Here is a 56,670-nt window from a genome sequence, read left to right on the forward strand (position 1 = left end):
CCTTCGATGCCGATTCCAGTGACCTCGCTGGACTTCTTCCGCTTCCGATTCCCGCGGACGGGACGAAAATCTTCCTCCTCGGAGGATTCCTTCACCTCCATCTGTCAAAAACTTCCAAGCACGCGAGATGACAACACGAGCAAAACACGTATTAACTTGTCGCTGGCTGGCGACTGAGTGAAGATAAATACTTGATAATAAAAATTTCGACAATTCTAATTACTGCATTGTTTGAATATAAATGTTAGTATCAATTTAGTTCAAAAGTTTATATACCTATTAAAATTGTGTATAAAATTTAACAAAACATAACATAAACATTTTTGTGTGGATTTTGGGGGTCTTAGTGTCGATAGAATGGATTTTTCGTTGAAATTTCGTACCAACAAGTCGTCGGAAAATAGGCCGGCATCCGAATTAATGGGTCAGTTCCAACTCTACGTAAAACGATTCAATTTTGTTTGAAAATGTGTGTGTAGGTAAACCTACAGTTCGGTAAACTGAAAGCTATCAAATTTGGTATCATCTTACCGAAATTCGGTTATGAAGTTCAACTCATTACCACATTTCACGCTACAGTCCAGACTAGATTATCCGAAGGCCTCAGAAAAATTTCACAGATAATGGAAATTCGGAAAATCGAAACACAAAAAAAAAACTTGTTGTCTTACCCATAATCTACTCTAAAGTGACTTGGAATCTTTAAATCGAAGATGATGGCTAAAATGGTGGAGATGTAATTTTGAAAAAGAAATGATGTTGTAAATTAAGGCCATCAACTTTTTAAATTTTGCTTCAATGGGGTCGCAGAATTTGAATTTGAATCTAAAAGTACGAAAATGAAAAAAAAGCACGATACAAATTTTTTGTTCATGAGTCGATTATTCAAAGTCCCATACAAACCTTCGGATAGTCGAAACATTGGATAATCGATGCTTCGCAAGGTTATACTTTCAATATTTCAATTGAAAAATGTTTAGTCAAATGTTATTTAACTATGTTAATTAACTTTTAATAAAATGCATATTAATTTGATGTTAGGTAAATACAATGTTCTGAGTTTGATAAAAATAAATCAATAGAAATGTTTAATTCATAAACATATCATCTTTTGTGGTCACTAAAACCAATTTTGTTGCATGATTTATAATTACAAATTTGCTAAGAAACTTGTTAAACTGAAAATACCTACAAGTTTGACGATGTTTTTTTTCTAATTCTGTTTCAATATAATTTAAAACGTGAAACTATTGTTATCTGATCATAGTTTAGAAAAATTGGAAAAATCGATAATTCTATCCGTTTTCCGATAAGAGTTTATTTTCACTGAGAAAAACTAACTTATTCCACCTATGTGGTTGACGCCTTCCTTCCTTCCTCATTACTTCCTAGAAAATGATCCGGAAATATTTTTCGTCTGAATTATTAATTCTTTGGAATAACCATAACTTTCATAACTTAAACTGGGCTGTCACTCGGTTGGGACTCGTTTTTAAGGTCTCTCGATTAGCTTTCCAACAAAAGGTCGGAAAGTGTTTACAAACAAATAGGTAGGGAGATCAAGCTTTAAAAAAGTACAAAAATATTACTTAAGTGGTCATAACTTGAGACAGGGTTGCCAGATCTACAATGATTTGGACTCGTTGGAAAGGTCTTTCGACTACTTATCCAACTGTGTGTACTATGATTGTATTTAGAGGGTGACGAGCGGGAATTCCCGGGAAAAAAATCCCGGAAAAGATCCATTTTGGGACCTCTCGATTCCCGGGAAATTCACTCGAGACTCCCGGGAAATTTCATACTTATAAATTTCAAAGCAAAATTATATAAACTAATCAGAAAATTATTTGAAAAATTCTAAATTGTTTAGAATATTGGAAGTTCAATGTTCGATGTCCAAGTTCGAATAAACCAATGCTTCTCTGATCTTCTTATTCAAAAAGTTTAAAATTTGACTTGTCGAAAATTCCAAAAACTATAATTGAGAGAAGCCAAAAAAAGAATTTGGACCCCAGAATTTATCTTGAAGCATACTTAGCAGTTACACCCCAGAAATGAAATCTTAAGTTTTTTTTATTTATTATTTCTAAGAAGGAAAAGCTTTTTCAAAATAAGTTCAATTTCCATATCCTCTCTCGAACATAGCAGTCCTCATATGTAATCGTTTTTTTAAGTCCCTAGGGTAATTTCGCTGTATCAAGGTAATTTCCTTTTTTGATGTCAAAAAGTGATTTTGTGTTTAGCTAATTTTTTTACTTCACAAAAATCTAATTATAGTTAATGCAATCAGCTTGTGAAACTTTTGAGAAATCACTCTGGGCGAATAAAGATTCGTTAACATTTTAGACTACAATTTTGAGTCCCAAATAGCACAAGAAACGATCTTGTATTTGCAGACTCAGAAAAAAAAATATCAAAGGGTAGATATCGTTCCTATGATAAAAAGGATACTGAAGTTAACGTTCCATAGAATAAGTATGAATTGAATGTAACTTAATTGATTGAAAAGAAACAATATTATTACATTTCCTTTTAAGTTTTTGCCACTATTGGCATAGAAAAAAAACTCCCGGGCCCCAGGAATTCCCGGGAAACGGCCAAATTCAACTCTCGATTCCCGGGAAATTGAAAATCTCGACAATGTTCGCCAAAAACAAATCGATCAAAAAACCAAAAATCAATTCGCGGCGATTAACACCTAAAAAAAAAACCTCTAATTGTATATGAATTAATTTCTGGCCATGACATCTGGATAATATATTAGGAAACACATTCTGAAAAGTTTAAAAAGTTAGTTAAATATAATTAAAACATGTTGATGAATAGCATTATTTTAATCTTCTCATGGTGTCATTATTTTCTCAATGAAAATGATTTTGAATCGGAAAACGGAATGCATTTTCAGATTCATTGGTAATTTTCCCACTAGGGGAAGGTAAATTAAATTTGTAAATAAGAAATAATATTTGTTTGAGAAACATAACTAAAAAAAATCCAAATTTATAGGCATTTTAGGTTCAACAAATTTCATCTAAATGTGACCGTTACTTTTGATTCGTGCGTATCAAGCGGCATATTAAGTTATACTTCTCATCTCAAACCATTTGATTGTCATGATTAACTCATTGAATCAACTATGTTGTATGTGTCTCTTGGATGGTCATCTTGTTTGGATCAAAATTAAAAAAAGCATTGGATATTCTTAGGTATATAATATTTTATTATAAGCTTTGGTTGTTTCCTTGGGTGTATAAATCGTTTAAAAATCTTACGGATTTTTATGTCTTTACGTAAATGCATGACATTAAGCTAACATCGGAGTATCTAACATTTTGTTTCATAAAAAAGCTTAACAAATCAAACAGTTTGTGTCGTTCATCAAGTACAATTTTCCATATCTCAACATCACTTCACTTATCGCTAAGCCCATCCAAATGACAGCGAACCTAATCCACCATTCAAATTCTTGCTCTTCAAACGTTTCTTAAACACACTTACAACTTAACCATTTTGACACACCAACTTGTTAGTACTCTCGTCTAGTAAAACAATTGCATTTTAAACATTACTTTACAACTGGTTATTGATGTTTTGTTTTTCATTTGGTTTTATCAGGCAATCTGCTATCGTCGTATCGTTTTTTGTGTCATTGTTTTAATTTTAGGATGTTTTTTTTTATAATTTAGAACCAACCTCCTACGCATTCTATCCATTCTAAGCCACACATACAATTTCACACACGCCCACGCAACTAACACCGATCACTAGCACTAGCAGTTCACTGAACCGTGCACGAGTGCCGCTTCAGGTAGTACCGGGCCGTGCTCGGTCGGTTCTGGCCCTGGCTGCTGGCGTAGTTGGGCAGCGACTTCCGTCTCCGCCGAACAGCCGGACTGAGGTTGTACTCGATGTTGGCCTGGCGCAGCAGCTGCTTGAAAACGGTCAGGATGCCTTCGTTGTTTTTGGCCGAGCACTCGGCGTAGCCGCAGCCCCACTCGAGGGTGGCCTTGGTTTGGGCCTCCTTTTGCTGCACCTGGCGGTCCTCCTCCGGGATGTCCGCTTTGTTGCCCACGATGACGATTGGCACGCGCAGACCACGCGCTTCGACGATCTGGAAGGGGGGGAAAAGATGGAAAAGAATTTTCACTTAAAATAAAATTGAAAAGTTCAACATTCATTATAAGCTTCTTCGAACTACAAGCCTTCTAGCAAAACGAATTCTGGCTAAAATGGCAGAATAGCCAAATTTATTCCCCTTGTGGGAATTGTACATGCTGGCATGTTTGGTTGAATCGCTAGAATAAATTAATTCTCACAATTTTCCATCGAAACTTATTTGAATTATGATATTGCACAATGCTAACGCAATGCATCGCAACGCAACACTTTCCGTGGTGATTTGGAGAGCTTAAATTGGATCAATCAATTTATTAGTGAATTTCTGAAGAACTCACAAAAGCCAATACAGCTGTTGGATGAGATGGGCTGTTCCATTGTACGGGATATTAATGAACAACGCATATCAGATTTTGACCGAGCCACGTAGCCCAGTGGTAACGCTTCCGCCTCGTAAGCGGTAGATCGGGGTTCAAATCCCGGCTCGGACCAACACAACTGGTGATCTTTTCCCTTCTGGAATCGATTACTTAGTAAAGGGAAGGTAGTGTATCGTCACAAACTGGACCTTATCACGACACCTTAGGGAGGCGACCTATGGAATGTTAACATTAACCCTAACATGTTAACATTAAGTTGAGAATGAAACTGCCACTGAATCCGCTTTGTAAATGCCGGCCCCGATACTCTTCAAGGGTGTTCCCCTCAGGAACTGGGAAAGATTTACTTTACTTACATATCAGATTGAAAAAATAATTAATTTTGAGTTGGTTTTCATTTGTTATTGCATAACTGATTGGATCTTTCACTTTTGTACCAATTTTCATCATAATTAAATTGGATTAAAGCAATTTGAATAAACTCTCAGGTTTTTTTCCAATTATGTTGTTTACTTTACTTCTACCATGCGGCTTATTAATGTCAATTTTATTGTCTGTTATGCTTTTGGCACAACAATTTTAAGGTGATGCCATTGATCATTTTCGAAGAAAATTGATCATCACTATAAAATATTAGCATTTTAGGACGCCCTATCCACGGATGGCTCCACAACGCTTATCCCTCTGTTTGGTGTGGTTGTGTTAGACCCTCATCCGGAACAATAATCCAACACGGGAGATACCATGTCTTCATCTTTTGATGAGTGTGTAATACAGCCCAGGGCATAAGGGGGTCCTCGCCGGGTCCAAGCTATCCTTTGGGGAACGGAAGGAATGTTAGTAAACACCTATCTAAAGTGCGCAAGGATCCCTGCGTCACCGTAGTGGTATAGATGTTTGTAGGGAAGTTTTGGACTCAATATTAGTAGAAAGGTAGGACCCTAGGATATACCTCGAAAGGTATTGCGGGTGATATGTATGTTGGTTTAATTGTTTGGGTTTTTGTGCTAAATTAGCATTATTATTAGATTGTTATATTTAAACTCATAAAGCCGGCTTCAGAGTACACACAATGACATTTAGAGTTTTCATTTTAACTATTGAGCAATTCCATGACAAATAGGGAATCGGTTGTACCCGACCCTCTCCGATTTCAATGAAACTTTGTAGACATGTTATCCTTCGCTTATATAAGCCATTTTTGTGTATATGGAGCCAGTTCCACACGATAATGACATTTGAGAAGGGCGTAAGTGTTTTAAATATTTTTGTAATTCGGAATTTAAATACTTCTGTATTTCGAAGCCGTTGCATCGTATCAAAAAGTGGTCAAAGACAAACTTGTAGGAAATTTGACGGACTTTTCGATAAAAATACACTGAAAGAAAAAAACACCCAACTTTTATGAGATTTTTTGATTTTTAAGTTTAAAAGTCAAATTTGAGGGGGAGCCCACGATTTTTTTTCGTTCAAAATTTTTGTGAAGATAGCCTAAGATGTTACAAAGACTCACGAAAAATGCAGGATGGAGCAACTCACCTAAAAATACAAAAATCATTTACTGAAACTGTTTTTTTGAAAAGTGCTCTAAACGTCAAAATTTTCAAAAACCAAATACGGGAATCGATTCTCCAGACAATTTTACATAAAAGTCTCTATATTGACCATTGTCCTAAGTCCAATCCTTGTGAAGTTACAGCGGTTTTAAAAATAAAAATGTAGAAAAAATAGGTTTTTTGATGATTTTTGGCAATTTCTATATGACAGACTTAATTTTTCAGTCTCGTAAATATTTTTACCGGAAAGCTCGTCAAATTTCCCATAAGTTTGTCTATGACAACATTTAAATTGGATGTATGAGCTTACAGATATAAGCTAATTTACTATCCAGGTTACTATACTACACTGAAAAAATATGATGTTTTCAATTATGAGCAATGTAATTAGCTTATATCTGCAAGCTCATACATCCAATTTAAATGTTGTCATAGACAAACTTATGGGAAATTTGACGAGCTTTCCGGTAAAAATACTTACAAGACTGAAAAATTAAGTCTGTCATATAGAAATTGCCAAAAACCATCAAAAAACCTATTTTTTCAACATTTTTATTTTTAAAACCGCTGTAACTTCACAAGGATTGGACTTAGGACAATGTTCAATATAGAGACTTTTATGTAAAATTGTCTGGAGAATCGATTCCCGTATTCGGTTTTTGAAAATTTTGACGTTTAGAGCAATTTTCAAAAAAACAGTTTCAGTAAATGATTTTTGTATTTGTTTAGGTGAGTTGCTCCATCCTGCATTTTTCGTGAGTCTTTTTGTAAAATCTTAGGCTATCTTCACAAAAATTTTGAACGAAAAAAAATCGTGGGCTCCCCCTCAAATTTGACTTTTAAACTTAAAAATAAAAAAAATCTCATAAAAGTTGGGTGTTTTTTTCTTTCAGTGTATTTTTATCGAAAAGCCCGTCAAATTTCCTACAAGTTTGTCTTTGACCACTTTTTGATACGATGCAACGGCTTCGAGATACAGAAATATTTAAATTCCGAATTACAAAAATATTTAAAACACTTACGCCCTTCTCAAATGTCATTATCGTGTGGAACTGGCTCCATATACACAAAAATGGCTTATATAAGCGTAGGATAACATGTCTATAAAGTTTCATTGAAATCGGAGAGGGTCGAGAAAAAAGTACCTGAAAAATTCCTGTTTTGGGCTGGAATTGCTCTATTCTTAACTGTTTTTTTGTAGTACCTTCACCAATTGATGCAACCGATATTGTTTTTAACCTTTAAGATTTTTATGTATTGGTTTACCAATATTTTAAAGTGTTGTTTATTTATTGTCAGTACTGAAAGTTGAAGCGATACTTTATTTATTTTTTAAGGAAATAAACATGAATTGAAAGGAAATCGATACGCTATTAAGTGCTCAGTCCATACAAAGATACCTTAAAACTTCTGATATGATTTAGAAAGAGAAGGAAAAGATTTGGTAAAGTAAGAAGAGTGCGAAAATTGCGGACTGACTTTTGCCATTTTGTTAAATTTTAGTTGTTTGATATATTATACATATTCTCAAAGCGTGTAACCGGATGCTGCTGTCGATAAAATTAAAGGAATTAAGGGATTATTTTAAAGCAGGTAAATCTTAGACAGCCGGCTGTGGAAAGATTTAACAAACTCACAAATCAACGAATAGACATACGACGATACAAAATGAATCTACACTAAAGTCATATTTAATGCTTCTTCCGGAGCAATGCTGAGTAACTTAAAGAATATGATGATACTAAAATATTAGTGGGTTAACTTATTTCCCTGTTTAGTTCTTAAACGAAAAACGAGACTTCGGCAACAACAATCGTTTTCCTTGGAACAATCTCACCGGGATTCCACGAAGAAGGCATCACTGCATTTATTTAGTTCCACCACCATCATCACTATAAAATATTCTGTATTAAATTCAATTTGACGAATTTCAATACCACAAGGAATCAGCATGTGCCGGTTGTTGCCTTCTTAAAGCCACTGAAAGAATTTCTGATCTAAATCAATTGTGCTTCAAAATTTTTATAATTTTGTGGCACAGTCATTGACGTCTTAGTTGGCAATCATTGCAGGGAATGGGATAATCGTTACCAAAAGGAATCAGCATGTGTGGGGTACTATTCTAAACAACTTGTTGAAGGAATATTGTCAAAATATTGAAAGCGACGCAAAATTTATATCTTTGAACGAAAAATCATGATAATGATGGAAGTCTGCACGTTAACGATGCATGAGATGCCTACAAAAATTGACCATACTACATGGAAAATTAGTGCAGTTCGTCTCTGTTGCATACAAGCAAAACAAACAGGAAAATTGATGTTTTCTAAGTCTCACCCAAACAACCCACCATTTTCCAATGTCGATATCTCAGCAACTAATAGTCCAATTTTCAATGATAAAAAATTAGTGAAATTTTCCGATATATTCGAAAAAAATATTTTCAAGATTTTTAAACCAAGAAAAACATTTCTAAAGGGCCAAACATTCAATATTACGCCCTTTTAAAAATTTTGTCTTGGTTTAAAAATTTTGAAAATATTTTTTTCGAAAAGATCGGAAAATTTCACGAATGTTTCAAATTTTACCATTCAAAATCGGACCATTAGTTGCTGAGATATCGATATTAGAAAATGGTGTGTTGTTTGGGTAAGACATAGAAAACAAAAAAAATCCTGTTTTTAAACCTTTGCATGGCAATATCTCAGCAACATAGGGTCGTATCAACAAAGTTCAATAAAGCAAAATATAGAGAATTTTTTCAGCTTTTCAAAAATATTTTTTTCAAAGGTGCAAACATGTGCACTAATTTAAAAAAATGAAAAACTGCGACTATTTTCAAAACAGTCACCTAAAATGGATTTAACTTGAAAACGGTGCACTTTATCAAAATTTTCACTGAAGTACTTTTTGATTGCAAATTTGATTTTACATCGAAAAATGAAGTTGAAAATTTTTTGCGATCAATATTTCGATTTTTTGAAAAAAATCAGTATTGATTCAAAAATTCATAAATTGCTCAAAGATTTTTTGCACAACCTGGAAATTTCTGAAAAGTTGGCATTTGATGTCCCCTAAAACATATCAAAAAATTAAAAAAAGTGTTTTTTTGCAAATCAAGTTTTAGTGACAAAAAGTTAAATAAAAAATCACCAAAGTTTTTTTTACCGTGTAACATTTTTTTCCAGTGTAGTCCGTATCCATACCTAAAACTTTGCCGAAGACACCAAATCGATCAAAAATTCCTTCAAAAGATACAGATTTTTGAATTTTTAGACATCATTTTTGTATGGCCAAATTTGTATGGAAAATTATATGGACAAACTAATGATGCAAAATGGCTTCTTTGGGCATACCAAAGGCACCAAAAAAGTTTCAGCCGGATTAAAAAATACAAAAAAAAAATCGAATGACCGAAATCTGAGAGAACTGCTCATTAGTGAAAATGTCATCATTCCCCTTCAACAAGTATAGAGGAGAAAATCGTGACGTCAGAAATGAACTCAAATCACTCAAAGTTCATTTTGTGAGTGACTTTAACATTTTGGCGTTCCCAGGTTTTCTGTGGGAGAGAAAAGGAGACGAATACTTTATGAAAATCATACCTGTCAAAATTCCTAGCCTCAAAATTTTGTCGCGAGTTGCTTTTCTCCTCTATAACAAGTTTAGCTTTATCACTCATTTCTTTAAAAGGCTTGTCAAATCATCAATATTATAGGCTCGTTGGAAAGATTTTTTGACTACCCATCCAACGATGGGTTGTATGCTGGATCCGGACCAGGCAAAAAACCATCGCGAAGCCCTCGTTTGATTTATTACCTTCCAGTTACAGAATTCACTATAATGATGTATGAAGCAATTGTAGATTTTGTACAAACGAACAATTTTGTAGTAGGGGAAATATGCCCATTTTAATCACTCTAAGCCGTTTGACCAATTTACATCACTTTTGCCGTTTTCCGCTATTAAATCAACATTTTCAGATGTATCAACAAGGGAGAGCTGTTTGCTCACTTTTATTTGAGCTATTCATCACTTTGGAACAGTCAAAAACACTTTATGAAAGCTGTAATTCATGATCAAAGTGCTGATAGGCCGATAATAGAAATAGGCTGAGAAAGGGTATAGTTCCCCTACATTGTTTTGTTCCAAAGTGAATGCTGTTGACACTAGAGCGTAAACAATGTCTAAAAATGCCACCATCGGCGTCCCTCACTCGCGATGGTGAGGGGATTTTTGTTTACGCTCTAATGTCAACAGCATTCAGTTTAGAACAAAACAATGTTCTACAAAGTTGTTCATTAGTAAAATATCTACAAGTTCTCCATACATGGTTATAGTAAATTCCTTAACTGGAAGGAAATAAATTCAAAAAGCTTTTTGGAGGCCCATCGGCAAATACCTTCCCTGATCCGGACAACGTTTTCATCCAAATATCTGAGATCCGGCCTTCAAAAAGTGTATAAATAACACTTAAGTGATAATAACTTTTGATAGGAATGTATATCTTCAATGTTTTGGACTCGTTGGAAAGGTCTATCAAATACCTTTCTAAAAATATATAACATGCCGGGTTTTCTTACAAAAATTGTTTTGTTAGCATAGCTTTTGAAATGCTTAACTAAACGTCATGGTTTATAGATAGCGACTTGGAGGTCGATTTTTTTAATTGTCACCCTAATTCCACATTGACCTAATGTTACGGTAGCATTACTTAAAAATAAATCACAGTGTCTCACCTGTTCCCTCAACCGCTCGACCTCCAGCCAGGTCTCCTCGTCGTCCACGGCGTACACCAGGATGAACGCTCCGCTAATGTTAATGGACAGGGCTCGCATCGCCGGAAACTGGTACGAGCCGGAAGTGTCCAGTATGTCCAGCGTCAGACAGGACCCGTCCGGCAGTTCGTACTCGCCCCGGTGCATGTCCTCGACGGTCTGTTTGTACCGCGACAGGTACTTTTCGTACAAAAACTGCGAAATGATGGACGACTTGCCGACGCGGGCCGCGCCCATCATCGTGACCCGGTGGCGTTCCTTGCGGGGCGTTATCGGTTCCAGGTCACTGCTGTTGGTGCCCTTCGAGGACCGGTTGCTTACGAGCGACGGTATGCGGAGCCTGTGACAGGTTCCGGGCATCGTGTCCGTGAGAGCAATTTTTGCGGCTTTTTTTTTACAACGCTTGCAGATAAGTGGAACTTTCCGATTGATCTGAGGAAAAAGAAGATAGGAAAACGCAAATCAGACATCTGAGAGGCTGAAGACCTTTATTTATTTCTTGAAATCGTCGCTATCGCCGATAAAAATAAATCGAAATCGATCAGCAAGTTGACCAGAAGGGATACGGCTAGAAACTTTTTTTCTCTCTCTTTTCTAAATAAAGCAAGTATCTATGGTGCCCTGGAACAGGATACGGTGGCATTCACGAGCAGCAGAGCCATGCCATCCCAGGAATGCATGCCGCTTACACGTGAATGCTCTCGTGGCATGCTGAATTTAATAGAAATTGTTAAATTTTGTCATTAAATATTTTGCCATCGCGCTATCTCCCACAATTTGCTAATAGTTGAGCAATTCTATTCCGAGTTTGGATGGAACTCAAGTTAAAGCCAATTTGGTCCGTCACTCGATGTTTCTAGAAAAATGTTCTGCGAACTTTTTTGAAAAGGTCCTATAAGCTATTGTGTTTAGTATGTTTATTAGAGTGTAACAAAAATGACTTTTTGGCGGGTTTTCAGGGGTTTGTTCCGGTGGGCATACTAAGCCCAAATCCCAAATATGAGCTTGATTGGACGTAACAGGAGCTGGCGCCCCGCCCTTCAAATTTGAAATGGGATTTAACAAGTAAAAATACTTTTTTTAATGTATATTTTTGAGGCACTTTGGCCACCAATGCGTTTACCAAAAACATCACTAGCATCCAATCATGCTTGAAACCCATCTGGCGAGGCAAAAGGGGTAGGTGGCGGTCGAGAGGGGATATCGGCTGCTGCGGGAATTGACTTTGTCAAGTCCCAAGCCTCCCCAAAACCCATCCCATCCAATCTCTCGGACGATCTGTTGGCGACTGAGTCTGAGCGTTGAAGAACTCTGCAGCAATACACAGAGAAGAGCTTCAAATGCTACTTTCGACTCGGTCACATGCTCTCAGGCAAAATTCGAGCTGAAGATTGGGCTATATGATCGGTAACGATCTCTAGATGGGTCAAAAATAAACGAGATTTCCCCTCAATCTCGCTCATCTCCACGTCCTCCGATCGGTCTCTCGTGCTCGTGTGGCATGGCATTTGGGGGATTGGTCTGGGGAATGAGAGGGGGCAACTGCTCGAATAATTCGTCAAATACTGTCTCGCTCAAACAATAGCGCTACGGAAGACGATCGTTCGGCAGGCTGTGTATAGCAGCAAAACAGAAAACCTGAGAACAGATCATACTACAATAGATACGCAAGTGTCGCAGTGGTCCGTGTCTGTTCACAGTAAAAAAAAAAAAATCCAATCATGCTCATATTTGGGATTTGGGCTCAGTATGCCCACCGGAACAAACCCCTGAAAGCCCGCCAAAAAGTTATTTTTGTAACATCCTAATGTTTATAGGCCTATTAAAAAAACTCTTTGTTTGGAGCGATAGAAATCAATATATGTGACTTCCAAAATAAAACAAAATCTAAATCCTAGAAGTACTGGCATCAGAACGCTGAACAAGAAAAAAAAAAAGCTTTGCTTTTTTATCTGTTTTAGACCGAGAAGAAGTGAAGTTTTCATAAAATAATCTATTTAAAGGTCAAGAGAAAAATTAGGAAATCTAAAAAAAAATAATGTAAAATCAATTAGATTTTCGACTGGAATGGAAAAATAATCTGAAATTCATTCGACATGGACTACGGAAATTCACAACTAAAAAAGTCCATATTTTGGGTAAGATTTTTGTAAACCATCAATTTTAATCCACGAGTTTGGCTTTAAGTCAAGCTTTAACGCAATCCAATTAAACATTGCTTGAAAGAAGCCTCCATGTAATTAATTTCTACGGATATCAAAAGCGGGGAAATTAAATTAATAAAAATATGATTCATCAAAGAACATAACTATGAACTTTTCAATACAACAGATTTGTTTCAGGTCTCCTATCCTCCTTTTTTGCATCGATTTTCATCGAATTAATTGATTGTATTTCAAACTTCCCAATGCATACGAGGGATTAAAAAGCCCAATGCATCAATTCACTGAAAATAAAGCGTTTCAACAATCTGTATAGCATTTGTGCAAGTGAAAAATAAAATTAATATCCAATAAAATCCCGTACTTTGTTCAAGGAAAAAAAACCAAGTACTTCAAAAGGACGAGCAAAAATTGAACCACTCCAGGCAATTTGGGGTCCCTGATTCCACTTTTTTTTCTCTGCTTCATATTGTTCAAATGGTGTGCTGTGGAGGAAAAAGAAAAGTTTGTAATTGATTCCTCTCCGACCTGCACTGGACACTCAAGAACACCGGACTGGCCGAGGGCACTCGAGACAGGACTTCAAAGCTCATTATTCTCGTCCGTTGGGGATGAAACTTTAATGTTTCGAGTGAGTTCATTTCCAGCAATGGTTTATTAGTTTCCTGATTGGTGGTGGACAATAATGCTGTATGTTTAATTTTTAGGTAAAAAGTGTTGCCTAGAGAACCTACTTAATGAAAAGATATCCATTTTGGCTCAAAAGTATTATTATCAAGCATAAGAAATTGCAGTAGATTTTTAAATCCTAACGGAGGTATTAGAATAGGACAAGGAACAAACTCACACTTTTTCGTTTTTGACAGTTTGCCAAACTTGTTTGCGGGAAATTTGCAAACAAAGTGAACTGTAAGCAGGATGACGTTTCTGCAAACAAACGCAGGCAAATAAACAAAGAGGGTTAGTTTGTTTGTCATAGTCGAATACCTCCTTAAGTATAAATATTCACAACAGCTGCTACATTATGTACCAAAACCAAGCTGACAATTTCTGCAGCATTTCTTTCCTGTGTGTGCAGTTTTGCTAGTCTGGTAATGAAAATCTATGATGATAAAAATAAGTCCCCTTCTCGCCCATTACGTCAACTTGACGGGGTCTAACCGGATCAAACTGATCTGCTCCCGACTGCCAGCCAGGAAGTCATTAAACAATATTTAACTTTCGCCGAACAAGAAGGAAAACTTGGACGCCGCTGACAGGCTCCGACGCCGCTGTCGTTGGTATTCCGTTGAATGTCCCGTGGTGCGTCCGAGAAGGGACCTTAACCAGCTTGTCTGCTTCGACAAACGGCCAGCAGGGGGCTACACAAGAAACAAACTTATTACACTTTTATTACCTTTCAATACTTTGAGTGGAGTATCTACTCTCGTTGGCTGATGGCAATCAATATTGACAAGGTTATGATGTGTTTGTGTGTGTGTGTGTGCGTATCAGTTTCTTCTGTTCGACCTTGTATCTTCGAAAGCGGATTAAGGGCTTTTGAAAATTGTGGGAAAAAATCCGGAAAGTGGACGTCTTCGTATAATAATCCTATTTCCCAGCGATACTATACATAAGCGAAAAATATTAAACCAAACATCTTTCCAGGATGGCAAAATTCTGCTTACGTGAAAAAACGATAGAAACGGTAAGTGAAAAGTAACGCTTTGGAAAAAAAATCCTCAGACCCTTTTTTCATTAGCAAAGCAAAGAATTCGTTCGAGCATTACGCTTACTTTACAAAGGAAACCTTTTTCTCAAAGCATTTCTTCCAGTTGCGGTTAAATTATCATATTGTTCTCTGAGAATGGTTAACCTTTTAAGTAGGAAACATTGATGTTTCATTACAACAGAAATACTCGCTCAAAAAGGTGTACTCGCAATACCTGTGTAAGCTGGATCAATTATGATTATTTGTCTACATTATTTTACGGTCATGACCTAGAATACCAAGTGCGTGGAAAGCACGGGTTCGTTCCATGCAATGTGCCGAGTCTTCCGCCCGCTTGGCATTCTAATTGTTTCTCGCTGTGGAGCTTGAGAAAGGGTTGATAATTGCTATTATTTCACCTTGGGTGAACTATTCAGTATTGTTGAGGGTTACGAATTCGAAGAACATTCGGTATTGCTCAATGAAGTGTGTGCACTGTACTAAAAGTTGTAAAAAGTATGTATTAGGGTGTTTCATCCAAACAAAAAAGTTCTCAGATTACGGCAAACCGAGGTTCCCCTTGTAGAGGATACCCAAAGGGACTCTCTTGCCAAATATCAGCCCATTTGGTTGAGAATTGGCCTGTCCCCAGCGGTTTAAAGTTGACATGGAAATTGCTATGGAATTTTTGTGCTTTTCGTTCAATTGTTCCTACAGGTCTGGGGACAACATGGGTTCACTCGGAATAAATACAGGTGTGTAGGGGATGGTCCAATGAACACATTCCAGAAGGAATTAGGCTTGTCCATTCTGTCCCCAAGGTGCGCATCGGATCGACGTCCGGTGTTTCCAGAATCAACAATTCAATCAAGCTGTAGAATTCATCTTCCTGGGTCCTGCCTCGGTGGAGTCGCTGGTTGGCAGTTGGACTCACAATCAAAAGGTCGTCAGTTCGAACCCCGGGGTGAATGGAAGGTAAAGTTTGCAATTGACTCAACAATCAAGCCTTCGGACACCTAGTTTCGAGTAGGAATCTCGCAATCGAGAACGCCAAGGCAGCAATGGTGTAGAGCAAATAATTTGATTTTGATTTTTGACCTTCTGGGATCGAACCCAGGCCGACCGGGTGAGATGCAACCACGCTTACTCCCACACCACGTGTCCCGGCTAAAAAAGTCCTTTCTAACGAGTTTAAAACGTTGATGATCTGACAATCCTATCGAAAGTCATAAGCACTTGATTGTTAATTATACACTTTTTAGAAGCCGCATCTCAAATATTGGATGGGTAATCAAATCATCGTAATAAAATTTGAATTAGTGAAGGTCTGAATTGTGGTTGGTCGAATATTAACTTTTTTTTTTGAATAATTCTGTCAGAATAATGAGTAAAAATGTAAAATTCCGGATTCAAAATAACACATTGTTTTTACTGTTTACCTGCAAAATACAACTTATGTATAAGAGAAGTACTGCATTCGTACGAGACTGGTTGAGAGCTGAGTGCAAAGATGTGATGATATACAGAGAAACTTCTTTTTACGCGGTGGCCTTGCACTTTTTATTTCGTCGATTTCTCTAAACCCATAAGTTATAGAACTTCCATGATCGAAGGAGTGGTTTTCTCTTAATTGATTACGCCAAAGCGTTAGGTTTGACTGTCCAAAATGTTCTGATTTTATTGTAATCGAAAAGTCCCCCAGAGTCTCACCCACAAGGCACTGAGGTTTTGCTTATTGAGCATCAATCGAGCTACATTTTGTAGATCTGAACAAAACCTACAAATTGCTTTTAAAAGATTGCAAAAATGTTGCGTCGTTCCAGAGAAATCGACAGATTAGAAAAACGTAACGCACCGCGTAAAAAGAGGTTTCACTGTATCTATATATCTTCAACTTTTATACTTTTGTGGAACTAGCAGTGCAAGAGGTCGTAGATTTGCTTTGAAAGTGACTTATTGATAAGACCTCGCGTTTATTGGAAAATCAATGAATAGAGAGTGTGATGGCTTGCACCATGATATTACATTCCTTTGACACGTTGCTGTCATCGTCTGATTTCTTTAAAGAGCCAAGGCTTCAGTTGTTATCGGATCCAGGTAAAAAAAATGTTTATAAGATGATTGCACAATTTCCATGATGCATTGAACAGTTTTAAACTCAAATGGAAAAGCTTTGTTAAAAATCAATTTTACAAATGTTTCGCAAAAAAATCAAGCATGTTTGAATCAAAAAAATATTTTGTTGTTTTGACTTGACGATTTTTTGTTGAAATAAGACTCAAAACCAATTGAATCAACTCAAAATTTTGAGTTGAATTAACTTTGTCAAACCCTTTTGGAAATAACAACAAAATTATTGCGTTGATTCTACACAGAACCGCGTTGAATCAACAATATAGTGTTTTCTGGTTTAAATCAAAATAATTGTTATTAACACGTGCCCGTAATCTGTCAAATTGTTCAGTTTTCTGAAAAACGGCTAGTGAACAAGCTTCGAAGTCCTTTTTTTGTTAAAGGCGGTGATTTCGTTTGTGTATTATTTCCGTGGCCTGTCCGCTTGCTGAGCCCAAATACTCGTGAGATAATACGCGTTCAGGGCGATTCCATCAGCAATCGGAACCAGGGCGGCTCAACACCATCAATTGAAATATGAATTATGACACCGCCACAAGTTCCATTGCGTGTTGTTTACAGGGCGGAAAATCAACCTAAATTAGCAAATTCAATGAAACCCCCCAACTCTCGATGGTACTTTCATGGTAAGCTACTACTTATGCCCATTTTAATTATTTTCTCTCACTTGCAGAAAATAACCTGGACGTCAGTTTTAACATGGCCCATGGCCCATTCCCGTGCCGTGACATCTCAAAGGATTTGTCATTGATCTTTAATCGGGAGGCGGCGGTGGAAGCAACACCAGATTAATTATTCAAGACATCAAAACTGCACACATGCCGAACGTGATGTAACATATAATTTGTGTTTTTTGTTGTAATTAAAAAATGATATCAATAAAACAAACCATTCTTATTTTAATCAAATATTTTGTTGATTGAATTGAAAGATTTACCTCAGTTTAAAATAAAATGTCTGGGTTATTTCAACAAAATACCCACGTTGTTTCAACAAAAATCTGATTTAAACGCGCTTTCTGTCAAATTTTGATCAACAAAAATGAGGGTAGATTCAACAAAAAAATAGCTTTGAAACAACAAAATATGCCGATTTGAAACAACAAAATGCGAGAGTTGATTCAATACAAAAATTTTGTTGATTATATTCAACAAAATATTTTGTTGAATCAAACCTCGTACAGGCTGATTCTACAAAACATTTTTCTGCGTGTTGAACAGATTTGCTTTAAAAATTAAATTACCGTAAACTGAGGTCAATCGGGGCACATGGGGCGAATTGGGACAGTAGTTTTAAACATGCTGGAGCACAATGTTTTGATTATTCTGATTGGTTTCGGTTAGAACAGACTCAGATCAACAAAATGTGTGCATCCATTTCCAAATTTAAAAGCTTTATGTGCTCTAAAAACTGCTGTCCCTATTCAGACTGAAGTCCCGATTTACCCTAGATTGTTTGAAATTCTGATATGAAAACCTAGTTTAAACAAATGGTAAAAAGCCCGCGTGTCAGCAAACCACGACGGAAATGAATTTTTGGGGTGCACTACATCTTTTTTTTCTTCCGTACGTGCTTTTTGTGTACGGGTCAGGTCAACTGAGTACACTTTTGGACTCGACCTTCACCGATTTGGACCAAACTTGGAGGGAACGTTTATCTATCGATAGTTAACAGAAATTTTTTGATTTTTTGAGTTAACAGAAATCCCAAGTTTGGTGCTGATTGGACCATCCCTCTATTTTTGGCACCGCCCTCTTTTTTGGCGATTTTCTCATAACTTTGCAAATATTTGAGCAAAAGACTTTCTACAGGTTGCATTTTATAGACAATTGTCAAAGGAATTCGATAAAAGTAAAATTTTAACCCTTAAATGCCCTCTAATATTATATTTTAACGTTTTAAGTATAAAAATTCAGTTTTGACCAATTGATTATATTTTTATTTTTTTTTATTTTATTGCCATCGTGTTCCCCGGACAATTTTACATAATAATCAATATAGACTTCAAACTAAAATGAACTATTGGCGAGATACAGCGATTTGACTGAAAAAAGTTTGATTTTGCACTGCACTCTGTCCTATGAATTCAAATCCGAAATAAGTTTCTCACATATAAAAACCGAATTATGCGAGATTCATTCCTTTTTGTTGAAAAGTACACCATGAACTTCCGAGTGCTGCGCAAAATCAAACTTTTTTCAGTAAAATCGCTGTATCTCGTCATTAGTTCATTTTAGTTTGAAGTCTACATTGATTATTTTGTAAAATTGTCCGGGGAACACGATGGTGATAAAATAAAACAAATAAAAATATAAGCAATTGGTCAAAACTGAATTTTATACTTAAAACGTTAAAATATAATATTAGTGGGCATTTAGGGGTTAAAATTTTATTTTTATCGAATTCCTTGGACAATTTTCTATAAAATGCAACCTGTAGAAAGTATTTTGCTCAAATAGTTGCAAAGTTATCGCCAAAAAAGAGGGCGGTGCCAAAAATAGAGGGATGGTCCAATCAGCACCAAACTTGGGATTTCTGTTAACTATCGATAGATAAAGGTTCCCTCCAAGTTTGTACTGTAGCCAGTCATCACTCAACAAATTTAAAGGTTAAAATGATGTTTGATAGTCTTTTAAAAAAATCACTTCACACTTCGTTGCACTGAAAACCAAGTTCATCTCCAAGATCCCACTACCAAATCTACGTGTTGGCTCCCGCTCGACCGGACTGCACCGCAACAGTATGGTGACCTCAATCTCGATAAACACATCATTTGAGTCCGTGTGATCAAAGTATGGGCGCAAGCTAGCAGGCAAGCAACAGTCTCGGTCTCGGGATTCATCCCCACCCCCTTTTCTCTCTGGGCCAGGGTGGGTGTCAAGTCATGGCACTTAGCATAAACAAGTCTCCACCACCAGTATGGTTGAGCTGAGAGTTGGGGTTGATTCCAGTGATAACTATTCATGATCTCAACACGCAGCGCGCATTCACAAGCACAAACACAGCCTCGTAACCCCAGATCAAGTGATTTAGAGCAACAGACTTACATGGTACAACTACCCCAGGACATCACCCCTCCACTGCTTACTATCAACCAGCTGGCCATCGACGAAGCAAGTGGATAGTGCGATTATGGGTGGACAACATTTTTGCAAGAAAAAAATGTAACTATTGAACTAAAATAAATATTCCTGATTAAACTCAATTCAACTAAAAATTAAAATAAATTAAAAAAATAGGTCAGTTTGTTAAAATGCATTAAAAAAAAAAACAAATATACATCATTCAAATTTCCCCAACAGTGCAGCGCATGATAGTGGCTGGTTAAGTTGTCGCCTCAAAGCTCTCGCCACGCGCTCTGATTGCAGATTCATGTCGGCGCACGAGAAAACGATACAGTCCTGAGCCCGATGATGGCGGAACGAGGAGGAACCAAAAGGAACCTTTCCTATTATAAGCCTCCCCACTGTTGTTGGCGCCCGGTCTGACTCTGCCTATCGATGGGTGGTTTATTATGTTGCTCGTGTCTGCCATTTGGAGCCCCCCCTTCGGAGGAAAGTGGTCACCGCTAGCTTGGTTTGTTGTGGAAGGTTGCACAGTAAAACATCTGACTGGAAATTAATGAATCAATTATTTTTCCAATTTTACTATCATAATTGTATTATTCTAATAAAATTAATAACTGGAATGTTTTCAATAGAAATTTATTAAAAAGTTTTTTTTGTAAAAATCTTTAAAATACATTTTTTTTACTGAGTACTCAAACAAGTAGAAACACTTCTCCTCCATCGGAAGCGGAAGCAACCTCGTTGATGGGTTTAACGGCAATGAGGAAACAGTTAGTTGTGGCGACAATACGCTCCATTTATCAGGAATTGTTTTGCTGCCCGGTAGGGTGCCTGTGATGAAATAGGCTAGTGTTTCTGTGTTTTGAACTTTTTATAAAATTTTGAAAAGTTTAAAAAGTTAGTTAACTATAGTTATAAAAAATTGATGAAAGTCATTATTTAAAACTTCTCAAAGTGTCATGATTTTCTCAACGAACATGATTTTGAATCGGAAAACGGCATGCATTTTCGGATTCTTTGGACAGTTTTCCACTAGGAGAAGGTTTAATAAGTTTGTAAATAATAAATAATATGTGTTTTGAAACACCATTTGACCGATTCTTAGCGAAGCTACACCAAAATGTCACTTTTTTCAATTTTCAATGTGATTTTTTATATGAAAAATTTCATTTTAATTATGATCTAATAATTGCTATGTGCTTTAAATGCGTTTTCTTATCTGAAATGCCAAAAATATTGACCAAATAAGGTCTGCAAGTCATTGAATGGGAGAGGAGTTTTTTCATAAATCTGCTCCTTTCGTTGTCCCGTCACGAAAAGAAATGGCTGGCAAAAACTCAAATCTCAACCAAATCTTTCAGTTCAAGGAGCAAAAGATTCGTTTTTCAATTTGTGATAATGTGTAGAAGAGCAAAAGTTTTAAAAAATCAATCTGGCAAAATTGAGTCGATTTTTTTTGGTGTGCCTTTTAAAATTCTAGTTTTACGATGTTGTCCCGTCACGCTACATTTTCATTTCAGGAGAAGCACAGGTATAATATTGTTCATTATGCATGTCATTTCTATGTTGGAAAATCAATTATCTTTTCAAATATGTAATAACATTGGGGGGTTTCTTCTTTAATTGTGCCACTACAGCCAAAACGCTGAAAAAAACTTGGGATTTTTTTGAAAAGGAGCCGAAGAATCGGTCATTTAAAAAAAATCTCCAAATTTATTGATCCTTGCACTGTAACTTGGATCTGGCCCGCACTTTTCTCTCGCACTTTTGACAACAACATTTCCAAAAACTAGGCAACCAGCAGTTGTTTATTTACATTTTCAGTCGCAGTTTCCACCAAACTGGACATTCGCACTTTAAAATTGCGATTGACAGGTGAACAACATCGGCTCGCTTTGATAATTTTTTGAGAAGATTAAAATTTCCCAAGCCAGTTTGACAAGTCGCAATAGTGCGATCGATAGCAATAATTTAGTGCGAAGTCCAAGTTAGTGAGAATTGCGCAATAGCAACCTCGTTGATTTTTAGTAGAACAAATTTCATGTAAAATGTGAAAACTTGTGATAAATCTTACAAACTTAGTTAACTAAATATAAACATAGATTTTTTTCTTCTTAACACTATATCAGCTACTTTAGTGATGGAACATTTAACGTACAAATAAAGTTTGAACATCGTAAATATGATTTTAACAAGAAAAACTATGTTGTCACCCCGGAATTTAAACTAAAAATTTTAAACGTAACTATTTTTCTAAATACTATTCTGCCCATAATTTAAAATTCGGCTATTATGCCAAAAAACTTTTTTTTCCAAAATAGTGCATGGACTTGGTGTGGCGTACCCCAGTACATGTTTTAGAAATAATAATCTTGAGAAAAACCTTTACCTGTTGGAAAATATTCCAAAAACAAATTGAAATCCTATCAAAGTCACCCCGGTTTACTAGTAAAATGGGGCGACTTTGATAGGTTTGAGATTTTTTCGTAAAATGAATAGTACAAATCAAATACGTATGGAATGCTATGGAATCATACTGACTATGGTAGAGAAGTGTTCAAAATCCTTCAAGAAGAAGTTTTCATAAAATTTTGAAAAGTTTAAATAGTTAGTAAATTATAATTAAGAAAATGTAGATGAATAGCAATTTTTTATATTCTCAAAGTGTCATGGTTTTCTCAATGAACATGATTTCGAATCGGAAAACGGAATGCATTTTCGGATTCTTTGAACAATTTTCCATAAAGTGAAGGTAAAATATGTTTGTAAACAAAAAATACTATGTGTTTTTAAAATATAATTTTAAAAATCTTCAAATTTAGAACAAATTTTATATGAAATGTGAAAACTTTTGATTCGTGCTTCGATTTCAGTTTAAAATTCAATATGAATCGATAATATTATAAACATAACTAGTTTTAGAAAATTTCAGGCAAAATTGTATTTTTTTACAATTTTAATTTAAATTTATCTGTGTTTTGTTAAAAGCTTATTAACATAGTTAACAAAATACAAACATTGATTTTTTTCTTGACACCTACAGTATGTAAAAAAAGTATTTAAACCCCTTGGGCACTATGCACATTTTATGATGAAACATGTAAAAAAATTTAAGTTTGACAGGAACCTGGTACTTCGTTTTGTTCAGAAACTCATGCCAAACATTTTGCTACAAAAAGCTCATGAAAAGATGATTTCTATAAAAAGTTATATAGCAAATACTATTACAAAAATCAAAAAAGGTGCAAAAAAAGTTTGTACACCTTTCGAAAAATTAACATAAATAATGTTATTTGTTGACAAATCACCATGAATCCAATCTCTCAAGTCCAAATAGGCATCCTTGACTGATTAAAAAAATAATTTGGATTGAATGTAAAGTTTACTAACTGTTGGGGGGCTTGGTCCTTCGGGCTTGGTGTAAATCCTTTCGATAGCTCGTGTGGAGGAAAGGAAGAGTGAACCCCCAACCAAGTTCACCGTGGCGACTCCGACCAGCCGTAGAAGCCCTGAAACCGGCAGGTAATGACACCGGTGGAATCTCTGCTTCTCCAATTCTGGCCGTCCAAGTGGTTTCCCGAAATAAGAACTCGCGGTTTAAACGAAGTGTACCGTAAAACAAGACGTTTATTTCCATACTACAATTTATTATAATTTACAATATTTACAGCCGTGACGGTGGGCCTAAGGCCCGTGCCGTCCGGCGAACCGTGTAGGACTGATCTGTGATCAAACCTTGCAAGATCCCACGTCAGAGATCTGCTCGTGCGATGTTTTACCGTCTCCTTTTCCTGATTCCTATTTGGATGGTCTACAGGTCGTGGTAAGATCGTATGACCCTCAACTAGTGTGTTTGTTACAAGTGTACAAAGATGTGTAATTGTGTCGCAATTGGATGACCAACAGAATGGTGTGGAAAGTGTGAGAAGTGACGATAATTTTTGGCCAGGGATGTAGCCTTTGACCTGCCCTGATATCCCAACATTCTCCCCGCCCTGAAATAACCATTTCTGAAAAAAAATCCTAAGTCTGTGTTGGTCTTGCTAAGTTTGTTCTTCCTGCAGCTGTGATCTGCCCTAATGCCCTAATACCAGCAAATGTGTCTACTACCGATCAACCTTTCCTGCGTGTGTATTGCATTGCCTCTCGTTTGGTGTGTGTGCTTCGAAGTATGATGCCCTGGTACTTCGACGTCCCAATTCTTCCTTGGCTCGCCGACGGTTGTCCAACCGCCGATCTTGGTTTGAATTTCCTCTTGGTTCTGGTCCTGGTTATGGTTTACCTTGAGTCCACAGCGATGTACCAATCGCCGCCTCCGGGTTTGAAGACAGTGTTCCAACTGTCCTCCCTTGGATGGAGCCCTGCTCCGGATTGTGATCGCTGTTCGGGTGCGTCCGTGACCCTTTGGTAGTGTGCGATCCTCGATGGTAGACAGTGTTCCAACTGTCACCTGGCATGGAACCCTGTTCCGATTGCCGTCGTTTCAGAAGTGTGCATCCTTGACACTCTGAAGGCGTGGGTGGGATTTTGGAAAACAGTGTGCCTACTGTATTCCCCGAGTGGAGCCCTTGCTCCGGATGGTGGCCTCGAAGTGTGCGTCCATGACACTTGAGGGGTTTTGGATTAGTGACCAACAGTGTTCCAACTGTGGTCCCCCATTGGAGCCCTTGCTCCGGATGGTTTACTCCCAGGTGTGCTTCCTGTACACCTGAAGTCCAGAACCGATGTGTGGCGAACAGTATTCAAACTGTCGTCCCAGGTTGAACCGTACGGCAACGTCCCAGTGACGTCACGCGTTCATGTGGATTAGTTGAATGGGTTAGTTCGAATTTGTAAAGTCCCAGTGACTTCACACCAGCAGTCGAGTTGGTTCATTGACGAAACCTTGATCAATGCAGGATTCCTTCTTTGCAGCTTGCGACATCCTATGTCACCGTTGTGCTGCCCGAGTAATCGACGTCTCCAGCGACGCCGCGTGCATGCCCAGCACGTCCTTGGTTGGTGTTGGTTAGCTTATGCTGTAAACTCCGTGGTAGTAGTTGGTGGCATCCCGATCCCATTGATGCCAGAGTTCCGATGTGGTGGTTCATTCAACCCGCAAAAACAGACCTAGACGCCCCTCTGACGTCACCGGAAGATGTGGAGAACGACGTCGTGGATGTCGTTGTCACTTAGCTTGGGCTGTTGCAGCGATCCGTCGGCTGCCCGGAAACCGTACTCCAGGAAGATTGCCGTCTGTCCCAGACCGACATAGCCCAAGATTGGAGCCGGTTGCGTCTGCTCCCGAAAATCGATGACGTCATAGGTAGATGATCCGTAACGGCTGAAACCGTCACCTCCGTAATGATCCGTAGCGGGTGCGTTCAATGGTCCTCACCGAACAATGTGAATGGGCAAACCGACGTGACGTCATGGAAGAGGGTAAAGTTTCATGAGGAGGTGTAGAGTCCGGTGTCCGGCTTCGGCGGACATATACCTGTAGCTATGTTTACCTTAAGAAATCAGATTATGCGCTGCCTCTTCATGCCCGTAGTCGTCGAGGAGAATGCAGTTCGCCGACTGCAACTGCGTCCATGCATTCGCTAGCACAGCAGCCTCACGCGGTTGTAACCGGAGCCCATGCCCCGTGGGTAGGTAGTTCGTCTTCGGCCAAACATCTACGAGCCAAGTCCTTTGCCGATCCTTCGGCGGTGGCTGATGACGTTATGACGAGCTGATCTTGCCCAGATCAACGATCGTCCACTAAGTCGCGTGCGTACCGCGCACGTTCCGTTGGTAACCTTAGTAGTGGTGGTCGATGACATCACAACGAAGTTCTGGATGGTTGTAGTAGTGTCGTGTTGGCTTTCTCGAGGCGAACGTTTGCCGAGTCCAAATCCAACTGCCTCATCAGCTGAATCTCATGACGTCATCCATGTGGGTGGGTACCGGGTCCTTGGTGGTTTGTTATTGTCTAGCGAGTCCTGATGACGTCACCGCAGCTTACTCAATGGCAATCCGTTGTCATCAATGTACGGTTTAGCGCACGATCGCAGTCATCGAGGATGTTAATCAATCAACAGCATACATGAGAGGATCCATGTGTGATCCGAGCAACCGTACTCAGCCAAACCCGAGTGATCACTGCGAGCTGTCACAAATTCCGATTGGTCACGTGATTGATCGTCACAGTTCGTGGCCCTCGAGACGATCTTTGGCTGCCAACGGATGAAAATATTTCGACTCACATTGCTGCGCTCCTGTGCCTTTCGTTGTCGTTTACGACGTTCAACTCCGTTTAAACGTCGTTTCCGGTTTGCGTGGGTGGATATCCTTGTACAGGTAGACTGAAAGAACGAAAACGAAAGGAGCACCTTCGGGTTGCGTGGGTAGCATTGGAATGGTACTAACCTTTTTTCCAATAAATTCGTGCCTTGAATTTATCGTGCACCGTTTTCCTGGTACGGGCCTTCACCTCTAGGTGGGAATGGGAGCCAACCTCCTTGAACGCGAACCAGCTGACGAGCTCCGATGCCCGGAATGTACAGCGTAGATTGTGTTGACTTTCCTCGGGTTGCACAGTGTGGGTGAGTGGAATGCACCAACCAGAATCCAAATTTTGCACTCACATGCAGTCGATGGTGTGACCAACAAGTGCCGACTTCCAGTCGACGGGAATCCTTGGGGGTAGTTTTCATTGAATTTTGTTCCAGCGCTGACTTCCCATCAGCTCGATTGTTCCGGATTGTGGGCGTGGGAAACGAGATCCAGTGCCAGTATACCAACTGGCCATCAGGGAGGATGAACCGGGACGGTCCATTCATGGATTGTTTGGATTTGTGGTTGGTTCCAATACCGCTCGGCAATATTGAGATGGTGTAACTGTTCCTGACCTGGCGATCAATATGAATAAACGACAAAAACTCTCCAGAGTTGTGCCAATCCGTTGGAAACGGGATGATCCTTTGGCAGGGTCCAGGTAAGATGACGCCGTGGGGATGGCGCCAACCTCGATCGTTTGCGATGGCGGCAGATCCTTTGTGTGACCACCTCACAATACCTTTGGATTTGTAGGGTTCCTTGAATGGATGTACGATGCTCTTGGCGGCCTATTGTGCGCGTCCTCGCGACAATGGCGTTTGGTCCAGCTTGGTTCTTGCTGGAAGTCCCGTTCCAGCCGATCCGGGTACGCGAGTTTCCCCAAGTTGTTGTAGTGTCCCAAGCAGGGTGATCCGATGAAGTCGCCCACGTCCTCCTTCCTTCTGGTCCCTCGATGCCTCCGAGGCATCCGGTTCGAAGGACCAAATGTTGGGGGGCTTGGTCCTTCGGGCTTGGTGTAAATCCTTTCGATAGCTCGTGTGGAGGAAAGGAAGAGTGAACCCCCAACCAAGTTCACCGTGGCGACTCCGACCAGCCGTAGAAGCCCTGAAACCGGCAGGTAATGACACCGGTGGAATCTCTGCTTCTCCAATTCTGGCCGTCCAAGTGGTTTCCCGAAATAAGAACTCGCGGTTTAAACGAAGTGTACCGTAAAACAAGACGTTTATTTCCATACTACAATTTATTATAATTTACAATATTTACAGCCGTGACGGTGGGCCTAAGGCCCGTGCCGTCCGGCGAACCGTGTAGGACTGATCTGTGATCAAACCTTGCAAGATCCCACGTCAGAGATCTGCTCGTGCGATGTTTTACCGTCTCCTTTTCCTGATTCCTATTTGGATAGTCTACAGGTCGTGGTAAGATCGTATGACCCTCAACTAGTGTGTTTGTTACAAGTGTACAAAGATGTGTAATTGTGTCGCAATTGGATGACCAACAGAATGGTGTGGAAAGTGTGAGAAGTGACGATAATTTTTGGCCAGGGATGTAGCCTTTGACCTGCCCTGATATCCCAACACTAACTACTTAGTATTAAAGTTTATATAACTCTGGAAATTCTATATAAAACTTATCTAAACTTAATTTTGCAAACTTTTAATTCAACTAAATGTCAATATATTACCATAGAATTTCTAAATAAACATTTTGGAGTAGGTATAACACAGTTTTGGGGGTTTTTGAATCGATAGAATAAATTTTTCGTTGGAATTTCGTACCAACCCGGAATTACGTCGTAGGAAAATCTGCCGGCGTCCGAACCGGTCCACGATTCACAAGTCAACCTATGTGGAATCGGAAAGGGCATAAAATTTCCGATCTTTTGATACCCAAACATCTAGGTTTTCTTTAAAACCTACGTTTTTAAATACCTAGGCAAAAAGTAAGTTTGATCAACGAGAACAAAAATTACGAAATTCCATACATTTTTGGCAGGTTGCTCAAACGAAACCATAACAACGTTTTTGCTTAGGTATTTAAAAACGTGGGTTTTATAGAAAACCTGGATGTATGGGTATCAAAAAATCGGAAATTTTATGTCCTTTCTGATGCCATATAGGTTGACTTGTGAACACGGTATTTATATTTATGTTTGCTCAAAGTAAAAGACTAATTTTAGGCATTTTTTTAGTGTTTGTTTTTTTTTAATTTATGAGCATAAAAATGACAATATATTACTTAACCAAATATAATTTTATGCGATTATAATATTTTTGCAATTCCGTCGTGAAACTACTTACTTGTCCTGTCATTCTTGAACGACGAAATAGCCTACTTTTCTGTACCAAAAATAGCAAAATCGAATAGCTACACTTTTCAAAATAAATGCTGAAAAGTTCTACTTTTCAGCACTGAAATGGGTGCTGAAAAGTTGAACTTTTCAGCACTCGTTTCGAAAAGTAACACTTTTCAACATTTTTTTGATTTAAACGATTTATTGACAAAATATATGAAAATTATACTTAAAATTTCACTCAATGGGTGTTTTTCGAAATTGCAAAAAATGTTGTATGGAACTCGTTGCAAAACTTGATTTTTTCAGCACTCTTCGTATTTATCCAACTCGGTGAACCTCGTTGGATAAATGTACGACTCGTGCTGAAAAAATCCTCTTTTTGCAACTTGTTGCATAAACTACTATTTTAACATTTATTTCCACTCTATCACATTTCCAAGCACACCCTAGCTGGAAAATTTCCACGAGTTCATGTCTTCTCAATGACAACATTCCAACACGTGCACGGGCTTAAGAATCAATCACACCAATCAGAGCAGTGACTTTGCAGGCGACTTCTCGCCAGTTCGCCATTTGATTAGGATGTTTTTTTTTTGTTCGAACTGAAAGTCTCTTTGCCTTAGGAATGGCATAATTGGTCACGCGTAAACATGGCTTTTTGCGCATCTTGCCAATTCAAAATGGTTTTTTGTTGCGTATCGAAGCTATTTATGGGTCCCCCTTCCGTCACTCGCCGGTCAGGTCGGTCAAACTTTACCGCCAGCTCATGTAAACATGGCAATGCCGGTATATGGTGCGCAAAACAAGCATAATTATCAATGTCAAGCCCAACCCACCCACGAGGGGTGTTTGTTATTGTTCACGATTTGGCTACATTGATCGACCCTTCGGTGGTGCTTTTATTAAATTAGCAACACTTGGCTTTTGAAGTGTTGTGTACTGCATGTTAATTATCGTTTATTGATTATTGATTACAAGCTGGCACTGATAAGGATCCCTTCTTGTTGAATTTTCACATTCATTAAGCGAAATGGTAGATATAAATTCTTCACAAATCTCTTTTAAACAAAAAAAAGATGGATTAAATGTTTCCCAGATACCACTGTTGTGCACAGATAACACAATTGAGCAGTACTTTGCCGTCGTAAATTTTTATTTGATTGAATTTTGATGGAATCTCTAGTAAAAGGAAAATTCCTTCCTTCGAACCTTACCTCGCGACCCTATAATCGAATTCGAGGAAAATTGTCTCGTACCTTTTCCCGCACGTTGAGCATCGCAACAGTTTGGCTTCCAGAAGAATCTTCACCTTGCAGTAACTGTTTGAAGAAACATCGAACAGTTTAAATTTGAAACTAGAAACATTGCGAAAATAAAAAAAAAATATGACAGTCATTTTTTTTTTACAAAAATTACACTTTTTCAATTAATAAACGCATTTCAATAATAATAACAAACTTGAAATAATCAGCCCACTACACGACAGATTACACTTTGCTCAAAACAAACAACTTGAAAAAAAAATAATAAGCTCCTCTCGTACAGAGCTTTATACTCTCTAGTATCGTTTTCCCATTCGGTACCGAAAGGTAAACCTCCTAAACCTACACGAAGCTGGATTCATTACTCTGCGCGTCTAGGATTTATCAAGCACATCAAAGAATGTTTGACGATTTGGGCAAACTTTTCCATTTAAACCTAGCAGCAGCGCATTGAATGGATGGATTGAAAGTGGGTTCGCAGTTAAATTGTACCTAGAAACGAGTGCATACCGGGTTGACATCAGCAAGTATAATCAATTTATTTTAATTCGTTGTGAGAACGAAGCATTACATCAAACTATTTTATTTTCACACGATTAACAATTTGTTCGAATGATTTTGTTTGGAAACGATACCAGAACAAAAAATTACAAGTTCTTTTCAGCTTTATTAATTATTATCGAAATTCCATTTAGGTTTAGGGCCATTAAAAGCGTAATCAATTTTCATCTACTGAAATTTCAGTAAACGATTCAGTAATTTAGATTTTTCTGTATTCTCAGTAAACTGATGGTACGTTCGTTTGAACAGCCAGTGCGGCACTGAGTGCCGCACTCGTCGATGTCAGTTTTGGTTCAATCGAACGTCATCTGTCAGTGTGCTTGGAACTCGCATGAAACTGAAAAAATATCGAGTGCGGCACTAGAGTTTCAGTACCAAGATGGCGGCGAAACTCGTGCGGAACTAGCGCGAGTTTCTTCAGAGAAACACTTTGACAGCCCTGAGTGCGGCACTCAGTGTGGAACTAGCCATCAAACAAACGTACCATGATATTTGTCACTTTGACAGATGATTTACTGAAATTTCAGTAAAATGGGTGTCAAAACAACTGAAATTTCAGCAAAAAAACGTCAAATTATTTTGCTGAAAATTCAGTAATTTTCTTGTGGTAGTTTGACAGATCATTTGCTGAAGATCAAGCAATCGTTGTTGGTATTTCAGTTATCAACATTTGATTTTGCTTGTCATTGAAAATGTTTCCAGTACTGTTATTTATTCATTTATTTCATCAATCGTCCAAACCTTAAAACATTGTTCTTACCTTGGTTTCTAAAGAGTGCAAAGGGTAATTTTTTCGAAAAAAAAAATACAAATGTCAATGTTATATGTACCAAAAGATGCGCAAGGATCTGGCCTACACGCCAATGATGTTGAAAATAAACGCTTCAGTGGCCAAAATGCCTCAAAAAGTGACATTTTTAAAATAAAATCTTTTTTTACGGGTTAGCTCCCATTTAAAATTCAAACTCAAAGCGCCAGCTCCTGTAACGTCCAATCAAGCTCATATTTTGGATTTGGGCTTAGTATGTCTACCGGAACAAACCCTTGAGTGTCCGCCAAAAAGTCATTTTTGTTACACTCTAGTGGCCACATGGCTATGGATGGTCCCTATGGAAAAACTATTGAAGCAAAGTGGCAAACATTCATTCAGTAAAAAAATGAAATCTTGAATTAAGTTGCGAAATTTTATAGAATTACCCTTTTAACTAATTTTTCATTAAAAGCACCCTTTTTTCAATGGAAAGTGAAATTTAAAAACCATCTGTTTCGGTATTTAATTGAAATTTTTGTTACAATTCGTTCATTGTATTTATGATTTTTTTGCTGTTAGGAAAAAAAAACACAAAATCTTAAATGTCAAAAAACAAACTTTGCATGCACCAAAAAAATCAAAAGCACTTTTTTTTAGTTGCTACTAAACATGCCTTCGGCTAACACCTAAAAGTAAAAAAAAAGATTTTTTAATAAAACTTTTGATGTTACCCAAGTAACATTTTTAAACCAACTAGCCACCACCAAGTTTTATTAAGGGTTTATTGTAGCATCTTGATTGTCTAGTAGTTTTATTTGGGCATTCACCGCAACCAACAAGCAAGAGCTAATTAATAGGTTCTAACAGGGTTTTATGCCTCGGACATAAAACCGGGTGGAAATAAAATCCGACTGGCTTTCAATAAGGTTTTATGAAAGTTTTAACAGAGGCTTGAAAACCAGATGGCAATGCCATGCCAAACGTTTTTATCGCATGCTTTATAAAACCTAGGGTGTTGTAGCTGTCAAGTGCCATTAGGCATATAAAAAGCTCACTTAAAACCATTAGCTCCTAAAAGAGCATTTATCGCGGCCAAATAGCAGTGCATAAATATGGCGCTAGATGCGTGCTCTGATTGAATATGATTGACCGCCATCTTGATTGAAAAAATAGAAAACTGAAAAATTTGATTTAAATTTGATGAAAACACACATTTATGCTGAATTTCTGGTATGATTTATATAGCGATAGATGTTCAAAAATATTTTGAACATTTTTTTCAAAGAATTGCAATAAAATATTTTTTAACATTAAACATTATGATTACAAAATATTGATTTTTGATGAAGCGAGTTGAAATTTTTGGCTCTATCTCCCCTACATTTATCAATAAAATTTCAACCGCAGCTGAATTTGAGCCATCAATTGTGAGAAATAAGCTTTCAAATTATTTGGATTACCTCTAATATCTATTATTTATCATCGCCATTTTTGACAACCATCTCCATAATTTCATTTGGCAAGACGAAGACTTATTTTTTGCCAAAATAAAACCTATTTGGCATCAGACGTTTAAAGTCGTATGAAATGTCATTTTTCCATAACTCCTGACTAGGTTTTAACAAAGGTTTTATCAAGGCTTTGAGGATGTTGTTAGGATTCAGTTGTAATGCCTTGAACTCCTATGTAGGTTTTATAAATAGGCCGTAACAACCTTTTGCGGAGGTCCTTTTGGGTTTTAAGTGGGGTTTATCAAGGCTCTGGGGAGTTTGTTACGACTAAGGGGTTTTAATGTTGGTTTTGGCTGATAGGTTTTATAGCGGTTGTGACAGCTTTGATAAAGCCTAAAATATTACTTGGGTGACTATGTTTGCGCACTTCCTACTGAGATACTAATACTTGGTTTTAAGTGAAAACGCATTTGAAAAGCTGTTATTGATCATCAAAGTGCCGATATGCCAGCATAAGGTTCTGGGTGCAATTACATGCTAACATTTAATATTACGCCCATTTGAAATGTTAGTCTTGATTTTAAAATTTTGAAAATATTGTTTTCGAAAAGATCGGAAAATTTCACGAATGTTTCATTTTTAACATTGTAAATCGGACCATTAGTTGCTGAGATATCGGCATTAGAAAATGGTGGGTTGTTTAGGTGAGACTTGGAAAACATCAACTTTCATGTTTTTAAACCTTTACATGGCAATATTTCAGCAACTAAGGGTCGTATCAACAAAGTTCAAAAAAGCAAAATATAGAGAATTGCTCAGATTTTCAAAAATATTTTTTTCAAAGGTGGGCAAACATGGGCACTAATTTTAAAAATTAATTACTGCGATTATTTTGAAAAAAATTACCTAAAATGGCTATAACTTGAAAATGGTGCACTTTATCAAAATTTCACTGGAGTACTTTTTGATTGCAAATTCAATTTTACATAGAAAAATTGTGACCGATAATTCGATTTGTAGATTTTTTGCCCATGCTGTAAATTTCTGAAAAGTTGGCATTTGATATTCCCTAAAGCACATAAAAAAATAAAAAAATATAAAGTTTTAGTGACAAAAAGTTAAATCAAAAATCACCAAAAAAGTTTCAGTCGGATTAAAAAATACAAAAAAAATCGAATGACCGAAATCTCAGAGAACTGCTCCTCCCCAGAACTTTTAAGCAAATTTTGAAAGTCGGGGGCAACAGATGCATTAGGTCCACGAAACATATACATACAGAGATAAACAATCGTAACTTTCTAATCATAACCTACAATTTAACCGAAAATTTCAAATTGATCATAAACTCCTTTCTCACCGAGCCACGTAGCCCAGTGGTAACGCTTCCGCCTCGTAAGCGGTAGATCGGGGTTCAAATCCCGGCTCGGACCAACACAACTGGTGATCTTTTCCCTTCTGGAATCGATTGCTTAGTAAAGGAAAGGTAGTGTATCGTCACAAACTGGACCTTATCACGACACCTTAGGGAGGCGACCTATGGAATGTTAACATTAACCTTAACATGTTAACATTAAGTTGAGAATGAAACTGCCACTGAATCCGCTTTGTAAATGCCGGCCCCGATACTCTTCAAGGGTGTTCCCCTCAGGAACTGGGAAAGATTTACTTTTACTTTACTCCTTTCTCAATATAGATTTTTTATTATCAACCCCCTCCTGATGGGTTAAGATTTCAAGAAAGTGTCCACGTGGTTATGGGTTAAAAAATTTAAATCTAGAAATATGTTGCGAAATTGAAGAGAACTACCCTTGTAGCCATTTTTCATTTACAGCACCTGTTTTGAGATTTTTTTTAAATTTAATTTAATTGAAATTTTCATAACAATTAAATTTTAATTTTCATGAAAATCGTTCATTGTATTTATGATTTTTTCTGCTGTTAGAAAAAAAACACAAAATCTGAAACGACAAAAAACAAACTTTGCATGCACGAAAAAAATTAAGATTCTTATAGAACATTTTAGGGGAACTTTATCCCTATGGGTCATTTGCTCCCGAGGCATTTTAATTTGATTTCATTTATTTGCACTAAAATTTATCCTTGACATTTTGAAGTTTTTTTATCAAGACCGATTTGGAAGTTGGGGGGTGGGACAAAAACTTTAAATAATATTTGTATAAGCCCAATATTTACTACACAAGCTTTTTAAAATAAAAATTCACAATGCAACTTTTTCCCAAAAAGTCCAATTCTACGTTTTAACTTCACTGATTATATGAACCATCATTTTTTTTCCATTCCACCCCGTGGGGTAAGTTCAAACGTACCTTCGAAGAAAAGTATTCCGCTTCACCGAATATTTTTACGCACTGTCTGGCTGCTGGCTTCCAATCCCGAATCCTCGGTATACTATGTGCCAATTATCCTTGCTTCCAGCGTTAATTAATGGCCCGTTTCCACCGGATAATCACTTCCAAAACACACAACAAAACGGCTTCAATCCCCGAACTGCTTTCAACGTAGTAGTACTACGAGCGTTCTGATATCAGCAGCTCATTAAATGTTGTCTACACACTAAAATTTGCATGCGATGAAACCGTATATCCTTGAGACCGGCAATCCGTTGGCACTAAGTAATGTTATCCCTTCACTGAAACCACTGAAACGCCGTTACACGCCACAACGGAGAAATCCCAAACGGTGTTGGTAGTTGTAAATATTCAACAGTGTGTGTGTGTGTATCACTTTCCCAAAACAAAAAGTGGAAAATGTATGTTCACCTTCTTCTATCGCGCTAGAGCACCGGAACAAGACTGATAGCGAGGACTTTGATCGCTTTGTAATTTATACACTACTCACAAAGTGGTGGAAATTTTCGCTCTCGTACTCACGATTTCGCTCTTTTCGAGCAGACAGCATCCTGACGCTCTCTCTGGCAGGATTCTTCTCGTGCAAAACAGGCTGTTGATAGCATCAGTTTTCCTTCCACGCAAACCCCCAACGACATGATTCCAGTTTAAGGAGCACGCGACCGTTGGTTGTGGTTACACGTTGACGGTTGAGGCGATTAATTTTGGGGAAAGCTTATTATGAGTATCCTAGAAAAGGCGGAAATTACAAACTATAAACATACCGGGAACCAGATTGATCAATGCAAGCAATAATTATTACATATGTTTAACATCACTATATAAATGGGAAAATATAAAAAAAATAGATTTATTTTCAAGAGCCGTATTAAAATCTCGTATAACATAACCATAACCTGCACATTTTTTTACCAAAATTTGCCACAGAATATTGAAGGGACATAATTTTTGTCATGATTTTTTCGATCCAGCTTCCAGAAATCGCACTTTTTTCCCTTCTTAATTGGGAAAGGTTTACTCCATCTTTATTAATTTATTACTCTTTTGAAAAATCTTTCTGATTGCATTGATTTGTTCTATGACAAGGTTTGATTGAATTTTTTTTTCTCGAATTGGCAATTTTTATTTCCTAAAAAAAGAAAATTGCTTTTAGGTCATTCTACGCCAACTCACACAACAGTTGCCCCCTCTTCGATTCTCATTACATTTTGATCTAAGAGGTAATTTTGGTTTCTGATCACGAATACGAGGTCCATTTTTGATATCTCGTGACGGTGGGGTGGTACAACCCCTTTAATTTTCTGGATTTTTTCTAAGACAATTTTTTAGTGATTTGTAGCTCGAAATCGTGAAGAGATAGAACGACTATAAGGTGTCAACGGGACTTTTGTGTAGAATTGGACGCACGATTTTATGACGCACAGTTTTCGGAACCATTTTTGTATATTTTTCGATGAAAAATACGATAGCTCGACAACTCGTTAATCTATTAGCACATTAATTTGCTTCACAATCTCTGCAAAATATTTAAGCCCCGCTCACATCATCCCCATACAGGCCTTTTGAAACTGCAAAAGTGCGCCGAAAAGCGCACTCATTCATCACCACACCGCACACCTGATTGAAATTGGCGCTACCATAGGAAAATTCAATCAATCACGCGATCCGGCCGACATTTTCCTCGCGGCAGCTATCGACCGGTGACATTTGACATTTAGACTAAAGGTTCTTTTTTTTTTAGGTTATCACAGATTATGATTGATTCGCGTCCTTCGTTTTTTTTGTTTCATTTTTTTTTTGCGCTACGCAATATTTTGCAAATTGAGTGGTGAATTTTGGAGTGGATTAATAAAGCTAAAGTCGAGATTCTTATGTGCATTCGTAGAACAATCATCAGAACTGCAAAACTCTATGGTTGAATGCATTAAGCAGGCTTTACGGTATGCCTGATAACCCTTAAAGATGCACTAAAGAAAAACTAGCTAGCATTAAAATGTTGAATTTATAAACTACAAATAAATAACTAAAATTCTTGTATGACATAATTAAAACGTATTATTCATTCAAGAAAAACAAAAAGTTAGAAGTTACACAAGTTGATTGTATTTTAAATGAATAAACTACTTAATCCACATATGGGTCATTCCATCTCAACTGTGCACGAAAAAGTGCAAATTTGAAAATTACCCTCTCCGATCCTGCTCAAATTTGGCAGAGCTGTTGATACTATCAAAACATGCAATAATCCCGAATTTCATCCAAATCGGACCACCCCCTCCATTTTTGTACCTCCCCAAAAAATCGACTTTTTGGCGATTTTTGACCAAACCTTCAAGTTTCAAACGACGATAACTCAGGAACCACAAATCTTAGAGGGTCGGTCTTGGACTCAATTTTTAAGGAAATTGGACGTAGAATCCATTTCTGTGGTCAAATTTTTGATTAATTTATTTTTTCTACCTGTATTGCGCAATTGAAAACTTTAAACGGTCGTATCTCAAAACACCCCAACTTATTTTTAATTTGACCTCACCATCGTGTTCCCGGCCAATTTTACATAAGAATCACTTATCGACAAAAGGAATATGTTTCGTTCCAGAGATATCGAATTTTAAAGTTTTGTGTTTTCGAGAATACCTACATCAGCTTCATTCGCCGCATCTGCTAGAAGCACAAAGGCGGCTGATCAATAACTGCTACCTGGTGTTCTAGGAGATGATTAATTTAATTTATATTTTCATAATTTTACGCAAATATTTATTCAAATGGCTAATAGGGGAAATTCTGGTATGTTTGGCAGGTTAAGTCCTCGCTCCTAGTTTCATCCAATTTGCTCATTTTCACTATTTAAACAACAAATTTTGCAAAACTTTTGATAGAAACTTGCTTGTTCACTTCTTATTGAGCTATTTATCACTCGATTTCAGTTGAAAACGCTTTTAATCAGCTGTAATTGAATGCCAAAGCGCTGATATGGCAACATAAGAGGAACGCTGGAATTAGATGCTGTTCCCTACCTTGATCAATCTATTTTTGTGAAAGGAATATTTATTGGGTTATTTTACGTGTTGCTAACCGTTTTAGAGTACCTCCGAGGCCATGACTAGGGCCTTCATCATGAGCGGTAGCAAAATAGTGCCATTCAGCAAAACCCCAAAACCTGCTTTATTATTATTATTATTATAGTTCATTATTGACACTTTACCATAATTTGGCAAATCCTATTTACGGTTTAAAAGATTGATCATATTAAATCAATTTTAATATTGTGAGCCAGCTCCATTTGATTAAAAGAATCCAAGAATGATGTAAGGAAAAAAATACTGTTGTTCGGACGGTGTCGAAATCATCGCAACTAAATTTGGGGAATTAGCCGCTTTGCAGCAGATCAAACTTTGTGATTTGCTTACATTTTTCAGTTTTATACTTTCCAGAAATCCTTTTCCTACTCCTTGTGATCGTCCTTCACTAGAGTACAACGTATCAACAAATTTTATTAATTTTTGTTCATATTTTTTACTCAGTAATGTATCGTGTACTTATTGTTCAGTGTTACTAACAAGATTAATTGCATTTTCCTGCTCGCTCCGTCGGAATCCAATTCTGCCCTTTACTGTGCGCGTTATTGCTCTGTCCTATGGGTTAGCACAGAAATTCACTTCATTCATTTTTTTGAGCAGATAAACATTCGTGATTCAACTCCAGTTTCCTACAGTGTTATACAGTCAATTTTTGCCCAATTTGATAAAGATTATTTATGATGAAATATTATTTCAATAAATGACCAGGTAGCAGTTATTGATCAGCCGCCTGTGTGCTTCTAGCAGATGCGGCGAATGAAGCTGATGTAGGTAATCTCGAAAACACAAAACTTTAAAATTCGATATCTCTGGAACGAAACATATTCCTTTTTGTCGATAAGTGATTCTTATGTAAAATTGGCCGGGCACACGATGGTGAGGTCAAATAAAAAAAATAAGTTGGGGTGTTTTGAGATACGGCCGTTTAAAGTTTTCAATTGCGCAATACAGGTAGACAAAATATATTAATCAACATTTTGATCACGGAAATGGATTCTACGTCCAATTTCCTTCAAAATTGAGTCTAAGACCGACCCTCTAAGATTTGTAGTTCCTGAGTTATCGTCGTTTGAAACTTGAAGGTTTGGTCAAAAATCGCCAAAAAGTCGATTTTTTGGGGAGGTACAAAAATGAAGGGGGTGGTCCGATTTGGATGAAATTCGGGATTATTGCATGTTTTGATAGTATCAACAGCTCTGCCAAATTTGAGCTGGATCGGAGAGGGTAATTTTCAAATGCTGTTCCGCTTCAGATGGAATGACCCATATGTGGTTGGTGCTTTCCTCACTCCTAACCTGGGTGATGAATAGAAAGAATGCGTAACGTGATTTTCGGATGATCCCACTTTGTTTACGTAAGTAGGATGCTGTTCAAGCACAAGCATGACTTTTTTCTTACTGGTAAATGAGCTGTTTTATAATCAGTAGTTTGTGTTTTATTTCCTCAAGTTTTTGACTTTTTTTGCTGGAAATTGTGTGTGTTTTCAAGTTTCAGCTTCTTGATGGATACAACCGCATCGACTCCCTAAACAACTTTCATTCATAATTTTAAAAAAATGACAATTTCGCCTTCAACTTTCTTATGATTTCTTGACTTCAACTCCAGGTCCCCAAAAGCCACAAATTCTTCATTCTTGCAAAAAATAATTTAATGATCGATAACAATACTCTCTACTTTTGGCGAACAGTAAATTGGTTCCACACTGACAGTTCAAAATTGAGGCCGTTTTGCGAACCACTATTCAGCACCCAGCTCCTAACCAATAATCGATAACATAAAATATTTGAAATTTATATTCATTCTAATGATAACAACTGAATACCAAATGCGTATGGAGCCAACTTCGTCTAATTTAGATCCGGCTTCAAGCAAGTTCATACATATCACTTAAGTCATAACCTGGGTCCAAAAAAGTGGTCCGCAAAGTGGCCTCAATTTAGAACCGTCAAAGCAAGTATTGTAATCGATCTATGATTTATTTTGTCAGGAAAAAAAGTCGAAGGCGTCGAGCTTTTGAGGTATTTGTCAATAACTATGAATGGCACCAGCTAAATAATATTGAATAAACTTACTCCGATATTATCACTGTGCGGAAATTCCATTCGGTTGCTCTTCAGATTCATAACATTCCACGCAATTGTTCGTCACGTGGAAAACAAAGATGGACTCTTTTGGCCGCCCATCGTTTAGTGTACGAACGAAAAAAGCGCAAAGCACTTAATTTTTCAGCGAAAACTTAAAAATCAACAGATCCACAATGTTTCAAAACAAGTCACTTCAGCAGCAAAAAATATGTCACGCTTGAGTCTTCTAGGGGAAATATACCCATTTTAAGCCTAATAAGCGGTCGTGTTTGAATGATGCTGGATAATCTGGAGTGTTCCTTAAAATTTACTAAAACCAAGTACACCAACAAGTAGAGCAACTTTTTGGGAACATTTCTGTTTATTTTCACTTTTCCTAAAAGTTATTCTATTCCTTTGACAAGAATTTGAAAAAAACATATTTCCAAAATGTATTCTAATCAAACGAGAATGCATTGGGCAATGCCCATTTTTCTATTTTCAGCTTAGTTTTTTTTTACTTCCAGCGCTCTTTTGGGTCTGCTTAGTGCTGCCAAAATTGATGAAATATTAAGCAAACACTCGTGAAAAGTAGCATTTATAGAGAAAATTTCCTGGCATCAGTGGCTCACTCCAACAGGCGCGCTGGTGGTGTTGGTGGCCACCCTTTGTTCTTTATTTGCCTTCGCTTCTCGCTCGGTTTTCTTCGGCCTTCGACTAGAATGGGTAGTCAAAAGTCAATCGTCAAATGACTTTGCGCGTTTGTTTTTTTGATGGCGCCTGATAATTATTTACATGTTTTGGGATTATGTTTCAAGTGAGTGACTAACTAATGTGCAAAGAAACATGTTGCCGAAAGTTGGGGGCAGTTTTGTATTGAAAGCACCGTGAAAAAGTAAGAGAAAGTTGATTTTGGTGAAATTCATTAAGCGTTTGAGGGTTTCTCGCGTGTGTCGCTGTGTGTGCCAATAATATAAAAATGTTCATAAATGTCACTTAAAAGCACAGAGGCATCGAATTATTGTTGTTCAAAAGTTGCTCCATAGTTGAATCTCTGAATTTTATAATGTGGCTAGTACAGGGTTAATTCAAATGTTACTAATATTGAAACTGTGGGTCTCGTGGCGCAGGGGTAGCGGCTTCGGCTGCCGATCCCGATGATGCTATGAGACGCGGGTTCGATTCCCGCCTTATCCACTGAGCTTCTATCGGATGGTGAAGTAAAACGTCGGTCCCGGTTTCTCCTGTCTCGTCAGAGGCGCTGGAGCAGAAATCCCACGTTAGAGGAAGGCCATGCCCCGGGGGCGTAGTGCCAATAGTTTCGTTTTTTTAATATTGAAACTACTCGAAAAGAGATGATCAGACGCAAACATTTCAATTTGAACGGTGTGCAGTGGGACATCACTCATATTAAGTGACAGGATTTTTGCGCTGCGCTCTTCATCCGATGTTGAAAGCCTAATTGGCTTGACATTTAGACAGCATCCCTGCTAGCATGATCGAAAAAACGGGGTTTTTAGTTGTACAAACATCCCACCACACAAAAATTTAGCCACTTAAGGGGCCATCCACAAACCACGTGGATACTTTTTTGGAAATTACAAAAAAAAGTTGGGGTCGATTTCTCGAGTTTTGAAACCTTAAAGAGACTTTTATGTAAAATAACACGCCAGCCAGCTGACTCACAATGGTAAAAAACGTTTCATTAATAAAAAATGTTTTGAAACCACCGTCATGATCCCACTTTGTTTACATCTACAAAGTTCAAGCACAAGTATGACTTTTTTCTTACTGAGCTGTTTTTTAATCAGTATAGTATTTTATTTTGCCTAGTTTTTGACATTTTTTGCTAAGAAATAGTGTGTGTTTGATCGATTAAAAGAGATTTTTCTTTTTAACGGGTGACGAAAAACTGCGGCGAGAGTGTCATTCTGTGATGCCACAGATAAATTCCCTGGCTAATGCTAATTCTCGCGAAGCTGATCCAACAAACAGAGAAAATTTTCATTAAACCAGTAGCTTTTCAAACGGAATCAAACAATAACTTTAGACAGCTTCTGGATGGATACAACCGCATCGACTCCATAAAAATCTTCCATTCATAATTAAAAAAAATGACTATCTACTAGATAGTATCTAGCTTTTAACTTTCCTTAGATTTCTTGACTTCAACTCCATGTCTTCTAAAGCCACACATTTTTCAATCTTGCAAAAATAAAACAATTTTTAATTATCGATAACAATACTCTCTACTTTTGGCGAACAGTAAATTGGTTCCCCTTTGACAGTTTGAAATTGAGGCCGTTTTGTGAACCACTATTCAGCACCCAGTTTAGTACTTTTGCAAAAAATTTAAACATATTTAATGTACTTTTTGAAGCTGCTGTAAGTATGATAGATATTTTATTTTCATTTAGATCAAACATTTACATTTTAAAACTAGGTGATTCTTGTGTTTGTAGAGAAGTTAAAATCTTTTAAAAAATATGTGTATACATTAGGGATTTACTTGAATCTATCAACACAGAAAAAATGATGGTAATATTCATCAGGAAATGGTGACAGATTTTGTGTCAAAAACAATGTTTAATTTTACCCCAGAAAATGATCAGTTCAGTTTTTGATGAATATTCATCAGGTCCACATTTTAACACATTTTTTATGTAATATTACTCAAAAAAAGGTTTATTATACAAACTATCAAATTTTCAACATTCCAAAATTCAACTTTTCCGGTTTTTTTTTTAAATTCAGCATTAAAACTCAATCATGTGCTTTGATTTTTTTTAGAAAATCAGTAAATTTATACAAGAATGACAATTTTTGATTGTTGTTTTTGCCTTAACTATTGTTATAATGCAGGATTTTCTACTAAAATATTGGAATAAAATTAATAATGTTGATTCCCAAATTCAAGCAATGCACAACATGCCAGAGTATGTTTTAATATCATTAAATGCTTAAAAAAAGTTATCTTTCAATCTCTTTTTAAGGGTTATAAAGAAAATAAGCTGTTTATTTCTCAGCGTGTTTTATGGGTTTTAGCAAGCATTCCGGCTATTTGAGAAAAAAATCAATTAACACTGGAACGCCCAACGCATGTCCAACTTACACGGACGCCCAAGCCTCCCAAAAAAGGTGGAACGGTAACTTCAACTCGCTGGTTCTCGGGCATTACTCAACCAATCGGGACGATTCTTGTTTCCAGTGATTTGTAAGAATGTCCAAATGATCCTAAAATTTTGCAGAACTTGATTTGAACAAATCTGTAATTTCTGCGACCGAAAACAGCGTTCCACCTTTTTTCAAAACGACTGCCTCCGCGGAATTTTGGGCGAATTTTTTTTTACACGCGAAAAAAAAAGTTGGAACGATGTTTTTGTTCGCAAAAATTACAGATTTGACCAAATTAAGTTCTGCAATGTTCTAGAATCATCTAGACATCCTAACTAATCACTGGAAAGAAGAATCATCTTGTTTGGTTGAGTTATGCCCGAGAACCATTGAGTTGAAGTTACCGTTCCAACTTTTTCGGAGCCTTGGGCGTTGGAATGTTAAACGCTTTATATAAATACAAACAATCCATAACCAAACAGTTGCAAATGAGGGCCAGATCTACGTCGCTCAAACACCAATCGAACTGTTTTAATTACTTTTGCAATTTCGCTTTCATCGAAAATACGCACACCGCCGCCGTCAGCAAAGTTTCTGCAGAATGACGTGAACTCACGTGTGTGTGTGAAACTGTTAGACGGTGAAATTCCATACACTCACCTGTTCGAGCACAACTTTTTTTTCCCTCCCATGAAGATACACGGCAACCGGCAAAAGTTCCAACTCTAGTCAGTCAGTGTGAAGAAGAGATTCGTGTGTCACGCAATGTGACACTTACACCGGCGTGCAAAAAAAAGTATTACTTTATGTTCAAAACATAACTGTTTTCCGAAGAGAAAAACGGTAAACGTTTCGAAAAAAGCAAGCATTTTTCTTGACTCAGTTGAAGAACATGTGAAAATTTTTCATGCCATTCTACGTATCCTGAACACGAAAGCCAGGGTAATGACATCACTAGCAAATAACATTCCAGAAATTATCCTTGGCTATCTCGCGGCTGTGATGGAGCTACTTGAACGCTGTAATGACGTAAAATCACATCTCGTGGTCCTTACTGCCAGGAGATTGTGCAGTTCACAACACGACAGACGTCGCGAGTTGGCCCGCGTTTTTCGACACGTTTCTTGGGAAATAAGGTACATACAGTAAAAAGAAGCACACTGGTATGATTCCAAAGAGTATGGTTGTCCTATCGTAATTCGTACATGGTCGATTTAAATGATTTTTGATTAAAACATCAGTTAAAAAGGCAATAAAAAAACAAGAAATGAATATATATCTGCTAACTTAGTTCTAAATTTAAAGCAAAAAATCAAATAAAATATCACCAAAATTCCAATGAAGCAAGCGTTATTGTCATGTCAATCCATCGACCGTTGTGGTACCACCAACAGGCTCACTTTTCACGTGATGTTACCGAACAGATATTGAGATGGAGACAGGAGCATACGCATTTTCCGGCACGACAAAGTCGAGTATCCTGTGGCTTTCGTTCACAGTGTTCGGCAACGTGATTCGGATTAATTGATTCCGTGTTCATCCTCCTGTTACGTTTTTTTTGCTTTTTTATCAAAGATGTACTGCTATCATTCATGAATATAATCTTTTCTTTGGAGAGTTTGGAATGCGGTATTTTATGGAAAAATCAATTGTACCATGTACTCGTCACTCTGAAATCTAAAGAAATCGTGGAACGTGTCTAATATCAACATTTCCTCATGGCATTGTCTACATATGACTGCATGCGAAAAGGTCATTTCATTTGTTTGATGGTTTCATTTATCGTAAATGATAGACCGAATAAAGGGCAAATTACAAGTGCACGTTTAAAATGCATTTGAAAGTAAACTCGAAACGAGCTGTTTGTTTTTGGAAAATAAACATAAATGATTAAACACATGGGATTCGTGGAAAGGATGGTACTGTAGGTATTGAATTTATCAGTTGAACTAGAAAATGAAACTTTATCCACTTATAACATGGTTTATGCCTTCCTCACATTTATAGTTACTTTTTGTAAATAAGTGACATCCACATTTTCAGTGTTCTATCAATTCAATTAATTCTTGTTGGATGATTTTACCTGAGTTAGATTATATTCCTGCGATGATCGTAGCACAAATCAACTTGTGATTTGATTTGTGGCATTAACTTAATTTAAACGCCAAAAATCAAATTTTCAGCCATTTGCAGATCTTGAAAAGCATTGAAAAGAAGATGTTTGAAATTTTTCATAATTCATACCCCCCCTATGAGTTGTTTATGTTGTTATTTTATATGACTTCAACTATGCTTTAAAAAAATCTGAAGTCAACTATGGCTGTGCTTTTTACAAATATTTTATATATTTTATGTGAAAAGTTTGGAGTTAATTTTGTAATGTACCAGACTATGTATGTAAGTATTTTTACAATTAAAATAATAATAACATCATTGTAGGGGAAATATACCCTTTCCGATCAAACACCTATCTTCGTCATATGGAGAGTTTGATGCTCGATTAAAGCTCCAAAAATACTTTTTAGGCTATAAACACCGCCTCGAGTAAGCACGCAAATTTATGCCATTTACTGGCCAAAAAGATCAAATTTAATGCACTTTTGATCATAATTTCTATTTTGCGAGACCATTTCTCATCATTTTGTTGGCACACACATTGACTTACGCGAAAAATCCTCAAACGTTTAACGAATATCGCCAAAATCAACTTTTAACTTTCGTTTAATTTTTCACGGCGCTTTCGATACAAAACTGCCCCCAACTTCGGCAACATGTTCTTTTTCACATTAGTAGGTCACTCACTTGAAAAATAATCCCAAAACATGTAAATAATTAGCAAGCGCCATTAAAAAAAACAAACGCGCCAAGTCTTTTGACGTTTCAATTTTGACGACCCATTCCAATCGAAGTAAAATGGGCGTGGCCCAATGCATTCGTTTGATTAAAATACATTTTGGAAATATTTTTTTCAAATGCTTGTAAGGAATAGAATATGTTTTGGTAAAAGTAAAAATAAACAGTTCACAAAAAGTTGCTTTACTCGTTGTTGTACGTGGTTTTAGTAAATTTCAAGGAACTCTCCAGATTATCCAGCATCATTCAAACACGACCGCTTATTAGGCTTAAAATGGGTTTATTTCCCCTATAAAAGAAATATGCAAACTAGCAAGACTGTCAAAACATGAAAAACTAGAAAGGCAAAAGGTAATGAAAAGATTAGGTAGAATAAGCCTGATACTGTCAGAAACAAAAACAAACTAAACAAGATGAATTGAAATTAGAATTCCAGAAATGAAACAATAAAAACATAAAACAAGAAATGCTAATTTTTCGTTGAACAAAAGTTGCACCACATCGCGAGAAAAATAAAAAAAATATCCGCAAAAAAATTGGCTGTAGAGAATTAAACATCAAAATAAACAAAACTGACCTACGAAAAAGACAAAAATGACTGCGCAGGCTCAATTCGAAGGGAAGCATAAAGATTGGGGTCCCCAGCAGGGTTGCCAGGTTGCCAGATAAATCTGGGAATGCCAGATTTTTCAACTGTCAGCCAGAATAAAGATTCATCCTTCTCAGTGCCAATTTTGACAGATTTTGCCAGATTTTTTACTTGATGTCAATTTTGAACATATTTTTGATTCAAATTAACGAATTTAATCAAAAAAATTAAGAATTAGTTTTTCTTAGAGGGAATGATAATAAAACATTTTTGAGGTTATAAAATCAATTAAACCGTCTGAATTCTACAAATTTTTGAATTAATTCATACCCTCCCTCACCATTCACCATTGAGAACGGTTAGATTTTCGTGTGCCAGATTTTTCCATTTTTTTATCAATACTTTGCCAGATTTTTCCAATTTTGACCTGGTAACCCTGGTCCCCAGAATCCCCTCTGAAATGATCGGACTCGGACAAGAAACGCACGCTTTAACTGTTGAAACAACACTTTATAATTTACCACACGATGCTACACTCTGCGACTTGACCCGACGACGGTCGGCAGGGGAAGAGGGGCCTTTTGAAATTCCGCGAAGAGGATCAAAAATCCGTACGGTAAGGATAAAATCCATACAATTACATCCATGCAGCCTTACCCAAATCTGGATTTTTTTTTTAATTTTTGATTTATTTTAATTTGTTTAAGGGGACAAAATCCGCAACTTTTAAGCCATAGAGAAGTATGGACTAAAATTTTGAGGCCACATTTCCTAATGCAAATATCTCAGCAACTAGTGCTCCAATTTTCAATGTTGAAAAATGAAATATTTGTAAAATTTTATGATTTTCGAAACTTTTGATTCTTTTGTTTTATTTTGGAATCGTGACTAACATTTCAAATGGACGTAAAATTTAATGGTTATATTAATTTTTAATTCATTTCACTTAAATAGTTAGCTCATTTGAACAGGTATTACTAAATTGTTCCTATCCCAACTTCCAGAGAACATGTCTAGAATTTTTATTGTTAGGTCCTATATAAACAAATGTAAACATTGAGTCCATCCCGCTTACACCGATGGACATTGAAATAATGTGTGAGAAGGGTACACTCAATGTTTACATTTAAAATATTTCAGATTGCATGAAATTTCGCAGCCAGTTTGCGTGAATTCAAACTCGCGGGTTCATCGCATTCTCACCGTAGTAGAGTGCGTTCCCTCTAATTGGTTCAGACAACAAAACAAAACCAATAACCAGAGATAAACCCTGTTGATCATCACACTCCACCACTCCACAGCAGGTGGTGCTGAATGCATAATGCATGAACGAAATTGGGCAACGAAAGCACACTTTGGCACGGCGACGATCGGCGCGTACAAGTTTCTACTAGAGCGGTACCTTTAATACAGTGAATCTTCGTTAAGAATGGTGGTAAGATATTCTATGAATCAAAGCAGGACTAAGTAAACCATTATGGAAGTTGCTACTGGAATGTACGCTGATCAATCGGTCATCCAACTTCACAGTAGATACCAAGACTTGACTCAAAACGATTTTTTTTGGCATGAAGAAAATAGTACACCTCACGGGACTTGACGGTGCCTGTTTTAGTTTTAACGTACGCGAAGCTCACACTCTCGATCCAATCCGATCGCTGTTTATGGTCGCTTATGAAAGTCTCCAACCGATACCGGTGTGTGGAGAGTGGGGTGCAGTGAATAGCCCTCGACCGTTGGTGAACGATTCTACGACCAGCCCGCAACTTCTTAGTAGTCGATTGACCGGGTCCGCGCCAACAAGTTCTCTCACTGCGCGATCGTACCACTCGTGGTAAGGCGTTTCTTCGCGATATCAAAACTAGTTTTGAAAATTGAAATTTCATCGATTCTTTTTAGAATAATTCAACGGATCAACCGAAATGTCTCCCCACTGGCGCGTGATCTCCACGATGACCGTGATCGCTGTTATGTCATCTGTCCAAGTTCACAGCCATCCACTGGGCACGAAGACCTTCGCCACGCAAAACAGTGACGATTCGGAATTTCGGGACAAGGCGTACGACGAGGACTTCAAGAAGGTGACCTGGGTCGGAGATGTTCCAGTGAGTAGTGGCCGAGTGTGCTTGCAACATTTCGATAACACACGCTGAACACCATCAAACAGCGAGTTCGTACAAAACTGACAAGGTTGTTCGGCTTCATGATTCGTGATGTAACAACCAACCAAGTCATGCCAGGCCTGCAGCGTGTTGCAATGTTGCTGCAGTCAGTGCATTAGTGGAGTACATGTAGTTGTTGAGGAATGTGAATGTTGCAGGTTGCACTCTTGAACGGTGTGATCTTGTGGAACGACGCGTAATTTTGTTCTTTCAGTGAATAACTGGTGTCAGTTTTGCGTCACAGAGTAAGCTGCTAAATGGGGGGGCAAGTTCAAGTGTAATAAATTGTGTGCATGAGTGGATAACGGGTTGACAAATTATGACAACTTTGAATGGGACAGTAGTCAAGGTTAAACATAGATTTGAAGCATTGTTGGGTGAATCTTTTTTTATCACATGTCTCTTGAACTCAGATAATTTAGTCGATAACAAATGTCAATATCGCATGAAAATTAGATTTTTGTAACGTCAAGCAAAATAATGTATTTGAATCAAACACAAATAGTAAACAAACAGTTTAACACTTTGACGCCCAATGCATGTAGAAGTTGGAACGGTAACTTCAACTCGCTGGTTCTTGAGCATAACCTAATCAATCGGGACGATTTGTTCCAGCAATCTGTAAGGATGCCTTGATGATCCATGAATTTTGCAGAACACGATTTGATCAAATCTGTAATTTTTGCGGCCAAAACCATCGTTTCAACTATTTTTAATGTGTTTGCCTCCGCGGAATTTTAGAAGATTTTTTTAATACACGCAAAAAATGGAACAATGTTTTTGATCACAAAAAATACAAATTTGATCAAATCGAGTTCTGCAAGTTCTATGATAATCTAGACATTCTTACAAATCTATGGAAAAAAATCGTCCCGATTGGTTGTGTAATGTTCGAGAAACAGCGAGTTGAAATTACCGTTTTAACTTTTTTTGAGGGGTTGGGAGTTGGAATGTTAAACTACTTACTTTTGTTGAGTTTGTTAAAACTTCGTCTTTGGCCCAATTACTGTCATCTGGGGTGAATTAAGCCAGCTGTTTTAGCCTTTTTACTATTAAATTTTGGATTTTTATTGGTTTCTTATAGAACAGACACAGGCCAACGAAAATGGCGTATCGAGTTCAGAATTTCGAGCTTTAAGGGCCTACTTCTATCGATTCAACCTATTTTAACGTGAAGAATTCCATCATTGCCATGATTTTTCGTTCAAAGATATAAATTTTGCGACGCTATCAATATTTTGACAAAATTCCTTCAACAAGTTGTTTAGAATTTGAATGTAAGAGTGTTTAAAATGCATTTTATACGAGTTCAGTTTGTTTTGCAATCATTAGTTTTCAAAAAATGTATGATTTGAGGAAACATGTTGAAAATGATTCCAAACGCAGGGAAATGCATTTTTAATTGATTGCACTTAAATTTCCATTTAAATTTCGAAGCTTTTTGAAAAAATATTGTTTTGCCCTCTGATATCTCGGGCCGATTTTGAAGGGGGATAAAAACTTTTAAATATGCTTGATGTTTCATAATAAATTGTCAGTTTGTTGGTTAAAAACCATTTTAAATTTTATATAAATTTCATTCACATGAAACCTGAACTTTTTGGCTACGAATTTACATGATTAAACACCTTTTATTTTATCCAATACATTTATTTCATTTTAATTACTTATAACTAACTTCAAGATAATGATTCAAATAATGGATGGATCAAATTTTGACACCGTCTCCGCACGCGGAGCTTCCAAAATACATTTATTTTTATTTTCCAAAATAACCCTTTATTCATTATTGAGGCCTTAAAGAATTTTGCCATTCTCACTGACCTGTCTGTGCATGTGTGGGGATGTGGATCTGTGCACCAAAAAATGCCATTTCGACGTCGTCGTGCTATCTTGTCGCACCCGCCATTTCGACGTTCCGAAAAAACGCGTTTTAATGTTTGACCTTGAATAAACAAAAACGAAAGCACGCAATGTAAACAATAACAAAAACGTTTTGTTTGGCTAACCATAACCATAATGTGCATTGTCCCGAAGTAAGGTTGAAGTTGGTTGCTGGATTCTCGAGTTATAATTACAAATGTTTACGGTAGTCTAATTTGTACGTGCGTCAAACGCGTTCTGACCTGAAATCCCTTTGGCTAGTTGTCGCACTTATATCAATTTTCGGGGAGTGACAAGATAGCACGACAGGATTAAATCTACTTTCATATGTAAAGTGACAAAAATGCACGTAGTTTTTTCGGATTTCGTTGAATATCTCAAGATTGAAATCGAATTTTGAGGATCTGTGAAGGTCAAAAAGTGAGGCATTGTGAGCTGCATAAAATGGCGTTCTTAACTCAATTTGGCCCAAAATGCACGTACGAAAAGTTAGCACGACGGCAATGATTTGATTATCTCGACGCTGACTAAATCTATTTTGGTCAGGTTGGTGTCATTTGATCCGTCTAGGGGTCCCCTAAAAACCTATTGAACATTATAAAATATAGTTAAGAATTTCAAAAGTTGTGATTAAAAACGATTGTAGATAACGTCCGGAAGATTATGAAAAGGGTGCATTTTGGAATAACCATTTTTTTAATATAAATGTGCATCAAAAATCTCTGGTGTGCATTCTAAGCACCTCTTATAACACTGACCTACACAAATTGAATAAAAAAAATTGACTGCGCAGGCTAAACTCGAGGGGAAGCATGAACTTTGGGGTCCCCAGAAACACGTGCACTTTGAATTTTTCGAAAATATATGGACATAGTTCATCTGATCGTCTTTTGAATGAATTCAACTCTCAGATTTCGGTAATTCGATTTTTTTTGTATTTTTTAATCCGGCTGAAACTTTTTTGGTGCCTTTGGTATGCCCAAAGAATCCATTTTGCATCTGTATCTTTTGAAGGAATTTTTTTGATCGATTTGGTGTCTTCGGCAAAGTTGTAGGTATGGATGAGGACTACACTGAAAAAAATAGATACACGGCAAAAAAAATTACGTGATTTTTAATTTAACTTTTTCTTACTGAAACTTGATTTGCAATAAAACACTATTTTTATTTTATTTTTTTTTTTATTTGTTTTAGGGAACATAAAATGCCAACTATTCAGAAATTTCCAGGTTGTGCAAAAAATCTTTGACTGAGTTATGAATATTTGAATCAATACTGGTTTTTTCAAACATTTCGCAGTTTTCCATTTTTTTAAACTAGTGCACATGCTTGCCCACCTTTGGAAAACATATTTTTGAAAAGCTGTGAAAATTCTCTATATTTTGCTTTTTTGAACTTTGTTGTTGAAGCTCTAGATATTGCCATACAAAGGCTTAAGAAGCAAAAAAAAATTGCATTTTTCGTTCCCTAAAACATATCAAAAAAAAAAAAAATAGTGTTATTTTGCAAATCATGTTTTAGTAAGAAAAAGTTAAATTAAAAATCACCAATTTTTTTACCGTGTATGATTTTTTTTCAGTGTTGTACATATCCATACCTGGGTGATGAATAGAGAAAATGCGTGACGTGATTTTCGAATGATCCCACTTTGTTTACATCTACAAACTAGGAGACTGTTCAAGCATAAGCATGACTTTTTTCTTACTGGTAGATGAGCTATTTTATAATCAGTTGTATGTGTTTTATTTTGTCTAGTTTCTACATTATTTTTCTGGAAAATTGTGTGTTTTTCAAGTATCGTTCGGTTAGAAGAGGTTTTTCTTTTTTTACGGGTGACGAAGAATTGCGACGAGAGTGTCATTCTGCGATGTCGAAGATAAATACCAAAATACTTTGGCTTATTTTGGAATCCTGCAGCTCTTCCTGGTCCAGCGAAAAATCATCGCTAATTCTAGCAAAGCTGATCCAACAAACAGAAAGGACTATCACTAAATCAGTAGGTTTGAAAACGGAATCAAACAATTAAGACAGCTTCTGGATGGTACAACAACATCGATTCTGTAAACAATTTACAATTGTAAAAAAATGACGATCTCGCCTTCAGTGTTCTTAAAATAACTGAACTTCAACTTCAGGCCAAAAAGCCAAAAAAAATCATTCTTGCAAAAAAAACAATTTTTAGATCGATAACAATACTCTGTACTTTTGGCGAACAGTAAATTGGTTCCACTTTGACAGTTCAAAATTGAGGCCGTTTTGCGAACCTCTATTCAGCACCCAGATCCATACCTACAACTTTGCCGAAAACACCAAATCGATCAAAAAATTACATCAAAAGATACAGATTTTTGAATTTTCATATATCATTTTTGTATGGACAGCTGCCAAATTTGTATGGAAATTTATATGGACAAACTAATGATGCAAAAAGGCTTCTTTGGGCATAACAAAGGCACCAAAAAAGTTTCGGCCGGATTAAAAAATACAAAAATTAAAATTCAAAAAAAAGATCGATTTCGTAGAGGGCTGCTCTGGATTGAAAAATTAAGCTAATCAAAACAAATACAAATTAAATCAAAAACCATCAACCATTGCTAATGAGAAACTTCAATATTTACAACAATATTTACAGGTCCCTGCGCTACAAAAGTACGGCAACCCAAAGAGCGAGGACAACGCCCACAAGGAGGTGGACAACTTTCCGTCCAACATTTACAGCAAGTACGACAACACCCAGAAGAAGGCGAAAGATATCTTCGACGTGAGTTTTATGCTCGTTTAAATCTGCTATGTCATAACTATTTGATTTTCTTCAGACTAAACCCCTGCTCGACACCATCCGCGAATCGGACAAGTACGGAAATGAGGGTGACCATTTCTACTTCATCACGAAACCCTTGGTCCAGATAACGGAGAAGGTGTCCAACTCGATCAACAAGGTGCTGGCGGTAAGTTGAACTGATTAATTTGCGGATACACGTGATGAGTATTAATACCAAACCTTTCCAGGCTCCTCGTAATCTATTCCGGAGTGCAACCAAATCCGTTTCTGACAAGCTGAACAACGTCGGTGCTGGGCTGGTTGGACTGCGAAAATAAACCCGGTGACCTGGAGCGTATTGTAGTGTAGATGTAACATTTTTAGACTGAACTGTTAGGATAACATTTTTGTAAATAAAATAGAGTTGATTTTTCACAACTGAAGCTCGGTGGCTCTCCGAAAAGGCAATATTATTTTGCAGATGTTTTTCTCTTTTTGTGGGTTCATCATTCCATGCTAGAAAAAACGTAAACAACATCACATTTTCTGGATTTTTTATCAATTTCGATTCAGATTCGATTCGGCTTGTGGAATCTTTTAATAGTATATCTTTTCTTATCTTAAAAAAAAACTATAAACTTCACATTAATTAATAGCATCGCTAACCCAGTTCATTCAGTGGGGGGGACCATCAACCGGCTTTCAAAACCAGGCTTGCCCAAGGTCGTCGTTTGCGCTTATCGAAAGCGCTGGTTAAAGATCAACAAGCGCGCGTGTCGTACCCATCAATACCAACGAAAAGCAAAACTTTGATTCGGGTGAATCTCGGCGCGAGTTCGTGGAATGAACCACCCCACACGTGGCATGCCATGGAAACGAAAATGAACCGTTGACTTCTTTGCCGTTAACGCGAAAGAAACCTACGCGCGCGCGAATCCCCCACTGACTGGCTGGCACGCGTGAAGAAACAGACAAAATGAAGCCCCTGTCGCGTGTGTAGCGGCTGCTGTGTTTGCACTGTGCGAAATCTGCACGCTTTGTCGGTGTTGTGCTCTCTTGTTGAGAATGTTATTGACACATTCTCCGAGCTGGTATACCAGTGCGATAATTTGAAAACTTGATTGCATTTTTGTTACTTTTGAGTTGTTGATGCAGTTTAGTTCAAAATCGTGTGCTCTTTTAACATCCAGTACTTTGTTCTAGAAATCAGGAGGAAATCCCGTTGTTTCGTGAAAATTTAACTTGTAGCCTTATGTGTGGGACAAACTTGTTTAGCGTTTTGTTCAGCTTGCTGTTTTTGGATAAGAGATATTAATGCGAACATGGAACACATGTTTGAATACCAAAAGTTGCATCGTTCTATTACGAAAATACCAAAACATGTATAAGTCATCGCTGAAATTGGAAAGTTATCGCAGTTTTAGTGAAAAAAGATAATTTTTTGCCGATTTCATCATATTTCCAATTCTGCGCGTGGCGCGTCAAAAAATCCAGTTTTTTCCAAAAAAAAAATATAATTCGGACGGATAGACATCGCCAATTGTTGTTGTTAATTCATTTATTTCTGGCAGCTTTAACCTTTTTGGTCATTCGCTACCCTTGTCCGACAAAAGTATTTTCAAACATAAGCTCTTTGGTCCAGACACGGTCAAAACGCCATTTTAAGTTTTCATACAACTTTTTGAAATGATTGGCTGTTTTCAAAACATGACGTAATATATTACCAAGAAAACATTGTAGTGTTGCTTGAAAGATACTTTTCAGCTTTTTAATTGGTTTAATTTTACACGATTCTTCATATCAACTAAACACATGCAAATCAATCTGATCTTCTACAACAGTGTTTCTCAACCAGTGAGAAATTCCTCCCTGGGGGGGAATTTGGCCAGTTTGGGGGGGGGGAATGAGGATGCAATAGAAATTCTTTGTTTTGAACGTTTTTGCTAAAAACTAAAAATTTCTAAGGCACTTTTATAAACAAAAAAAAAAATAATAAATTTTTTGTGAAATATGTGAATTTTCTTGCTTTTTTGTGGTTTTACTTTGAAAAATGTCTAAAATATAACGGGCAAAAACTTAAATATGTGAATGAACATCAAGAGATTCAAAAAAAAAATGTTATAGTTTTAAAATTTAGCTGTACCTAATGTCGGGGGTACAGAATTCATTGACATTCCTTCAAACATGAACAGTGCATTATTTTTTTTTTTCCTCAGGTTCTGTTTTTTTCGGTTGTAAGCTAATCTTAATGTTTTATATCAGAGATTTTTGTTTAAGATTTAATGGCTGTTTAAATTTTTCTTTAGACATTTGCATTCCATTGACCATGAGCAGTAGCGTGGTTCACGTTTCTATGAAAAAGACAAAAGTTGTTATTTTGTCTTGCATCAACCGGAATTTCGTTCTTTTATGTCCCCAGAAGCACTCCTGAAAATTTGGAGGCTGGCCCCTTCAAAAGCCACCATCTAAAAGTATCTGTATCTTTAAAGGGTCACTTCCTAGCTTGTTGGTATGTTCTACAAAGTTGTTCCCCAGTTCAAAACCTATCTCCTACTATAAGAATCAAGTCATTTCATCGATTTATATAAAAAAAAATCCTAATACAATGTAAAAAAAGATAGTTTCCCATGGAAAATAAATCAAAATCCCATATAAATTTCAAATTAAAACTGGAGCTCCTAGACCTTACCAAATGGGCTCAAATTTTCAGGAGTGCTTCTGGGGACATAAAAGAACGAAATTCCGGTTGATGCAAGACAAAATAACAACTTTTGTCTTTTTCATAGAAACGTGAACCACGCTAATGAGCAGGTTATAAAAAATTGTTATAACAAATCGCTGAAAAATTTGTTATTTTATTGTTGAAAAATATTTTGTAATGAAAAAAAATGTAATTCCATATAAATTAAAGCCAAAATTATGATTATTGTGAATTGATACTAAATTTATGATTGAAGGGGGGAATGAAGGTCTTGAAAATAATCCAAGGGGGGAATTGGTCGAAAAAGGTTGAGAACCGCTGTTCTACAATGACAATGCTGCGGTGATGCGATTCTGTACTAAAATCGCAGACCGCAGGTCGCATGTTCTAAATTTTGATATAAATGAAAATTTTCGCAGGATTTCTACGTTGACAGTTCCAAATGTTTGTGGTTTGGTTGAGCGTTTTAGCAGAATGCATTACTGTGAATACAAAAAGACGAGTTGTTCCTTTTAATTCCGCTATATATTTTTAATATCTTGACAGATACGTATTTCGTCTACTACTTGCAGACTTCATCAGTGTTCTGT

The 56,670-nt window shown here is 37.1% G+C and overlaps 2 protein-coding genes across 2 annotated transcripts; one reads left to right on the forward strand and one right to left on the reverse strand.

Moving 5' to 3' along the window:
- Window positions 1-3,197: 3,197 nt before the first annotated feature.
- LOC6043339 (ras-related protein Rap-2c) lies at window positions 3,198-35,311 on the reverse strand. The gene is made up of 3 exons (XM_001870903.2): window positions 34,832-35,311; window positions 10,792-11,262; window positions 3,198-4,111 (listed from the first exon to the last, which is right to left on the reverse strand). Exons 2-3 carry the CDS (start codon window positions 11,188-11,190, stop codon window positions 3,779-3,781), a joined length of 732 nt encoding a protein of 243 aa, XP_001870938.1. The 5' UTR covers window positions 11,191-11,262; window positions 34,832-35,311; the 3' UTR covers window positions 3,198-3,778.
- Window positions 35,312-48,273: 12,962 nt separating this feature from the next.
- Window positions 48,274-53,842, forward strand: LOC6043340. The gene is made up of 5 exons (XM_001870904.2): window positions 48,274-48,406; window positions 48,472-48,677; window positions 53,251-53,379; window positions 53,435-53,566; window positions 53,628-53,842. Exons 2-5 carry the CDS (start codon window positions 48,495-48,497, stop codon window positions 53,715-53,717), a joined length of 534 nt encoding a protein of 177 aa, XP_001870939.1. The 5' UTR covers window positions 48,274-48,406; window positions 48,472-48,494; the 3' UTR covers window positions 53,718-53,842.
- The last annotated feature ends 2,828 nt before the right edge of the window (window positions 53,843-56,670 follow it).

Source organism: Culex quinquefasciatus, chromosome 3 (genome assembly GCF_015732765.1).
Source record: "Culex quinquefasciatus strain JHB chromosome 3, VPISU_Cqui_1.0_pri_paternal, whole genome shotgun sequence".
Lineage (NCBI taxonomy): Eukaryota > Metazoa > Arthropoda > Insecta > Diptera > Culicidae > Culex > Culex quinquefasciatus.

Bases quoted from the DNA above. Each gene is read 5' to 3' on its own strand.
- LOC6043340 (XM_001870904.2), top strand. From the start codon at position 48,495: ATGTCTCCCCACTGGCGCGTGATCTCCACGATGACCGTGATCGCTGTT. The intron at 48,678-53,250 runs GTGAGTAGTGGC...CAATATTTACAG, and splicing joins CCTGGGTCGGAGATGTTCCA to GTCCCTGCGCTACAAAAGTA. The intron at 53,567-53,627 runs GTAAGTTGAACT...AAACCTTTCCAG, and splicing joins CGATCAACAAGGTGCTGGCG to GCTCCTCGTAATCTATTCCG.
- LOC6043339 (XM_001870903.2), bottom strand. From the start codon at position 11,190: ATGCCCGGAACCTGTCACAGGCTCCGCATACCGTCGCTCGTAAGCAAC. The intron at 4,112-10,791 runs GTGAGACACTGT...CCCCCCTTCCAG, and splicing joins TCGAGCGGTTGAGGGAACAG to ATCGTCGAAGCGCGTGGTCT.